The sequence below is a fragment of the Pogona vitticeps genome, chromosome 3 (assembly GCF_051106095.1).
Source record: "Pogona vitticeps strain Pit_001003342236 chromosome 3, PviZW2.1, whole genome shotgun sequence".
NCBI classification, from domain to species: domain Eukaryota; kingdom Metazoa; phylum Chordata; class Lepidosauria; order Squamata; family Agamidae; genus Pogona; species Pogona vitticeps.
Window position 1 is genome coordinate 239213755 of NC_135785.1, and position 72089 is coordinate 239285843.

Here is a 72089-nt window from a genome sequence, read left to right on the forward strand (position 1 = left end):
AATCTGTTCCTTGTGATTGCTTCCTTACTCTGTTTTGTGTAAAGTATCATTTTGTCCGCACGTGCATGTAAGAGACAGAAAGAGAGGACAAACGAAAGAACAAATGAATGAATGAGTAGATTTGCTCTGGCTTCATTTCTTGCTTGGCTTTGAACAGAGTAAGTGAACAGTTTAAACAGAAACATGCCTGTCAAACCTATGAGAGATGCATATAATTTATAGTTGCATGGGAAATATTTGCTTTTTGAATTCTCCCTCTACAGTAATGCTCAGCACACGTTCTCTCTCTCTAGCTCTGATTCTGCAATGTGTAAGACATTGATTTTATTTGTATATAATGACTGGGTGGTTTCCACTCTCCTGCCCTGATATGCTAAGCAAGAATCCACAGGGTAAAGTTTTGCTTCAAAGCATATCTTCAAACATCTGCTTGTGCTTACTGCACATGTATTCAGTACAGAGCATCTCATCCTTGCCTGCAGCTGTGCAGCAAAAGAGAAGTATGCACATATTTTCAAATTCCATACAACAGCACAGTGTGTTCACAGCAGACAACGAAAATCACTTCGACAAGTCGACAAGCAACCTATGTTCTGTTCGAGACATAGGGAAGCAGTAACTCCATTGGTTCTTGCCTATTCAAGAGATGAAGAAGCAGTTACCTTATTCCATGAATACACACCAGTAAGAGAAGATACAGTTGAGTCCATATTGAAGGGCTTATTTGCAAAGCAGAGAAATACACTTGATTCAGATATGTTTGCATAGCTTTCTTTAAGCTGTTGCCTTCCAGATGTCCTGGGGATAATGGGAGTTGTATTCAAATACGTTTTGTGGGCATCAGGTTAGGGAAGGCTGTTTGCAGTTGTATATTTTGGTGCAACAAATTGATAATGTGTTTCCCCAAAAATAAGATAATGCTCCAAAAAAAACACATTAGGGCTTATTTTCAGGGGATTTTTTTTCATGTACAACCATCTACATTGATTCAAATACAGTCATGTCATCTTCTTCTGGTTGCTGCACAGTGGTGGAGGGCGGGGATTCACTTAACTGGGGCTTATTTTTGGGTTAGGGCTTATATTACGAGCATCCTGAAAAATCATACTAGAGCTTATTTTCAGGTTAGGTCTTATTTTCGGGAAGCAGGCTAGTAGTGGAGGCAAAGAATTAAACCAGGGTCAGAGATGAAGAATGTTATGATTGGAACAGTTCATCCCAGGAGTACTGGGTTACTTTCTGCTTCTCTGAGCCAAAGGAAAGGACACAAATAAACATTCATTAGAAGCAGAGCTGCTTTAAGAGGAAAGGCCATTTGTTCGTTCCAAGTTGAGTTTACCTGCTGATTAGCCTGGTTTTTTCTTTAATTGGACAACTGGGAGATAGCACAGCTTTTTGCACGTCTCATGTTTAGACACCTGGCTCTGAAAGATTTACATGCTTGAAGGAATAATGTTGTAAGAGGAGGAAATGCACTTTTGTGTGATCTGATGGTCAGCTGAAGGTAGGTAGATTATTTGGGAGAATAAGAGGACCTAGAAGTGCAGCGATAAGCTTCCCAATGATAAGCGAGCTTTGGGACATTTGGGAGAGGAATGACTCAGACATTCTCAATTTCAACAAGAAATTGCTGTGGCTAACGACCCAACTCTGGGAGGCAGTGGAAGACAGGAGGGCCTGGCCAGCTCTGGTCCATGGGGTCAAGAAGAGTCGGACATGACTTAACGACTAAACAACAATGACTTCCTTAGCCTTATGCAGTGTAAGTACCAGCAAAAGGATTTTAGGCATAGCAATGCTCATGATTTTTTAATAAGCATAGCTTTGACACTACAATTTTAATTCCCATTAAAAACAGGTATATGGTATTGACCCAGTTCCATGCTCCTGATTTGGATCGGGGGCCATCCCCACTAGCTGCAAATTTCTTTGTGCTCTTGATTGCCCCTAAAAGTTCTGTTGTGGACATTTACCTTATTATTATAATGGCCTATTACTTGGCTCTTAACTTGAGGATTTCATTCAGTGATACTGATCGCTAGAGTAGATGCAGCAGGGGAGGAGAATATTTGATTTAATTCAGCCTGCAGAAGGCCCAGAAGGGTTCCCTCCCTGATTCCTCTTCCAGGTGTGAAGGGGAGGGGGGGAATGGCATGTTATCTCTTATCTCTGGTACACATCTATAGTCATGTGAAAAAGAAAACACACCCCCTTGGAATTCTATGGTTTTACTTATCAGGAGATTTAAAAAATCATCTGGTCCATAGCAGGTCTGAAAATTAGGTAAATACAACCTTAGATGAACAATAACACATGACATATTACACCATGTCATGATTTATTATACAAAAATAAAACCCAAATGGAGAAGCCATGTGTGAAAAACTAAATACACTCTTACTGCTTCCATAGGACTTAAGAGGCTAAGTAGCAGCCAGGTGGTGCTAACCAAATGTGTTCTTTCAAGAATCACAGATGTTCAGCTGAAGAGTGGAATGAATGCTGTTGACCTGGCAACTCTACCTGATAGGGGCCCACTGAGGATCAGGGTGGGCACTATAATTTACCCTGATGAACTGCTGATTTCAGTACCAAAAATCCCATAGAGATTTTATGCCAATTGGTGTGACCTTTGAATGCAAATTGCCTCAAATTAATCACTGTAGATATTATCTGTTCTATACTGGATTGGATGACTCCGGTACATCAAAGAATTATCCTGTGGGTGTTTTTTTAAGCTTGAGGCAATTTGCTCCTCCCTGCTCCAAGTTACATCATTTGCATTGCACTTACAGGCACAACGAAGAAGATTTTGGCAATATGTGGGCTATGCGCTGATTTTTTTGGTCAAGTGAAATTGCTCCTGCCTCTTCCAGACCGGTTATATATTCAACACTGAAAATTTAGGATCCTTTCTTTCAACAGAATTTCTGAAAGTGTTGGAAAGATCAAGCAAAAATCCTAAATATTACTATTTTTTGCTGATTTTTTTATTTTTAATGTATCATTAAAAATCCAAAAGATAAATAGTAAAGTTAAGGGTCACAGCCTTATATTTGAGTAAAGTAAGGGTACTACCAGAAGAATTCTCATTACTGGGCAACTACTGTAATATGTAGAAATCAAGTGAATAAATAAGAGATAATGACTGCGTGCTGTCAAAGCAATTCTGAGATATGGTGAAATTTTCTAAGATTTTTAGAAGACTCAGAAGTAGTTTACCATTCCCATTCCCTTCTTTTGAGGGTGCCTTGGAACTATGCAGGTCGGCTCTTCTCCCATGTATATGTAAACGTGTGTGTGTGTGTGTGTGTGTGTGTGTTTATGTCTGCAACTTATGTATTCCTCCACATGACACTCTCCAGATATGTTGTATTATAACTCTCATCATCCTGAGCTGGCACAGCTTGTTGGCTGGGGATGGTATAAGATGTAGTTTAATATACCGTATTTTTCTGTGTATAAGACACCCCCATGTATAAGATGCCTCCCACTTTTCTAACCCAAAATTAAGAAATCTAAGTAGGGGTTAGCAAGTGTAGGGGGAAAGGAATCAAAGCACTGCAGGATCACTTTGATCCCTGCTTTCCCCTCCACTTGATTTTTCTTTCCTCAGCTTACTTCCATGTATTAGATGACCCTCAATTTTTAGTCTAAAGATTTTAGACAAAAGTATAGTCTTATATATGGAAAAATACGGTATTTGAAGGGTGGCAGTTTGGGGAAGACTGGTCTGCATACTTAATCCACCAAGAGGAAAAAAAAACACTGTCTCACCCTAGAAGTGGATCAAACATGTTTCCTGAAGCTTAATTATCTTGGCATGGTTATTTCTACAGGCACAGCCTTCTGTTTCTGAACATGGCCAAGTACTGGGGAGAAAGGTAATGTTTGTTTTGGAATGCAAGGTTCTATTTTTTTTTTTACGTCATCCATCAAGTACAACTATAGGAGAAATCCAGATTTTTCTCTTTGAATTTAAACATAGGTAATAAAAACAGTTATCTGGCATGTTGAAGCCATCACTTGCTGTACTCCTGTGCCCATCTGGTACAGGAAATGGTATGGGAAAATACAGCTACTTTTGCCACTAGAAATTAAATACTGCTGTGAACACTGCAGGAATTCAGGGGTGTAGATTAGTGGTCGAGACTGTGTGGCCCTACTGACATTAGTGGACTACATTTCCTATTAACCTTACTCAACATTGCTAAGGTTACATGCCTAGCTAATGGCAAAAGATGATGGAAATTGCAATCCAGCAATACCTGAAGGGCAACATGTTTCCCATTTCTGCCTTTGAGATACATCAGAACATGCACCAGTAAGTACAGTTGCTGGTGATTTTTTTAAACTCAAAATATTCTTTGAGATGAACTTACTCACAACCCCTCTAAATCAGTATTCCTGGACTCTTTAAAAACATATCAGATGGAAAAAGTAATGAATCCTAATAAAGAAATTTAATAGATGTAATTAAATGGAAAAGAGCAGAAAGCTGAGACCATTAAATACCTTTGAGCTTTCATCATCTCTTGAACCTCTGAGACAATTACAAACGAAAAACTAAATATATATATATATATATGTATAGCCAAAACTGCATGTGCACATGGGATAAAAAGTGCAAACAGAAAAGAAAACTCACACTGCAAGAAGGCTGGCAGAATTAAATCTTAGTTACTTTCTTAGATTTTAAGCTCAGTAGGTAACTGTGAGAGGGTGGCCAGTGGCCCAGAGGGAGGGTCGACTGTAACATCCTTCTTGGGATCCAGCTGGGTGGGCCTTTGTGTCTGGGCTGTAAACCTGGCAGGCAGAGAGATCCAGGGGAGTGGCTGCAAGTGAAGGGGCCTGCACCCGAGTATGAGCCTAGTGGGGAAGGACACACCTGGTGGGGCCAGAAGTATACAGGAGGAGGAGATGGAGGACTGAGGGAGGTGGAGAACAGTGAGGAAGAGAGCAGCAGTGAGAAGTGGCTCAATGCCTTGCAGAAGGCAGAGGACGTCTAAACCCCAGTCATAGCCTACTACTTTTATTATATTCCCAAGTGTCCGGCCCCAGTTCCAGGGTCCAGTGCCTGAAAGAACCACTTTGGCTGGGGTTACTTGTTCCTATGTGGGACGTGGTGGCACTGCAGGTTAAACCACAGAAGCTTCTGTGCTGCAAGGTCAGAAGACCTGCACTCATGAGGTTGAATCCACATGACGGAGTGAGCCCCCATCGCTTGTCCCAGTTCCCAGCAACCTAGTGGTTCGAAAGCATGCAAAATTCAAAATGTGAGTAAATAAATAGGCACCACCACAGTGGGAAAGTAACAGCGTTCCATGTCTAGTCACGCTGATCATATGACCACGGAAGATCGTCTTCGAACAAATGCTGGCTCTATGGCTTGGAAACGGGGATGAGCACCGCCCCCTAGAGTTGGACATGACTGGACAAACTGTCAAGGGGAACCTTTACCTTTACCTTACACGTTCCTAGACCAGCCTGTTCCTGAGGAACCAGACTGCCCAGGGGAGTGTGCTAAAGCCATCTGAGGTCCTGCTTCCAGTCCCATGATGTTCCAGCTATGGCACTAGTGACACCAGTGTCAGTTCAAGAGACTCCAGCAGCTGAAAAGGGGCCAGTGAGAGCCACAGTCCAGTGCCAGAGGTCAGAGTATTGGACAGGGTTGAATGGGAGGCTACCCCAACTTGGATTTTGGACCCCAACTTGAGGGAGGCCAGTGGGTGAAACCACCCTCCCCGGGCTATAAAGAATGGGGGAAACACTCATGAAACCCTGACTTAAAGCTAAGACGTCTAACTGGAAATAATTCTACAATAAAGCTTATATTGTTGCAGCATGAGCCACTCTCCTGAGCTTTGATGACATCTCTAACTCTTTGACCCTTCCCTTGACCATGGGGGGGGCATGCACAGTAACTTAGTTGAGCCGGGATTAATATTGCATTTTAACCTACCTTGCAAATTTATGGTTAATGTGGCTGTTGCTATGAAATCTGTAATGAAGCAGGCAATAGCATAAAAGGTAGTAGTTATTATTGTGAGGATAACAACTAAAACAGTAGTTGTTTTGTCTTAGACATGCAACTGCTGTAGATAGAAATGAAGATATTTCAGAAACCACTATAAATAAAATAAATAGAACACACACACACACACACACACACACACACACACACACACACACACACACACACACACAGAAAGCTGGCAAAGAACCTAGGCAACAGATGGCTTCACAGCTGAATGGATAAAGCTCTCATTTCTTCCATCATTATATAAAACTCACATTTCAGTCCCCTCAAAATATATAAAGACTGCACTCAGTGGAACAATTAGAGATTCATCTCATTGATTTATAATTATTCTAGAATATTTAATTTTAATTTATATTTTGTTGGCTTTAATATAAACTGCCTGGAAACTATTTTGACTACAGGGCAATGCAGAAATTTTCCAAATGGAATAAAATAAACAAAGAACCTGTCCAGGCAGAGGAATTTGTAGCCTGCGCTTAGAAGGTTCTTATCTTTAGTTCACTCCATTTTATCTCTCACTTGAGTGATCCTTCCGTTCATACCGGAGATGTTTATTCTCCCATGAGAAGGATCTACATAAGGCTTTGGATCACCAGTTTTTCTATGTAAACTGGTGATCCAAAGCCTTATGTAGATCCTTCTCATGGATCTATGATGAGTAAGAGGATGAGCAGAAGGCAAAAAAAGGATCACACTTAATTGCACCAGAAAGGGTAACTTTTCTGGGAGTGATCTCCTTGAAAGCAACCCTCCTGTCTGTCCAGGAATCACAGTAGCTAAAAAGAATAGCCCTGCCACTGGACCAAAAAAGTCCGACTTGGACACTAATTGAGGTGTGGCTGGTTCATTATTGCCCATTATGTTGTGTGGTTATCAGGAAGTAGCTTCCACAGGACTGTACCACAAGCAATAAAAAATGTGAGCTGCTGCCCCATCTGACTGCACCCCAAGACTGCAAGTATTACCTGTAATCTGATGTCATGGGGGTAGAACATGTGGTCCTCCAGATGTTGTTGGGTAGAAGAGAGGAACATTTCCCCTGTCTTTTCTTACCATTGCCTATACTGGCTGAAGTTGGTGGGAGTTGGAAGTCCAACAAATCCCACAGATCTTTTTTGAATACAGTGAGTCGAGTCGAGATGTCCAGCGCTCCGCCTTGCCTGGTGTCCTTTGACTCCTTTCAGCCCGTATTGCCCGACACTGTTGCCAGGACGCTTGACCGCTGTCGTGCCACCACCTCCTCTTTGGACCCTTGCCTGGCCTGGCTAATCAAGGCAGCCAGGCCTTCAACAACGGAATGGGCTACTGCAATAATTAATGGGTCTTTCCTTGAGGGCAGATTTCCTTCTGCCCTCAAGGAAACACTCATTAGGCCCATAAGAAAGAAACCTTGTTTGGCGGCGGACGAAATTGGCAACTATAGGCCCGTCGCCAATGTCTCTTTCTTAAGCAAGGTGGTCAAGAGGGTGGCGGCCGACCAGCTTCAGACGTTCCTGGAAGATGCCCTGGATCTGTTCCAGTCGGGCTTCAGGCCGTGCCATGGAACAGAAACGGCATTGGTCGTCCTGTGTGATGACCTATTGAGGGAGGCCGACAGGGGCAAAGTGTCTCTGCTGGTCCTCCTCGATATCTCAGTGGCCTTTGATACCATTGACCACGGTATCCTCCTGGGGAGGCTCGCCGAGTTGGGGATTGGTGGCCGGGCTCTCGCCTGGCTCCACTCCTTCTTGGAGGACCGCCCCCAGAGAGTACAGCTTGTGGAGAATGCCTCAGCCCGGTGGAGCCTCAATTGTGGGGTTCCACAGGGGTCGATCATCTCCCCAATGCTGTTTAACATCTACATGAGGCCGCTGGGGAAGGTCATCAGGAGGTGTGGAGCACAGTGCCATCAATATGCAGATGACACACAGCTCTACATCTCCTTTTTTCCAACGGCAGGAGATGCCGTTCGGTCCCTTCGGCGTTGCCTGGAGGCTGTGCAGGAATGGATGCAGGAGAACGGGCTGAGGCTGAACCCGGACAAGACGGAGGTACTGAGGGTGGGCGCCCCCACACCTGGGGATATGGGAAACTCCCTCATTTTTGGGGGGGTGACTCTGCCCGCCAGGGATGGGGTCCGCAGCTTGGGGATCCATCTGGACCCGGTGCTCACTATGGAAACCCAGGTGGCGTCGGTGGTCCATTCCGCTTTTTTCCATCTTAGGCGGATAGCCCAGCTGCGGCCCTACCTTGATGTGGAGTCTCTCACCACTCTGGTGCATGCGCTCGTAGTCTCAAGATTAGACCACTGTAACGCGCTCTATGTGGGGCTACCTTTGAGGCTGCTGCGGAAGCTACGTGGGGCTACCTTTGAGGCTGCTGCAGAATGCGGCGGCCAGATTACTCAGTGGTGTGAGAAGATGCCAACACATCTCGCCCACTCTGGCCGCTCTGCATTGGTTGCCCATCCGATTCCGCATCGATTTCAAAGTGTTAATGCTTACCTATAAAGCCCTAAATGGTTTAGGACCTCGATACTTGGCGGAACGCCTTCTCCCACCAAGATCTACCCGTGTCAGTCGCGCGAGCCAGGAGGTGAGGTTGAGAAGCCTAACGCCGAGAGAGGCCTGAAAGGAAAAGACCAGAAATCGGGCCTTCTCGGCGGTGGCTCCTCGCCTTTGGAACAACTTACCCCCTGAGATTCGCGCGGCTCCCTCGCTGGGCATTTTTAAGAAACAACTAAAAACACTGATGTATAGGCAGGCCTTCCCAACAACAAACTCTTGACGATCTTTTTTCTTTTATTCTGTTTTTTATTTTCATTTCTGTCTTAGGTGTAAAGTTTTTAAAATTATATCGTTGTTTTTATTGTAAACTGCCTAGAGTGGTCTAATTTGATCAGATAGGTGGGATAGAAATTAAACAAACAAACAAATAAATAAATAAATAAATAAATAAATAAATAAATGAATAAATAAATAAATAAATAAATAAATAAATAAATAAATAAATCTTCATGTTCCATACCTTTGCCTCAGAGGACAATGCAGACTGGATAATATCATTACAATGGTCAGTTTGATTTTTTGGGGAACAGGGTAGTGAACAATGACTAAAGGTAATATCAAGTTTGGAAATGAGAACTAGAAAGGTGGATGGCTGGGTGAGGTACAATTTTAACAGTTTTGAACGGTTTGCTACAGTTAGGAAGTTTTATAAAACAAGTCCCTCTGAAAGTTATTTAAAAATAAAAAACCTAGATCTAGAAAGGCAAGGTAGCCTTCAGGCAACATCATGTGCCAAAGTTTGGTATGTAACATGCAAGGGAAATGTGCTTCTTCTTTGTGGTCTCTGTGAATGCACACTAATGGGTTAATCTGCACCTGAGCAGAGCAGCTTCGCAACCTTCTAGAGCTTAAGCACGTGGTGTCAGGACCTCCCCCACGCCGGCTATAACCCTGCCCCCGGCACCGAGTGCCTCAGTTCAGTTTTCTGCCACCGCTACAGCAGCAACGCGAATTGGAGCTTGTATTATTCCCTCATTAAATCCTTTCAATCATTATCGAACCTCCTTGTTTCTTGACCATCGGCTTGCATGACCAACCTTCTGTAAATCGTGAGTCTGTTCTGAAAGTACAGAACTGTGTTTGTCTGCTTGAAGTTTATGGCTGCGTCGGGGCCTGTTAAATGCTGTTCCTCCTGCAACGGCAAAGTGCCTCTGTCTGATGGCCACTCGCTCTGCCTTTTCTGCCTTGGCAAGGAACACCAGCCTACTTCTTGTTCTTTCTGTAAAGCTTTTACTAAACCGGCGTTGAAGCAGAGGCGTCAGAGATTGCGCTCCCATTTGTGGAAAAATCTCTTTGCCCGACTCATTCTTCTGTCATGGAACCACCCCTCTGGGGAGTTTCCCAGGCTGTGGTTCGTTCCCCCTCTGAGGCTCGTAGATTTGCAAAATCCATGTCCTTGGGCTCGGGGTTGACTGCCTCGGCCTCAATGTTGAAACCTCTGTCAGGCTTGACACTGAAGAAAAAGAAGAAATCTTCTTCTAAATTGGCTAAGCCTTCTGTTCCACTCTCGCCGCCAATGATGTCTCATACCCGGCATCTGTGACTGTACTGTCGGGAGATGAGAAAATTCCTCCCTCGGGGCTGGAGGTGATTGTGTCACTGCATGTAAGCCTTTCTCCTGAGTCTATTCATAGCTTGGTCGAGGATCAACAGGAGACTCATACCAGCCCTGGTTCTCCACCAGGCTCAGTCGTGGAGGCACCTCAAAAGAAAAAAACAGAAGATGTGGCATCTCGATCCCGAGCCCAACTGCGCTCAACCACCATCGGGAGACTGGAGAGACTCTCCCTGGGACAACCCGTGAGACTTTTTCTGACCAAGAGGCTTTGGTTTTGAGGGTCCTGGATACCCAATGCCGTATGATCCGGCCCCATATTTCCAGGATCAACACTGGCCTCTGTACTTTGAGGCTTACCCTGCGCTTCGATTTCATCCTTATCCGGAGAACTATTGTCATCCTGATGATTGCTGTCCCCCCCCCCCCCCCCGGTCTCAGTACCAGCACCACATCCCTGCTTAATCTGTCTGGCACCATTCTTGCATGCCTGGTCAGCTATCACGTCTGACATGTGGGTTCTTACTATAGTAGTCATGGGTTATGCGATTGAATTCCACGCCACATCTTTCATGGGGCTGGTCAGGAACATGGCTACCTCTCCCGTTCTACGGCAGGAGATTGACAAACTGCTCTCTAAGGATGCCATCACTCTTGTTCATAAACCTGATATAGCACAACGTTTTTCTCAACCTATTTCATTATTCCTAAGAAGGATGGAGGACTTCGCCCTATCCTCAACCTTCGCCCCTTGAATTCCTATATTATACCTTGGCGGTTTCACATGGCCTCCCTGGACAATACTATCTAGATGTTGAGGCAAGGGAACTAGTTTGCTCTTATTGACCTCAAGTACGCTTATTTCCACGTTAGCATTCCTCCAGAATATCATCGTTTCTTGAGGTTCTAGCTCGATGGAGTAATTTACAGGTTTTGCCCCAGTGGTGGCACACCTTCAGCTACATGGCATCACTGTATTTCCCTACCTTGATGATTGGTCGCTGGTGGCGTCTTCTTCTAAAAAAACTACTTCATGACATCTCGTTCACTTTATACCTTTTGTCTGAACTTGGCCTCCAGGTGAACCACAAAAAGTCCACTTTTCACTCTACTCAGAGGGCTACCTATATTGGAGGAGTCCTGGATGTTACTTTGTGTCGGGCATTTATTCCTGAAGACAGGATTGTAAAGATCCAGGCTATGCTTCACCACTTTACTGCGGGGACCAAAGTTCAAGCTCTTCAGGCACAAAGGTTGTTGGCTCTGATGGCTTCCATCACTGCAGTAATCCAACATGCCAGGCTGAAGATGCAGTCACTCCAGCCCTGGTACCTGGTGTTGTTCAGCCCTCTTTTGGAGTCCCCCTCCAAGCTCCTGTCAGTTACAGTAGAACTTGCAGAACAACTCACTTGGTGGCCTCTCCAGTCCAATCTTCTTGTTGGCAGACCCTTCGTTCCCCTTACACCAGGGGTCAGGGAACTTTTTTACCTTTTACCCCCCAAAAATTTATGTATGCCGACATTACCCCCTTGATTCGAAAGGAAGGAAATCATACATTATTTGAATTAAAAATATTATTGAATCTACACAGGCTGTGTACCGAACTAGCAGGATGAACCAAATTTGATAAAGATGTGCACTATTTTTGCTGGAACACAAGCGATTACCCCACTTCACGATGAAATCGCTTCACGATGAGGTTTTTGTGATTGCTATTGCGATCGCAAAACAATGATTGAATGGGGAAAATCCACTTTACGACAATCAGTTCCCTGCTTTGGGAACAAATTCTTTGCATTACAATGATCAAAAACAGCTGATTGTCGGGTTTTCAAAATGGCCACCCGCTGTTTTCCGGACCTATTTTCGGAAGACAGCGACCGAAAATGGCTTCCCCTATGGAGGATCTTTGCTGGACGATGAGGTATTTCATCCATTGGAAGGCATTGAACTGGTTTTCAGTGCATTTCAATGGTTTTTTTTCTTTCGCTTGACGACGATATACCACTGTATAAACCCATGCGGGGGGGGGGAGAGGGAAATAGGGGAATAGAAATGCAAAAGCTACGGACATTGATAATTCTCTAAATACAGCTTCTCATACAAACAGTTACTGGGATTTGGCAAGGAGATTCTCATACAAACAAAAAAACAAATGTTTCAATCAATCAATCAATCAATCAATCAATCAATCAATCAATCAATCAATCAATATTCAATGAATTCTGTGTTGCTATTTATCTCCAGGAACCGTCCTGAAAAAGGAGGGACTTAGACTTACTGAGGCCCCTGTTTTTGGCAGTGCAGGGGCTGATCCTCTGATGGCCAACCTCCTCTCCTGACATGGCAGCTGAAGAGGCATGCCAGTGTGCTGGGAGGCTGATGCAGGTCTGAAAAGCTTACGGTGGGACACTGCTGCATGCGCTTGCAGGGAGAGATCGCGCCTCCATTTCCCCACTGTGAGAGTGGCCTTAGTTACATTTTGGGGGCATAAGAGTTACATACTGATTTTGAACTATACAGGAGTCCAGCACCCCTAACCACAGCTTGTTGAAGGTAGAAGTGTAAAAGTGTCCAAAAAAAGAAAAAAAAGCACACTCTTCTTCGCAGATGTAGATAAATTCTTTGTGCTATTTGTTTATTTCTTTGTTACGTTCATATCCCCCACCCTTTCTATTTCAAGCCCGTCTATCTGGCTTACTTCCCTCCCACTTCATCTTCATAAGAACTCTATGAAGTAGGTCAGGCTGAAACTGGGTGGCTGATTTGCAGTCCTCTGGTGCCTTGTATGCTTGAGTAGGAACTTGAACCAAGAGCTCTCATCAAGAATGGGTTAGAACAAATGAAAACAAACACAGAAGAGGTGTTTACATTTATCCTTTTCTTTCTTTGCTTTCCAGAAAAGAGCCTTGGGAATATTAATGTTCTGTTTCAATGAATGAGATGGGGACAGATCATCCATGTTCAGATGTATCTCCATCCTTCATTCACCACCTGTATGTAAAATCACCTCACCCTGATTTGGAAGTTGAATCATCGTGGTAACTGGAATTCTTCCTTATTAAGTTGAAATGTTTCGCTACTCTTCTAAAGCTACTTGGATGATTGGTGATATGTTTCAGCTTAATAAGGAAGAAGTCCAGTTGCCATGAATCAACTTCCAGATAACCTCACCTGGATGACTGAGAATCTTCACAGATATATTCCAAGAGTCTAAGGCCCTGCTTCTCTTCCCTCCCATCTCCTTGCCCAGCTACTGCCCCTGCTGTGAGCTTCCTTGCTCAGCCAGCTCCTCCGTTCTTTCCCCTCCTTCCTGCCACCACGACTGCCATGTGCCTCTTTACCTTGGCCAAGCTAGACTCCCCACTCTTCCCCATTTCTTCTCACCACCATTGTGTACATCTGTGTCCAGCCCAAGACTCAAAAGAGGAATGGTTAAAGATACTACATTCATTCTTTTAGTATCCCATTTTCCAAGGTGCTCTGGCATATTCATTATCATGAACAGCATCTCTGGCTTTGCATGAGATTGGAATTTGTTAAAGGATCAATAAAATGATTATTTTAATTAGCCCAAGAGGTCAGACTAGTTGCATCACATCTACAGCTATACGGTTTTTTTGTACTGAAAGTTATATTCCATCCTTTCCTAATTGGTTCATTCCTCTTCCTATGTAGGAAAAATAGCCTAAAGAAGCATGTCTCTATTGAAATTCTTTGTAAACATGTATAATCATATATCTTTTTTTAGCTTTAGTTTTTAAGTTAAAGCCCAGCTCAAAGTTACTATTTAAATACATCAAATATCCATTTCTCCCAAAGTGGAAAACAAATATAATAGCTATAAAAATTATGAAAGTTTTCAACAGTGTTCATTCCACATGAATAGACTCTTCCTTAGAAGTCTGTATTTATTTACCATAGTGCCTTTTTAAGGAGAAGGGTGAGATAACAATCAATCAATCAATCAATCAATCAATCAATCAATCAATCAATCAATCAATCAATGTCTGACACCCCAAGATTTGTTGTGCACCCCTTTCCTGCCATCAGATCCCCATCCCACAATGATTGGGGACTCTGCTTTTCTGTTTTTTAACAGCAGCATGAAAGGAAGTATCCTGATCTGGCTTGTTAAGGAAGAGATAAGGATAAACCTTGTTCTTCTCCTTCAGCAAACCTGAAGCAGAGGGAGCTTTGCAACGACTGCAAGGTTTAAGCCTCCTCCCATTCCCATCCTGTGTGTGCATGTGTGCGCACGTATCCGTACATGCATGCACACACACAGGCAAGCATGTGTGTTTATGTGCTCATGCCCTGTGTGTGTGACCTGCTGTCCAGCCTACCATCTGACGTTAATGTGAATCTGCATCCCTGCATTAAACCTTATTTTCTGAAAATTATTCATCCATATGCTTAATGTACAATTAATGATTGATTTAACTGCATACATCTAAGACATGTAATCTTGATTCCTCTTACATTTCTTCATTTCATATGATCCTACCCTTCCATCTTATCACAAATAAATTACATTTCTTCAGGTTTTTAACTTTGCTGTTTGGAGTTCTGTGCCGACACTGCTGCTTTCTTTGCATGATGGGTTATGTATTTAATGTAGGTTGCACATGACGTAACGTTCCGGGGCATCTTGTTTTCTAGGCTTAGTGAACATGTGGAAATAAAAGGCAAGGAGTTACTGACTGGACGCCATCGTACTAATGAAAACCAGAACTCTATAAACTCTTTCTAGTTTATGACCAGTCTCAAGTGAATGCAGTGAAAAACCTTCCAGGAGTTCTTGAAAAATCTTGCATACAAAGCAAGACAAAAAAAAAATGATGACAGGCAGTTTTTCACATGTAGGGAACATTCCTGCCAGCATGATCATTATCGCTCCTTTTAAAACGTCCCCATCTTTTTCTTCAGAAGAAACCTTTACAATGTTCCTTCATAAGACTGGCTAAGGAATTAAAATGCACAGCTTTACTTAATGCAAAAATAATTGGCTGAAGGCCAAGAAATGTTGCACAAACATGGGTACTTCTGTGATTTATTTTTCTTCCAAGTTCCTAGCACTGGATCATACTTCTACAAACAATACACCAGTGGCAAGACTGAAGGATGAGCAAGGGGGAAATATCAAAGGGTTCAAGTAAAAGGTGATACCTTCTGTGGTGTAGGGGTTAGAGTGATGGCCTAGAACTCAAGGGTTGTGGATTCAAATTCCTGCTCACTCATGGAAACTCACAGGGGGCCCATGAAAATGGTAAAACCACTCCTTAGATGCCTCATTGACCTTGAAAGCCCTTGCTCTAAATCTCCTCTGACTTGAGGGCACACAAGACAGGAGATATAAGAATAAAAGAAGTCCTGGTGAACATGAAGAAGCAGCTGAGATTATCATCCACTAATGAACTAGTGCCTTTCATTTTATGACATTACAACTGTTAAATGGTAGCTGGTTCCTAATAGGTCTGGTGGGGCAGAGCCTAAGAGAGACTGGAAACTGGGCTCTGTGGAATTGGAACTTTGCTGTAGGAAAAAAAAATTTATACAGTGTATCATGAATGTCTTACCAGCAGCTTATTGGGATCCATGAACATACAAAGAAACTGCACATTCCATCTTAAAACAAATCTGTTGTTTTAAGAGTAGCTTACCTTATCAAGGCAAAAACATGCTGACCAGGTCAGAGAAGCATATGCCAATTTCCCCCTTCCCTGCAAGAGGTGGGTGACTACTGTTTGCCCTTCCTTCCTGCTAGTTTTAGTGTGGGAAGGTTAGACTATAAAAATATTTTGGGTACCCAGATCATTCATTTATTGCATTCATATTATTAATATTCTACCTTTCTTCCCAGACATGGTAGCTTGTCAGCTGTGGAAGGATTGGTCATTGTTGACCTTGATAGGGGCCATGGTCAGCTGGACCCAGGAAGGCGCCAGTGTGTGACCCACCAAATTGTTTCCTTTTTGTTATATTGTATCATGACATATCTCTGTCAATCATTTATACAATAAAATGTCTAAGGTACTAGTGGTTTTCTATCTTTGTCAAAACTTTGAAGAACAGAAGCTCATTGGCATTCTGGCTGGACCAAAAAACCTCTGTCCCCAGAGGCAGATCTGAGGGAACTAGAGAGAATGAAAAAAAAGTATACCAAACAGCAAGAGGAACCTTTCAGAAGCCTGCAACCTGTATAAAAACTACACATGACCGTTGATGCATTGCGAATATTCATAATTAAAGCATTCCCTCCTGGCAGCATGAGAAAAATAACATCAGTAAATATTCTTGCTGTCTGTAACTGAGGCTCAGTTACCTTCTGCTCTCCCTGAGGAAGTGTTCTGTATAGTTCAAAAGCTTGTAGAAACACAGGTCTTGGTCGGGGAGCAGGAATCAACACATCCCAACTGAAAAATGTCGTAGAACAACCCTGTTTGGATTGTAGAATAAACTCCTCTCTTGTAAAGATCATGTACTCCCTGACAGACACTTCGTCTCTTTTCCTAAGTTCTTTTCTACTCTAATATAAAAGGCTCAGAGCAAAGTTCTGTTCGTTCATAGTTCATATCTCTTCAGGCTTGCTGTCTGTCTTTTTTTTTTTTTTTTTGCTCTGAGATTAGATAGAATGTCTGGAGGGAAATAGAATGACAACCACAAAGCATTTTGCACAGTGCTCAACTGCTCTTCTCCATTTGAGGCCTTTAAAAGGAGAGAAAAAGAAACAAGGAAGGAAGCTAGAGGCTGGTGGCTTTGGCAGGTGCAAAAAAGTCTTTTCAGGCAGACATCTGTTCTAGTGGCAACTGCGGGGCAGTGCATGAAAGCAGAAAGTCACCCTTCCTTGCTTTCCTTTCTCCTCCCTCCCCAACTTGAAAACAAAAAACCCTGTTTTTCAGACTTCAAGGTTTCTTCAGATTACAAGCAAGCAAGATGCCATTTCACTCAAGCTTGCCCATGCAGACTTTGCACTGTCATTTCTATACAGGATGGTTATGAGGGCTGAGGAGGGTTTCTTCCTGTTATGCCAGCAACTGTTTAATGCCTCTGCCCCTCTACTCCATAACAGGGAAGCTTGAGCCGAGGCATATGCACCTGTGAGCACACACATGCAAACACACACAACTGAATTGTAAGAGCCGTTGCAAAGGTCTTTCTCTCTTTTTTAAGAGCATAGGTAAAATGTGGCATGACACAGTAAGGGCATGACCACACAGAAGTTTGTCCCGGTAGGTATTAACTTCTCTGTACTGCATCATCACATTTAAATGGTTGTCACCTTTCACACACTAATGCTTAATTATCCCAAGAAGGCATCCAAATGTCTCACACAGCACCCTTTCCACTTTATCCTTCTCACTCATTACCGTTGATCTCTTACCTACCCCTTTTGCTGACATTCAAATTTCTTCTCTCAAGAAAAAATTAACAAGTGAAATTGTACCAAACTCTTTAAAGAGGATATTCTCTAATTTATTAAAATGTTCTGACATTTCCAGTAATTATACTTTCAATTCTTCCCTTAAATTCTTCTTTTATTTTTTTCTCATCTACTTCTGAACGATTTAATAAAATACATTCTGATTTCTCCCAATTTACTTTCAAACCCGTTATTTCTTCAAAATGATTAAAATGTGTTCTAATAATCTGCAATGTTTCTTTTGGGGTTTTAATTATTAATAGTGTGTCATCTGCAAAAATATTTATTTTATCCTCCTCTCTATTATCTACACCTTTAATTCTGATCACTTGTGCCAGCACTTCTATTATCAATATAAAGTTGGAGATAAGGGACATCCTTGTCTCATTCCTTGGCCTAAACATATTGATTCTGTTATACCATCATATATTATTATTATTTGGGGGGAAATCCTTCCTTCTGGTCTGTGGCTGGGCTTTGGATATAGTGCTGGCTCTACCACAGAAGCTTTCCCCATTCACTCATCCATCCTGCAACAGGATTGCTTTGTTTCTTGTGAGAAAGCATCCTAGCTTGCTGCTTGCTGAGGCAAATCTGTACTTCGTGCTACTTCTTCATTTGTACTTCGCACAGCAAAGACAAGAAATAGCAGAACAGGAGATGGGAGAAAAATGTCACAGTGAAATAAAATGTGTCAAAGAACTACTGAATCAGAGGGCCCTCTATAAAACAGAAGCAGTATTATGATGTTGAAATCTGAATCCCTACAATTTGCTCTAAATATTTTTTAAATTTGCTTTATGTAATTTAAGTACAGTATTTTTTCACAAGTTTTATTTCTTGTTAAATCCACTAGGTGGCGTTTGACTATGACAGTAGCTGATAACTTCTTAGAGACAAACCTGCAATCCCATAGCCTTTAACACAGAAATCAAACCCAGGCCAGGAGGAGTACTGATGGTGTGGATGCAGTCAATATGCATGTTTCGTGCAGAGCTTGTAAAAATTATTTTTTGACTACAACTGCAGGTCTACAACTCCTGTCCATGCAGCTAACAGGGAATCTGGGAAGCTGTAGTGAAAAAAAAAGGACTAACATTTCTAAATTATTGGTCCTGGTTATGCAAATAGCCCACAGTTCTTCATGTCAGCAAAACCAATGAAGAATCTCGTGGCTCTTTGAAGACTAGCATATTCTATCTGGCATAAGCTTTTTGTGGACTGTAACTCATTCCATCAGACACATTACGAATAATTCCTGTGTCCTGCCCAAAACCATACTCCACTTCCATTTTGAGAAATGAAAATGCCTCCTTGGGCTTTAATGATTGTTCAAGCTAATATACCATGAAGAAACTTACCTTTTATTTATTTTTGTTTCATTTTTTTTGTTTTCTAATAGTAAAATCAACAGTTTGCTGACTTGGAAGATTAAAAGAAATTATATTGTTCACCTTGGTCAGAAGAAGTCAGAGGAGACAGTGAGTTGGACACTAGGTCTGGATAAACAGTAACAGTGTTAGGAACACTAGAGAATTTAGTTTAGTTTAGTTTAGTTGTCATATTTCAGCAAATGGAACTAATTTATACTTCCTATATAACATGCATATTGGAACACAGTAATTTTGTAGTACCGGGTAAGTGGGGCTTGTTAGCCTGGGAAGGCAGCCCATCTAGGAGAAGGAAAACTCTGATTTCAAACCTCAACTGCCTTGTGACTATATCCACTGATGGAAAAGTCTTCAGGAGTCAACCTCGAGGCAAAATCCGGAGCCGGAGTCCCGGAGGCAGTTCGTGTCGTTCTGGCAACTCCTGGACATCACTGGAACCAGATGTATTGGCTCTTGCCTTTCCATTGGACTATTTCAGCGATGTGGAGAGGGGGGATTTGCTGCTTGGGTAACAGCCTATCCTCCATATTATTTTACCCAGGCTTTGTGCTCTGGAGAGGACACTCCAGCTTTGCATACAGTGTCAAAGTCCTCCATACAGAGCACGTTACCATAGCTTCTCGAGACTGAAGGATGCCTATGAATTCTTTAAATTCTGCTGCACCTTGAATCTCATGATGCAGCTCTTGGCTCAAAATCTGTGTACAAAAATGCATATTTTAGGGAATATAGTATAAAGACATATTGTAGTGAAAGTGTTCATGAAATGCATACAATTGCATACAAAATGCATTCTGGGATTGCTGCTGTCTGAATTGTGGAGCAGTGTTAGATGTGAACTGGTAGGGTCTTTCTTGATGGTGCTGCTTGTAAGGGCAAAAGGGTTGATATTGGTACTGCTATTGTTGATAATATGGCTTTCTGTAGGAAGGTTTCTGATATTGGTAGGGTTGCTGTGGTACATAAGATGTTACTGTTTTTCTCATTTTATGAATGTTTTCCATCATATCATCTGTCTTAGCGTTGAACAGACCCACAACATTGAACGGGAGGTCCTCTATCCTGGTCTTGGTGTCTGTTGCGCTTTGTTGGAATCATAGTGCTTAGAGAGGTTCCTATATAGGGCATTATACCAAGATCCATGTCTATAGAGTCTGTGTCCTGAGCACACTCCTGTACTGTAGTGAGTCCTGGATTGCTCGATGGTGTACAGTGACGTCTCAACTTACGAACGTCCCTACTTAGGAAATGTTCGAGTTACGAAAAGCTCCGGTTGCAAAATATTGCTTCGACTTGTGGCCTTTGGAGCTTTGAGTTACGGACGAAAAAAAATCAAGTACTGTATAATCAAACATTAAAACACTCAAATTCACCTAAAGTAAAATCGAGTGTTCTTGTACAGTATTGTGTACACATCTTGAAAGCTTCTGCTTTCACCTTGTGGCAGTGGGAGGGACATGAATAAAGTTAAGAGTCACTTAAGGACACCAGTTTGAAGAGAAAGGCCAGTTGTCCAGTTAGGCAGAGTGCAGCAGGTGAGTTCAGGTGCTATGAAATGGCTGAGAATCCAGTTTGTTCCTTTTCAATATTTGCATACTTACTGTTTTTAGCTTTAACATTGTCTTTTAACGATGTAAGCTGACTTTTTATACTCATTGTTCTTTGCTTTAGTTTTTTAAATAATGTAAGCCATGGTTATACATACTCATTGTTTTCAGCTTTAAATATTGTCTTTCAATGATGTCAGCTCCCTTGGGTCTTTTTTAAGGAGAAATGTTTTTCAAAAACAAAACCCTATTTTATTTTTAAAATAAAACCGCTACTGAAGGCCTACCCAAATTGTTTTGACCTTCGAGGGAAAATAGCCCAATATATGACTATATTGGGATAGTCTCCCTCGAAGGTCAAAACAATCGGGTTGGCCTTCAGTATTCTGCACTTTGACTTGGAGAGGAACGGTGTCATTCCTCCCCGCTGGAGAGCCACAGAAAACACTAATCTTTCTTTGGTTGCTTAAAAGGCAGGTGAGGAGGGATGACCAGCCTTGTGAAGAGATTCAGATTTCCCTCCCACCAGCAGAGGGAGGAGCGACCGGCGCTCTCAACGCCTCCCGTCCACTTCCCTCCCACCCTTTCCGCGCGGGCGCGCGCGCCTCCATGGTAACCGGCCGCCGCCACTACCGCGCGCGCACGCCGACGGCTGAGGGAGCTGGAGGGCTGCGCCCCCCCTTTTTTTCTCTCCTTGCGCGCCTACGCGCCCACGAACACTCGAAGGACGCGGCCCGGTCCGCTAACAGGCCGAGAGCCATTCTACCCTTTCTCGCATCCCGTCGCAGCAGGGCCGGGTCCTCAGGATGCGAAGCCACAAACCCTTCGAGACGGGAATAACCAGCCGCCGGATTTCATAAAAAATAGGCGTTTGTTCTGCTTCAAGTAAGCTAGTAAAAGGGGACCAGGGAGACAGGGATTCCCTCTTCCCTCTCGCGAAGCATGATGGGAAGGGTAGTTTGATTGGCTCTCGGCTTGTCTGGTTGCCTGAGGAGACGCCTGCTTAAAAGAAACTACAAATCCCAGAGAGGCTTCGGTGTTTGGGTTGGGCAGCAGGTTCGTGTTGTTAATTTTTCCCGTGGGTCTCCCTCTCGCTCTCTTATTCTGACAGGAGGGTCGGTAACGGGGAGGGCCTGCGGGCAAAGGCGGAGAGCATTTATCTTTAGGTGGTGGTTGGGGAAGCGGTTGCTTATATAGGGACCGCGCCTATATAACGGTGCAGAGAGGCTCCTCCCCTTCTCTGATTCAGTGTCTGTCATGAGGCCTTTATCATTTGGAGTGTAAGTTGCCTAGGCAGCGGTTTTAGACGTTTAAGTGACAAAGAGGTAGAAGCGAAGGCTGTAAAATCAACAAAAAGGGGACACTGTGATGTATAATGATTTCTGTGGGACTGAGTTGATGCTGTGGAACAAAGGAGAGTTATCTATTTAAAATATTTTTATCCTGTCTTTCTCCTTAAAAAGGACCCCAAGGTGGTTTATTATCATTAAAAGACAATATTTAATGCTAAAAAACAGTAAATATACACATACTTAAAAAGGTCAAACAAATACCAGTCTGAAAATTGGTAAACACAAGCAATACGGTGAAACCAGATGTGTGTTGCAGCGTCTGTGATTGAGGCTGCAGACTTTTTATCAACATCCTATTTGAAAAAAAAAACTTATGAGGTGAATATTTAAAAATTGTTTTTCTCAGGAATCTTTAAAAATATTTTTATTTAATAAAGTGCTTGGCAGCACACTAACAGACCCATGTTGTGTGTGATTGTATTTGTATCATATTAGCAAAGGTTGGCAGCGTTTTAAGGAACATTGCTTCTGGTCATCATCAAATGCACTGCTTTACAAATGTGGAATGGTTAGTGGTAACTAATGAGACATTTCAAGAATCCTGTGGTTTTTCAGAGATGTTGCGTACATACAGTTATGTGAATTGTCCCTTATATGCATTCTGATGAGTTGTAGGAGGCATGAAACAGCTACTAAAGATGTTATGTTCCTGGAGAAGTCTGATCTGACCATGATGACACCTGTCTTAGTTACATCCCAGTTAGATTAATGTAACACACTTGATATAGGTCTGCTACTGGAAAGTGTTTGTAAACTTCAGCATTTCTAAAATGCTGCAGCCAAATTGCTAACTGGGGCTGGTCACAGAGATAATATTATTGCTGCTGCTAGACAGGGTGGATTTGTTTTTGACAATTAAAATTACAAAAATATTAAATTCAAATTGTGATTTAAATTTTAATGTAAAACAATTTGATTTTAAAAAATCATTGACTTTTATCCACCCTGGTACTAGATATCTTTTCTTTTTAAATAACTGGTATGAATGACACATGATAGCTGTTGATGTATATTCAAATGCAGTAGTTTCCTTGAGTCCTCCAGATGTTGATGTAGCAAGCTTCCAAAATCTGTGACCATGTCATGCTGTGATGTCTGGGATATGAAGTCCAACAATATCTGTGGACCTAAGGCTGCAGACACTTAGTGTAATACAGTGGTGACCATTGTGGTCTTCCAGAATTCATTGCACTGCAACTCCCATCACCCTTAGCTAATATAACCAGTGGCGAGGACCATTGATTATTCACTCTAATAGGTACAATCATTGTGAGTTATGGGTTTTTAAAAAGTCAGAGAATATGCCAGTCTTTCTCTGATTATTTTACTTTTGGAGAATGAGAAACAGTGAGAAAACGAAATGAGAAAATATAAATATGTGGATCACAATTATGTCTGAAAAATGTTTCTAACAATGCATCTGCACTGGTGATATTTTAAAAGAATGAATTTTGATTTGTGTCTTGTTTCTTTGTTAATTGCATTTCTAATCCATCAGTGAGTGCAAGATTATATATGTAGGCATCTTTTCTCTATTTTTATAATAACCAGCAAGGTAGGTCAGGCTTAAAAAGAAGAGTGGTCCAAGGTACCCAATTAATTTTAAGGATTAGTGGGAATTTGAACCTGGATCCAATTTAGCACTCTAACCACTACATCACAGTTTAAAACTGGCACACCTTTAGCCTTAGCCGCTCACTGCAGCTACACATGTTGGACCAACATGACAAATACATACAGTTTTTCAACTAGCAGCACAGCATGAGACTTGGTTTCTTTTGTTATGTTCTCTCTTAGTTCCAAGAGATTCAAGGATTTGCACACTCTCTAGAAGTAGAAGAAAAAAGAAAAAATATTAACAAGGAATGGTGGACATTGTAAGAATATATATTTGAAAAATGAGCATCTTCATGAAGCGTTTTTCTGCCTTCATCTGAATTTGAAATGAGGAAGGTTTTATTAGGACTCATTTTGAGATGCATTCTCTTGACCTCCGGATGTATTGGGTCTGTTTTTTGAGATGACAATATGATAATTTTTTTATCGTAATGATGTCATATATAGTAGTGACACATGTCTTCCTTGTACCAAAAATATTTGGGTGACATCAGCCTTTCTTAGGCTGGGTTCTCAGAAGCATTCTGAAGGCTTTACTGGTTCTCAAGTGCATTAATTTGCTCAGAATGATTCCCTGGAAAGAGGCCAACAACCAGTAATCAGCAATTCAGTACACTAAAACAAAAAAGGACATTGCTAGATGGAAGCTTAGAATATCACCACACACGTCACATTTTGACTATTTTATGATTGTCATTCAGCATAGTGTTGTTTACAAGATCTGGAGTTTACAAAAATAAGATAAGGCCAACTTTTTGTCTAGTGAGCAAGTTTGAGGTCTTTTGAAAGCTAAGATCATCAGGAGAGGCCTTTCTCTTGGTCCCACAATCCTCATGGGTACTTTTGATGAAGATGGCTTTTCTTTGTTGCTGCTGCCACTCCGGATGTCCCTCGCACAGGAGCCTGGGCTGGCACCATTTATGCTGGCCTTATGCAAGCAGCTGAAGACCTTTCTCTTCAGGCGGGCTTTTCCTTAGTGACTGTGTGAATATTTTTTTTAATGGATTGTTGTACTTTGTTGCTTTTAAATGTGTTTTAGTAATGATTTTATTTATAGTTTTTAATTTTTGTTTAATTTTTAAAAAATATTTGTATAATTGCTTTTTTTAAGCTTTTAAATACAGTATTGCCTTTTTAGTGTGTAATCCACCTTGGGTCCTTTTAAAGGAAAAGAAGCAGTAAAAATAATTAAAAATATAAATAAATAAATAAATAAATAAATAAATAAATAAATAAATAAATAAATAAATAAATAAATAAATAAATATCCAAACCTTACCCGTGAGCTATGCTTTTTAAGCAAAACATGTAATCTGTCATATAATAGGTTCATTGGAGAGGAGGAATAACCTACAGCTGACTGTCAAAAGTTTATGTTTTCTTAAGATTAGGTTTCCGGTCCTCACAGCTGTGAATATAGCCTTGAAGGTATGTGGGCAATTCTTGTTGAAGTTCTAGAAGTAAGAGAGATGGCTGGAAATGTTTTTCAGTGCTGACTGTAGATTTAAGTAATAAGGCAATAGTACTGTATATAATGGAAAATAATAAAACAGGTATAGATATGCCTATTGAACAAGTTGTTTAGCTTTGTAAACAATAATGTTATTTCCATTAATTTGAGTTCTGTTGTAGGTTTTCCAAGGAAGATGAATTTGGCTGAGATTTGTGATAATGCTAAAAAAGGAAGAGAATATGCACTTTTGGGAAATTACGACTCCTCAATGGTTTACTACCAGGGTGTCATCCAGCAAATTCAGCGACACTGTCAGTCAATCAGAGATCCAGCACTGAAGGGAAAATGGCAACAGGTATGATAATTTGATGTCGCTAGCAATGGCTGTCTATAGGACAGAAACTTAAAACACGTATTATATTAAATAGGCAATACAGAATTTTATAGTATTAAAAATTATGAGTGGGCCAGATCACATCATTTTTGAAAAGCCTTCAGTTGTCATTCATTAAGTCTTTTTTTGTTTTTAAAAAAGCCTATTCCCCTAAAATCTCTAATACTGGTCAGTTTAACCTTGCCTGGTACAACTATTCCTACAAAGAAAATGAACAAAAATAGATATTTACAAAATTGCAGCACCACATCTTATACAAAATATGAACATTTCGTTCCCTCTTTATACTTCAGTATATAGTTTTGCTTTGCTGCATTTATGCATTGTTCTCCTTTTGACTTTTTTGGGCTATTCGTACTGCCTCCTAAGATGGATCTTGCAGTGTCAATTATAGATGATTGTGCAGTGCTTGGGTCAGTGTTTGTACAAAAATGTTCTTTCTCTAAATGCAGGTAATCCTAGTGATTGTGGCAGAAGCTGTTAGGTAGGAGAAAGGCTACAAAATTGGTAATCATTGAGACCTATGGTGGCATTAAGTGCATAGCCTGAGAAAGTTATAGTTATGACAAATATGTGATGTCTGCAAGTGCTAGATGCATGTGATTCCAGCTGCACATTTGAATTGTGGATATTGTTTGAGCCATGTCTGTGATAATCCATTTCATGGACCATTCTGTCTGTACAACAGTGTACATGTCAATCCTCCTTCTATGAACTATCTTTTGTTCTTTGTTACTCAGCAACTTAATTCTTTCTGCTAATACTCCTGGGAATCAATATTTAGTCCATTGTCTATGCCTCTGGGCTGCAAGGTTGAAAGATCACCAGTTCAAATCCATGCGACAGAGTGAGCTCCCGTCGCTTGTCCCAGCTCCTGCCAACCTAGCAGTTCGAAAGCATGTAAAAATGCGAGTAGATAAATAGGTACCGCCATGGTGGGAAAGGTAATGTCGATTTGTGTCTAGTTGCGCTGGCCACATGACCACGGAAACTGTCTACAGACAAACACTGGCTCTACGGCTTGGAAATGGGGATGAGCACTGCTCCCTAGACTCGGACACAACTGGACAATTTGTCGAGGGGAACCTTTACCTTTACCTTATGTAGGAAGCACTATTATATCTTTTTAAAGTTTACTGGAGCATGACACCATTTAGTCCTTCTGATTTAGTAAGCTTATGATGGCATTCAGTTATCTTTCCCTGGGTAATCCTTTGATTTTGTTGGAGAACGACTTTTAAAAATTATCGAAATGCTCCAGTCTTTGATCACAATAGGAACGAGAACAAGCCATATATTGCATTTACTGTACAGTGCAACACATTTAAAAATTTCTTTATGAAATGTAATGTGCACATACACATTGTGATTATGTGTGAAATCTGAGCCTCCAAGAGCTTTTGGTCTACATTTCAACAGTGGGGGAGAAATGTGAGAAGAAATATGACAGGAAGCAGCAGCAGCAAAGACAACATGAAACTAATGTGACCAAATGAATTTGTCTTTACTTTATATTCAGCTCTGTTGAAAGGTTAAGGAAAACACTTCAACCAGGAAAAAAAAATACTACTTTTACTGCAGAAATTCCCCTGAATACAAAGCTCAATCCATAAAAGCAAGTGATATTTGATTTTATACGTTTAATAGGTTTTAATCCTATTTGGATGTGCACATAAGTTGCAGAACATATTGGATAATTTATGATCTTATTCTATATAAACTTGCATAAATACATGAGAAGTATAAAATAAGTTATCTGGTATATTGTGGCCCTTCAAATGTTGTTGGACTGTAATTGCCATCATTCGCAGGGCTGGCTAAAGCAAATGGGAGTAGCAGCTGAATGACGAATATTTGGAGGTTCTTAAAGTGCCAGCCCTGTTGTAAAGAAAAGCATGGTAATTGATTGTAGAGTTAGAGTTATGCTATCATCACCATCATCTTCTACCCTAGTTGTTAGATATCAGATAGCCTACTTTTTTTGGGATGGGAACTAGAATACCTATGATCCTATGATCCAGCTCTTGTACAAAACAAGAGTGCATTCTAAAACTCTTTTAAGGCATAATTAATTTATATTAAAAGATCTTAAGTGTGCAGTTAAACTTTCATAAAAAGTGCCATCATGGATCAGAAGAAGACCTGTCCAATTCAATCTGTTATACAGTATATAGGAATCTTAGGAACCTCTAGGTTGTAGGTGGTGCAAGAAAAATTAATCAACAACTAATACATGGACTGCAGTCTGACCTTCCCCCATCTGCTTTAAATTATGTGATGTTACGCCTTCTCTAATTTGTTGCTCTTAATTCTTTTATATATGAGCTACATAATGGGCTGAGGAATGATTTAGGATAAAGAAATTTGTTTATTTTCAAGGTTCGGCAAGAATTATTGGAAGAATATGAGCAAGTGAAGAGCATTGTCAACACTTTAGAGAGTTTTAAAATAGACAAACCTACAGATATTCCTGTGTCATATCAAGATGAACATTTTAGGGATCCAGCTGTCTGGCCGCCACCTGTTCCAGCTGAGCACAGGTAATAAGGCTTAAAACAAGATTATATATTCAAATACTGTAGTCTAATAGCCATTTGTATTTCTTCTTTGTTGTGTGGCTGTGGCTTTGATATTGCTTATGTCTGGCTCAATTCAGGGATTGCATTAAACAGTGGTGGACTGTATAAGCCATGGTTCAGAACCCAAACAATTATTTGAGCTTGCAGATGCACAAAACTGGTTTACATCTGTTTTGAGCGCTTTTGTTTTTCATTTCTCACCAATGGTTTATTCTTGTTGTTTTGTGATGCATATGGCTCTGGAGGTAAAGCTGCAACTGTAATGCAAAGATATTCTGGCAAACTGTCACTTATGCCTATTGCAGGTTTGAAATCTGCTTCAAACCAAAATTTCTGATTCTGGTTTGCTGGCGTATCAAAAACTTATCAAAGTTTTCTTACTTTGGATATTACTCAAGCCATAGCTAAGGTATCTGAATTATAATTTGATGTGATCTCTGACGTTAGCCTTTGATTACTGATTTCTCTCTCGCGTCAGCTGTGGTTTCCTAGTTGTTCTACTATCTGTTTTTTAAAATCTACCATATACTCCTGTTTCAATGCTTTTCTCATATCCTCTGGTTTTCCTGTTACTTAGATATAATAAGCTGATTTCTGAAAATTTGGATCTGTTCTATTGGGATTTTTTTTAAAAAAAAACTGTTCATTTTGAGTATCTGCCTAATATTGGAAGGGACTGCTATTGCAGGTTAGTATAGCAGGGAGTGGGCAATCTTTGAAATATTATAATGTTAATAAGGAATAACATTTTCCCATAGAAACCTACTCAGACTTAAGTATAATGAGAAAAATATTAATTTTGGTTCATAAAATTGTTTAACCATTTCCCCCAACCCACTGAAACTTAAATTAAATTAAATTTAAACTGGCTATTTAAATAACAAAGGCTTGAAAAGGCTGCTTAAATAATAAAGGAAGAGAAACCTAGGGAAGAAACATTCTTCTTTCAATAAGCATTGGCAACACTTATATCCAGTACTGTTTTAATAGAATTAAACAGCCAAATCTCAGAAAGAAATTGCAACACTGACTTTTTTTTAACTAAAAGAAATTCTGAAGATTTCTGGGTGGTGAAGAACAGAAGAGATTATGAAGCGCTCCAGAAGGACCTCTCCAGACTGGGAGAATGGGTGGCAAAATGACAAATGCATTTGAATATAAGAAAATGTAAAGTAATACACATTGGGGCAAAATTTAAAAACTTTATTTATCAGCTGATGGGTTCTGAGCTGTCCATTATGGATCAGGACAGAGATCTTGGTATGCTGGTGGATAGCTTGATGAAAGTATCAACCCAGTGTGGGGCAGCAGTAAACAAGGCTAATTCCATGCTAGGTATCATTAAAAAGGTGATTGTAACATTACAATGCCATTGCACAAAATTCTGGTAAGGCCATACCTGGAGTATTGCGTACAGTTCTGGTGCTGCACCTCAAAAAAGACATAGTGGAACTGGAAAAGGTGCAGAAGAGAGCAACTGAAATGATTATTAGGCTTTGTCACCTCCCTTATGAGGAAAGACTACAGTGTTTGCAGCTCTTTAGTCTAGAGAGTCCTGTATGGAGAATCAGTGCAGGGAAAGCGCCACAGAGGGAGACCACAGCTGTGATACAAGGATATCTGCAAGCGGGATCTGAAGGCCTTAGGAATGGACCTCAACAGATGGGAAACTTTGACATCTGAGTGTTCTGCCTGGAGGCAGGCAGGGTATCATGGCCTCTTCCAATTTGAAGAGACACTTGTTCAGCAGGCCGAGGCAAAGAGGCAGTCCCAAAACCAGCAAAATCAGGGAGGTGGACAGGGGTCAGATTGTATTTGTCTTCAGTGTGTAAGGGATTGTCACTCTTGTATTGGTCTTCTCAGCCACACTAGATGCTGCTCCAAGACCTCTGTTCAGAGCACGTTACCATGGTCTCTCGAGACTGAAGGATGCCTACACAGTCTAGAGAAAAGGTGCCTGAGGGGGACATGACATATAAAATTATGCAGGGGATGGATAAAGTGGATAGAAGGAAGCTCTTTCCCCTCTCACAGAATACGAGAACCAGGGGACATCCACTCAAATGGAGTGTTAGGAGAGTGAGAGCAGACAAAAGAAAATATTTCTTTTACCCAATGTGTTGTTAGTCTCTGGAACTCCTTGCCACTGGAAGTGGTGGTGGCATCTCGCCTAGATGCCTTTAAAAAGGGACTGGACAGATTTCTGGAGGAAACATCCATTGCAGATGGCAGATAAAGGGAAGTGGGATCAGGAGACAGGTATCTAGTTGGCTTGTGTGCTCCCAGAGGCATCTAGTGGGGCCACTGTGAGATACAGGAAGATGGTCTAGATGGGCCCTTGGCCTGATCCAGCAGGGCTCTTCTTAGATTACGTTCTTAAGTTCTAAGATCACTGGGGATCCCCAACAGCTTTTGAGAGGCCTATGTAACCCCTGGACTGTTCACCCCACTTCAGTCTACCACAGGGAACAGTTTGATTTTCAAGATGTTTTAGACTATACTGTAATCCTTATGACAAATCTCTTACCACCAGCCTTGCAGCTTGGGTTGATGGGAATTCTGTCTTTCATCTGGAAGGCCAAAGATCTATCTTCCTTTAATCTCTTATTCAAATGTGGCCATTCACCCATGGGTTCCTCTCATATTAACCTGTGCATTCTGAATGCAGTATTTTCCCATTGAGTTAGATGTCAAGCAGGGCAGTATTCTGTTTTGTTTCTCAGATCCTACAAGTGTGTGTTTGTCACTTGACAGAGCTCCACCTCAGATAAAACGACCAAATCGAGAAGTGAAACCTTTGAGGAGAGAATCACCTGGGCTGCAGCGCGGACCTGTGGGCAGAGCTCAACCAATATCAAAAAATGAAAAACCAGCCAGCAGCCGAGAGAGGGACTCCAAAGCAAAAGGAAAAGATGAAAAGGTAAAAAACCAAAATCCAATCTGCGTTAAGCATACTGAAGCCTGGTAATATCAGTGATCTTCAGCAATTAGGGCTAGGATACAGATGGAAGGAAGGTGTCATATGTGAAAAAAAGAGCTCTTTTATTTTCATCTCTGCCATTTCTAAACTAATTCTTTTTAATGTTGCTTTGGTTTTGTTTATAGGTTTTTTGGACTTGACTTTTGTTTCACTTGTATAAAAATATGAATAGTGAACCCTTTAGTCTGATTTGTGCTAATATACCTAAACTATACATATACCACTCTACAGCCAGTAGAGGAAAACAATTTCAAAGCTGCCATTTTCATGTTAGCTCAGCTAATGCCTGAACCCCATCCCTGCAAGGAATCCTATAAAATTTCATTGTCCTCCTGGGGGGGGGGGGGGATCAGAAGCTTGTGTTTGTTGTAGCTGGCATCCCAGTAAAGGATAGATTCCAGAATGAAAGCAGACAATCACAAACAATCAAATCAAAATGCATATGTCAAAGTATAGGTTTTTTCATTGTTGCAATAATTTCAGGCAATATCAACTTGTCTAATTCTACAAGCTTTTTAAAAATCTACATTGCTTCTATGTTCCATATGCATTAAATTACTTCAGAAAATAACAAGTCAAAATATAATGAAGACAGCCTTATAGTTTTGAGAAAAACTGTAGGCACAAATATACTATATATACTCGAATATAAGCCTAGTTTTTCAGCACATTTTTTTTTTGCTGAAAAAGCACCCCCTTGGCTTATGCTCGAGTCAGTGTCAAAAATTACATGTTCTCCCCTGAAGTGTGGGTGTTCTCCGGACTCCCCTGCTCATCTATGGACACCTGCAGCCTCTGTGGGTGGTCCGATGACCCGGGTTAAGTACACTGCATTTCCGCTTCCAGGACACTCCCATCCTCCTCCTCCTGCATATTCTGTGTACCCACCTTCCTCCTCCATCCTCTGTCTCCCTCAATCTTGTTACGAAGCAGTAGAGCAGTAGATAAGCGCAGCATCTGGTATGAGTCCTCCTTCTGTAGGCAGTGAAGTGTGTCTCGCAGCTCAGAAGGGCAGTGTCTTCAAAAACATTTAACTTACTGATGCCTCTATTAATGTAATTTTATTGGTATCTATTTTTATTTTTGAAATTTACCAGTAGCTGTCGCATTTTCCACCCTTGGCTTATACTCGAATCAATAAGTTTTCCCAGTTTTTTTGTGGTGAAATTGGGTGCCTCGGCTTATATTAGGGTTGGCTTATACTCAAGTATATAGGGTACTTCTCCCTTGAATTGCATGAGTCTGAACAGCATGATTTTGGTTCTACATGGATTTTTTAAATGGAATAAATATTCAGTAAATAAATATTCGAGAAATACTATGACCCTGGACACCCAGAACCCCATGGATTCAACAATGAATGCTTCAAAGTGGTCTACTTGCCTCCAGCACAACATCTGTAATTCAGCCTCTCGATCAGGGGGCAATAAGGACCTTTAAGGCTCATTACACACAGTAGTGTATGGAAAAGATTGTCAACACTATGGAATAGAACCCCAATAGATTGTGTTTGTGTGTGTGTGTGTGTTTATATAAGAGAGGGAAACAATCAACTGTTTATGCTTTGTAGTGACGTTTCTGGGGACATAGGATTTGTACAAAGATTTTGAACTACATGGGGGTCTAGTGTTCCTAATCCCCATACTGTTGAAGGGGGAAGTGTATTTGAAAATACATCCTTACAACGTATGAAAAGTTACAGGTGTGCTTGCCATATAAAAGACCTTCAACTATGAGAAGCTGCAGACATTCAAATACAAAACTATTAGTTATATATAGAATAAAAATCATGTTTGAATCCAAAAATAAAAGAGCTTAATATCCTAAAAAGGCACATTAAAACAACAAAGAATATTTCTCCAAATCACATAATTTAAAAATATAAGGCATTATAACTTTAATTAACCTTACTTAAAAAGCATGGAAAAATGTTTAAGTTTTTAAAAAATAAATATATGTAAGAAAAAAAGCATTACTTAACCTCTAAGTATGTTAAGAATACAGGTCTAGGAAATTTTACAGTGAGGGGATGGGATGACATTGGTTCAAGAAAGATGGGATGACATTGGTTCAAGAAAGAGAAAAGCAAGCAGGAAAATTCAAAATCTTATAATCTTACAAAATAATATAAAATAATGTACAGTGGTGCCTCGCTAGACAGTTACCCCACATGACAGTTTTTTCGCTAGACATTGACTTTTTGCAATCGCTATAGCGATTCCCAAAACAGTGATTCCTATGGGGAATTTTGCTGGACAATGTTTGGTCCCTGCTTCGCAAACCGATTTTTGCTAGAAGATGATTTTGACAGCTCCCTCCGCGCTCGCAAAACAGGTGTTTTCGGGACCTAAGCTTCGCAAGACAGCAATTTAAAGAGCTGATCGGTGGTTCGCAAAGCAGCTTTCCTATGGCCGATCTTTGCTAGACAATGACGATTCTTCCCCATTGGAACACATTAAAAAGTTTTCAATGCATTCCAATGGGGGAATGCTTTTCTCTAGACAATTATTTCACTAAACAGCGATTTCAGTGGAATGGATTATTATCGTTTAGTGAGGCACCACTGTACTATAGAGCAAGACAGCAGGATAGATAGTATAAACTAATGTTGGAACTGCTTTTGTACTGATAAACTGAGACTTATTAAGCTGAGTCCTCACTTTATCTATATGATAAAAAATAATTAGATTCAGCCAAATCAATTCTGATTCTCAGGTTTTTGTAGATATAAAGATGTTTACTTGTCCTTCTGGTCATATTGCAGGACCATGCAAGTTATCCAGGGCTGAATAGGTAGGAGGGCACATGCTCTAGGCCAGTGATGGCGAACCTATGACATGTGTGCCATAAGTGGCACACAAAGCCCTTTCTTCTGGCATGCGATGAGTTAGTGGCCCTCTCACCTGCCCTTGTGGATAGAAACCTTTTGAAGTGGCTGCAGACAGGATTCCCCCTTTCTCTTCCTGTTCTGTGTCCGTTGCCATGATTCCTCCCCCTTTCTCTTCCTGTTCTGTGTCCATTGGCATGATTCCTCCCCCTTTCTCTTCCTGTTCTGCGTCCGTCGCCATGATTCCCCCTGCAACTGCCGGTTCCGGTTCCGGTGTTCTGGGTGGAGCAACAAGCACTGGTTTCTCTCCGCCCCCCACTCATTTTGGGCACGCGAGCCCAAAAAGGTTTGCTGTCACTGCTCTAGGCCATCCCTGCCTTTAGGAGGCACAGAGGAGATTTGAAGTCATGATCTTAGGTGTACCAGCCTGCTGAGCTACATATAGACTTTGACTTTTATCTACAGGTTATGAGAAATAGCTTTGGAATTATGTGCATGGGATTGTTTTTTCAGACAAGTTTCAAGTCTTATTTTTCTTTATTGTTTGGCTGGTTGTTTTCCTTTTGTTACTTTTTTCCACTGGTGTTTTTTTTGACAGCATGATTGGTATTTGAAGTATGGAGATCCATTTGCTAAATAGAGTATTTGCTAAATAGTTTAGAAACAAGAAGGAAAGAATTTTGCACAACTAATTCCATTGCTATGTAGTAGTGGATAGTGTCAGAGTTTTAAAAGTACATTAAGGCCTGAGTTCAAATCTATGTTGCTGTTATTCACAGGGGTCTTGATTAGAATGAGGAGAACATGGCCCAATGAAAATACTTCTTAAAAATACTTCTCTAAAAACAGTGTTTGCTTTGTGCTTGGTGAGAAATAAGGGAGAGAGTGGAGGACCCATAGCCATATATACCCATTATCTTCCTGGTCACCACATCATCCCACAATCACGCTTATGGCAAAAGTCTGACACCACTTTTGTTACAGATTCTCTTGAGGCTAAGCCTGTCTTGTGGGATCAGCTTGAGTTGTTGTGGCCTGATGACAAGGACTAGGTTCTCATAGTATTGCATCTATGTGCCCTCTTGATTCTTTTCCCTTGTGAATAATAAAAGGTAGCTGAAGCATTGCAACTGATGAGTTCAGGGTGTGATTAACACTTATTTTATGCTTGTAAGTGCCTACTGCTTTGAAAGAGGTAGTGGTGCAGTTTCTGCTATACATCCTGTATTCTCTGATTTATAACAGTTTTCTCATTAATACCCCCAACCCCTTTAAGGAAGATTGCAGAGAGGCAGGCACTCTTCAGTAAGACCAGTTACCCAACTCATTTCATTATTTGTTTAGCCCTGGCGTTCGAATGGAATCAAGCTTGGTCTCCCTGGTAGATGACCATTATTAGAAGGGATGGCTGGGTAAATGCTTAGATTGTTTTGGTCAATGTCTACTTATAGCACTGGCTTTAGCCACTGAAGCCTTGTAAAGCACAGATCAGCAGTCTGTGTGCTACATTTTCGATTGGCTGAAGTTTCCAAACACTCTTCAAATATACGTTTCACTAATCAAAGTGGGATTAGGCATAGGTTGTTATAGAAAAATGTAGTATCTCGAGGGACAGGCACTGGTGGTGCACTAGTTTTAGCCTTGTGCTATTGTGCAAAAGCTGAAACAAATTTGTGACTAGGATATTTAAGAGACCCTTGCTTCTAATGTTCTTGCCTGATCTTGTTAGTCTTTAATGGTGACCCTTGTAATGGTGCCAGTGTGTTCCTTTGATTGTTTGGTGGCCACACAGAAAAGGACCTATAGCATACATGTCTCTGCCCTTTGGAATACACTGCCCCAGGAACTCTGCCAATTACTGAGATCTTTAACTAAAAACTTTTTACTTCACTTAGTCTTTCCCAATATTACTGATCAGGTACACTGCTGGTAATTCTTTTAATTTGAATAGTTTGGTCAGTAGGTGGCAGAAAAGAAATGCTTATACTTAACATTTCAAACTAGAGAAAGGGTTTTGTGAACATTCAGGTTTTGGCAGCTACATGAACGTGATTATGGGTAGTTGACATTGTATTCACTCATTCCCTTGAGATGCTGTAGGGCACTGCCGATAAATGGGCTTGCAAGTAGGACCTGGAAGTCCGGAGAACAGTTTGAACCATCTTTCTTCTTCATTTTTTCCTCCTTTTTCCTTGTTTCCCTTTGATGTTTCAGCATCCTTTTGTTAACAGTTTCCTGATTTGAATGAGGTTGTAAGTATGTCCTTTTTTTGGTAAAAGAAAAAGTCGATGAGAAATGTATAAATACTGTAATTCTTTTATTTGTCCTTTTTTTAAAAAAAAATGCGCTTAAAAAGATCCTGGAAAGCCATATGCTGCTTCCAGAAGGGATTGGGATGAAATATCACCATTAGTTCCTCACTTCTTACTCTCTAATTTTCCTAACTTGTTTGTCTTGCTTAACTACCCCTCCCAGGCTTTATCTAGTCTTTTTTCCCTTCACAGCTTCTCCCAGTAACTATGGATGCTTATTTTGTTTGATCAGAGTATATAAAAAAATAACTACTTTCCAATTCTTCCTGGTAGGACTAAAACAAACCAGTGTTTGTGGTCATTTCTGGTCCTAATAGAACAATATAGTATTGCTGTTGCTGTGTGCACTTGAACATACTTGGTTACTAGGAAGAATGTGTAAGAAGATAGTAATCTAGGTTGAATTTTAAATAAAATGAAAAGATTCTTATGTCCCATAGGATCAGCTGTGGTCAGAAGCTGTACATATCCAGCATATTGTAGGTATAGGAATACATCTAGTCAATAGGGTTTCTTAAGAAATGTCTTACAGTGTCCACAGAATATTTTATATTTGTTTCCTAACATTGCTTTGGAAAGCTCAGAGTAGTTTATGCAAAGCTGTTGGTTCTCTCCTCCTATCTCATTATTTATGTGGTTTTTAAAATTCATGTTTCACAGAAAAACTGTTTCTAGTTTATCAAGAAGTTTTTGTTCCCTCGAGAGGTATTTGCTTAAGGTCTAAAACTCCTCCTCCCCCAAGCTCAACCAATTTTAATATAATATAGGAATGTACATTTACTATTAATATTGTAAGCACCAGGGGGCATCTCTTATGAAACTTTCTGGCCATGTAGCTTTGAAATTGTTGTAGAATACACATAGATTAAACATTAAAAGTATTTGCCTACTTCATCCTATATACCTCTTTTGAAAACAAATAGAAAGTAGCTCTAGGTGGTTCACAGCTTTGTCATCTCCTGAAAATTCTCCTCCTTTCTTCTCCCTTGAGAATGACATCTGCATAATATTCTTCAATCTCTAGCACCATTGTAAATTTCAGAGCTTTTCACACTGCTTTTCTGTTTTCAGGCACCTTTAAGTATTTCCCTTTGAATATATGCTGTCAATTACCATAATTCATATTTTCATTTAAAACAAAGCATGTAGACAAGAGAAATTCTAAGAGCATAATTCCGTTGTGGTGTTTGTCAGTTTCTGACCCCAATTTCCCAATTTTCCCCAATTTTTTTGATGTAATCTTTTCCCCATATCTTCCTCCCTGATGTATTATTGCATAGACACTTCGTATACACATGCATTTCATACTTTCCTTATGCTTTTTTAGTCCTTTGAAATTATGTCTTGAACTATGTTGACAAAGAGGTCCAGATAACAGTTGAAGAGAAAGATAAAAGAAACAGCTATGGAACTGTTTTATATTTGACTTTATTTGTTTGCTCATTTTTTGGTTGGTTTCCTTCCAACACCTTGATCTAGGGAAAGAAGATCCCCCAGGATGGTGCTGGTGATGGTGAAATTCAGAAATTTGATGGAGCAGGATATGACAAAGATCTGGTTGAAGCTCTTGAAAGAGACATTGTGTCAAGGAATCTAAGTACTCATTGGTATAGTGCTTTCTTCTTAAAAGAGGAAATGTTATCTTCCATGGTGCATATTTTGTAATCCTTCACATTGAGGCAATTTGTTGCTTGTTACATGTCATTAAGTTGCTTCCATCTTATGATGACTCTATGAATTAATGACCTCAATGCTTCCTATGGTTAATAGCAGATCTTACAATTAAAGACCAGAGAGAATTCATACTTAATTCAGTCTGCCACCCACTAATGGTTCTATAGTCATAAAGAAAACTAATAATGAGAAAAACAAAAACAAAAAAAGAAAATTCTGGCAACATAAAGATTTTGTGGACTAGAGTCTAAGTGCACTCTACTACAAACACATTTACCTTTCTGGAATTTACATTGAGAGTATATTTTCTTCACTATAGATAGCGACAACCATTTCCCATACATCGGCAATACTATGAGCACCATAGATACGATAAAAGCATATTCCTATCCAAAAAATACAAGTGACTTTGTATCAGTCTATGAGACTGTAGTTGCATGAAACTATGAAAATTTTTACATTTATGATACTGATGCAGATTGAAGATGGAGGCTTGCATTAAATCTGTTTTGTGAAAATATAATTTCACAAAATCCCATCCATGTGGCAGTGACTTCGTGTAGCAACTGTGAAAATTCCCCTTCTCTTGCATGTTTCCATTATGTGGAGGATCTGCAGCACTGATGTGAATGTTCCTCATTTAGTAGAGAAAATCCTCATGCAGAGTGGGTGCTGTATGTCAGTGGTCCCCAACCTTGGGCTTCCAGATGTTCTTGGACTTCAACTCCCAGAAATCCTGGCCAGCAGAGGTGGTGGTGAAAGCTTCTGGAAGTTGTAGTCCAAGAACATCTGGAGGCCCAAGGTTGGGGACCACCGCTGTATGTGACAGCCATCCACCATATGAAAGTATTTTCAAAAACTGTTATGTGATGATGTAAGAACTACCTTAGAATTATATTCGCAAAGGCTTTCACGGCCGGGATCTAATGGTTGTTGTGGGTTTTTCGGGCTCTTTGGCCATGTTCTGAAGGTTGTTCTTCCTGACGTTTCGCCAGTCTCTGTGGCCGGCATCTTCAGAGGACAGCACTCTGTGCTCTCAGAGTGCTGTCCTCTGAAGATGCCGGCCACAGAGACTAGCGAAACGTCAGGAAGAACAACCTTCAGAACACAGCCAAAGAGCCCGAAAAACCCACAACAACTACCTTAGAAGTCATGAAATGACATGGATATAGTTCTTTCTTATTTTGAGGTTACTTTGGAGGCTAGGAAGACATGTTTGTATAGCCCAGTAGTGCCCAATCTTGGGTCCCCAGATAATCTTGGATTACAAGTCCCAGAAATCCTGGGCAGCACAGCTAGTGGTGAAGGCTTCTGGGAGTTTTAGTCCAAGAACATTTGGAGACCCATGGTTGGAAAATACTGGTATCTGATCTGGATTCAAACAACTATCTAATCCATTTTAAGAGGCAAGAACCTGAAAAGCCCTTGCTAAGTGTGCTATATCAGGGGTTCCCCAATCCCTTGTCCATGGTCCGGTAGCAGGCCATGGCAGGACTGGGCCACGGAGACAGATCTCCACTCCTTTGCACGCACACCCACCCACAGATGCTCCTCCACATACACACATGGATGCCCGCACGCCCCGCCCACGCATGCATGAACACATGCAGCCCCCCCGCCCACATACTAAACTGGTCCACAGTGTGAAAAGGGTTGGGGACCATTGTGCTATATCATGAGAGAAGAAAAAGTTTAAAAAAGGCTCTGTAGTCATTAATAGAAATGCAAGAACAGGTGATGCCTTTATTAAACCCATAAAAATCGAGCAGTTATCTTTTGATAGTATTCCATGTTCCTCAGGCTGTGCACCAAGATTTTATTGTTCAGAAAAGACAAAAGATATGATTGTATTAGGTCTGCTTCTTAAGGTGATTTCAAATGTTGGCTGCAAACAACTTTTGGAGAGAGTGGTTTCAAACTGCATCCCAGGTAGCATTTGGCTGGAATTTTCCAGCCAGCATGTTAACTCATCTTAAGAAGTAGAACTGGCACAATCATCTGCCATGAATTTTTGGAACTCTTACATATATTTTATGTGACCTTCCACAAAATTGTGGTGCACAGCTTAAAGATGGATTACATCAAATGTTAGGTGTTCAGATTTTTTTAATGATCTAATAAAAGATTTTTTAATGATCTAACAAAGTATCACCTCCTTTTACATTTATGCTGAGTAATGGATTGTACCGAGAAAATTTTTTGTGCCCTATAGGTCCATTTAGGATCTTACCTGCTAAATTTTGATCACATAGTAAGGGTAGATAGAAGGGAGATCAGCATCTTCTGGTAGGTATCGGGATGATTTGCAGCAGATAAGCAAAGATATGTGACTCCAAATTATTTTTTAAACTTAGCACCCCCCACTCCTATTATATTGTTTAAAATAGAAAGGTTTAGGATAATGAATGGCGGATTTTTGTGTAGAAGCATTATGAGCCCCATTTAGTTGATCAGAACAAATTCCTTGGTGCAAAACTCTTTAATTCTAAATCTTTACAAGGCTGTTGTTGCTGATAATCAAAAGTGATTGCCCAAGCCTGATATCTGCCCATTCTTGCTTTAGGGTATTTTAGTTGTCCAGGGGTTCAGTATTAAAGTAAGCAGCAGTGCATGAGGAGACTTTAAAGTGCCTTGATGTTATATTCAGGAAATATATTCTTCACTTGAACACCTTTGTGATGGGATGAATTGAAAATCATATTCCTCCATGTCTTGCATATGGTAGATAATTTTTCAGAATATTGGTTTATTAATATATGTGTACTTCATGAAACCATGCTATCACTTATATTACATAAGTAAAATGAAATATTTTATCTTTTTTAAAAAGCAGGATTTTTAACGGTCTAAATCTTATTTGCTGTTACACAGGGATGATATAGCAGATTTGGAAGAAGCCAAAAAGTTATTAAGAGAAGCAGTTGTTCTTCCAATGTGGATGCCGGATTTTTTCAAAGGGATCAGGCGACCTTGGAAGGTGAGAAGTTCCTATTCTAGCCCGTATTCATTTATGTGCTGTTAACAGACATAAATGTGTATACATGCCTTGCACAGCAGTGTGCAGTTAGATGTCTCATTATGTAACAAACTGGCCAAATGCAGAGATGAATCTTAAATTTGATCGACAGTAATAAAAAGGTCCTGTTCAGTTGGTAGGTCTGCTCTCTTGGGACTAACAACTGGATTTGGCTATACAAGGCATTGTTATTGTTATGTGCCGTCAAATCGCCTCTGACTCATGGTGATTCTATGAATAGCTATCTCAAAAATGCCTTGTCCTCAACTGCCCTACTCAGCTCTTGTCGGCATTCTTTCCAGAGAAATCTTTCTTTGTTGCCATTTCTCCAGCAAAGTCTCCTCTTGTGGAGCTGCTGCAGATCGTGAATGCTTGGCAAATTCTTGTTTACCATGTTTCAAAAGATAAAGTACCATTAAGCTTTTTTGGATTCATTTTCAACCATCTTTGTAGACAACATTGCTCACATTCAGTGTTATTTGGGAACCACAAATTTCCCAACACAGTTTAGTTGCCAGGATTGTTTTGAGGTTGAGTTTTGTTTTACTTTTAACTTGGACCAGATTCAGTCTCTAATTCCTGCAGAAATGAAGGATATCGTTGGTGTTATAAAGGCAGCCATCCTATCATTGGATCGGTGTTCTTGTTGGTAGGCAAAGGGCAGTTAGGAGGAGTTGGACCATTTGTTATAACCATTATTGGTGATTCATTCAAGAGATGGTAGGCTGCCAGAGAGCAGAAAATCTATGATCACTAGTCCCTGCTTAGAAGACCTACTTTGTGTATAGATTCCAAGTGCAGCTGTTCTCTCTTATCTAAACTAATATTTGTAGGGAAATTTTATCAAATATGTGAGAGTAGGACCTGAGAGCTTTTCAGAAAAATCAGAAGAATATAGAATAATGTTTTCCTATAGACCTCTGATTGTGTTTCAAGTTAAGTTGGTTATAGTTTTTTAATTATGAGGGCGACAAAAGTAAACAGATTTTGGTGTCAGGCACTTGTCATAATAAGACACAAGCCCAGCCAGCTGCATTCTCGTATGCTCAGGGCCCTCCTTCTCAAGGCAGTTGCTTTTTATTTCCAAAGTAGGCATTCACAATGAAAGATGGCTTTTCTCTCAGGTAAATCCAGGCATTTGTAGATAGATACTTGTAGACATCAGAGAGTTGCCCTTTTAGCTTCTTTTTTGAAGTGTTCTTCGAGCCAAGAAGCACTCTAGTGCTTCTCACTCTTCAACTAGCTTTGGTGCAGCATCCAGAAATAACCATTTTATAGTTACATCAAAAAACACCTACCTCCCCCACCACATGTTTGAGGATTTGAGTGGAAAATTCCTAAACTTGACAGAGCCAGAGGGAAAGTAGAAGTTTTGTGTGAAGCAATATAATTAGCCATCAATTATGAGACTCCACTTTCTTGTAGTGGCTTAGAATTCACATAGAGAGGAAATAGCCAGGTTTTGTACACAGTTACTAACTCAGTTCTGGAAAATTGTCCAGTGTAAATGGAATATCATACAGATGAAGACACGGGTTCTTCTGTAGGTGTGATTTATAAATGTCAAGAGAAGTGAGGCATTAGAGTTCCATGATTAGATGTCTCAGTGTTTTTATTTTAATTAGGTGTAGGGTGTCCTCCTCAGAAAAGCCTGCTTAACACCAACACTGGTGCTAGACAAATTCATTTCTGTTTTACCAGGCTTCATTATTATTTTTGTTTACTGGTACTGTACTGTTATTTGGTTATATTTCATAATTGTTTTAATTTCAGGATTTATTTTGTCCTGTGTTAATATTGTTAAAGAGAGACATAAAATGTGAAAAATAAATACCTGACTTTGTGGTCTAAAACAGTGGTTCTTAACTTTTGTTACTTGGATGTTTTTGAACTGCAACTCCCAGAAACCCCAGTCAGGACAGCTAGTGGTGAAGGCTTCTGGAAGTTGCAGTCCAAAACTCCTGAGTAACCCAAGGTTAAGAACCAGTGGCCTAGACCACTGTTTCTTAACCTTGGGTTACTCAGGAGTTTTGGACTGCAACTTCCAGAAGCCTTCACCACCAACTGTACTGGCTGGGGTTTCTGGGAGTTGCAGTTCAAAAACATCCTGGTAACAAAGGTTAAGAACCACTGGTCTAAAACATACACACTTCATCACTGTAGCCAAATATATCTTGCAGGAATCAACACTATTTATTTCCTGTGACCTTTACCTTCAATTATAGGAGAACTTAAGCAAGCTAAGAATTGTAATTTGTATAGAAAGAATATGTGCACTTGCGGTTTAATTACCTGTAAATGCACACTGAAGTCTGCATTAGGAAAGTGACTAAATAGTTATAGAGGTAGTAAGAGTTAATGGAAAAATTTAGACACAGTGAGTCCATTATGGCTATAGAATTTGAATAGAAAACAATTTTTGAATAATTGCATTTTCAGTTGATTTGTTTTTATAACTGTTTACTTTGTCTGTCTTCCAAAGCATTTTTTTTCTGTAAAGAAAAGACAAGGTCTAATTTGCATTGTGTTTAGTTTTTAAGTGGTTCGTTTATTGTAACTGTAGAAAGTCTGCTGTGATGTGCAGCAATAATTTGATTACCCTAAAAATAAAGGAGTTTCTTTAGAAAGCTGTTGTTAGTGAATAATCCAATCTTATTGGGGGTGCAAGGGGAGGAAGATAGACCATAACAGCAGAATGCATGATGAGCAAGTATTACGAAAAGCAAGTCCTTAAATTAATTGGTGTGCTTCTTTGAGGTAATATAATGCTGTACAGTAAAACACCAGTTTTTACTGCAGATGGTCCTACTCTGCTTCATGCAGTATGTGTGGTTCTGGTAAATATTTGAGTGTCTGTTGTGAAGTATTTAATGGTGTGAATTGGAGACAGATTAAAAATATATGACAATGAGATTCTCTTTCCTCCTAGCCTCACTTGCCTTCCATCATTTTAAATAGCTGTTACAGAAAAGATAAATGCTATGTTAGCATACAAAGGTGGCACCATTAGTTTCCAGATTGAAACTTTGAGAATTACAAGGCAGACTTAAGTATGGTAGTTTGGTTCTGAGCTTACTGTCTCAGAATAAAAAAGGGGGAAAGGAGAATAAGCTATGGAGGCTATTTGTGGAGTTGTTTTCAGAAACATTATGTTTTCATTTTAAAAATAGTATTTAAATTTTGGGTGCCCCAATTCCTTAACTTCAGAGGGTAAATAAGTTATATTGGCTTCTAAATAAAATAGAATTTTAAAATCCTGGGTTAATTTCAGTTGTTCTTTTCATTATTGGCCCACATATGTTGCAAGTAGTTATGTGCCTGAATGAAGGCTACTATGAATCTTAAAAGTTTGTTATCCTGCCAGAGGAGATTATCTCTTCCAGCTTTCCAGTTGCACTTGACCAGGACTGTCATGTAAATATTTCAAAGTATTTTTTATGCTTTATAATGTATCAGAAATATTCTTTTTCACTTTTCTTCTATAATATAAACTGATTGTTGTGGCCATTAGGTGTACAATATCTGTACAAAGGGTATATGAAAATGTTGCATGGACACTTGGTTTTGTATATAGAATTCATAGAAGATATTCTGTATTTCCCCACATTTGCCAATAGCTGAAAATTGTGCATAGCATTAGTGTATCCGAAGTACTGGTTAGAGATAAGGAGTGAGAAAATGCAAAATATTCAAGCAACCAAATCATGCAAAATGGTTGTTTATGGAAGTTCCAATTTCTAGAGCAGTAAATGTTTGTGATTGCAGAGAGTGAACTGAAATCTACATTGCTTCTGGAAAATCTGTCATGTAACAGTCATCTCTTTATTTTCATGAGAGACATTTCTTCATAAAGTAGCAGATTAACTTGTGGGGAGCATTAAAACTTGCTGCAGTAGTACACAGACTGAGTATCCCCACAATGTGGTATATGTACTTTCACCTTGCCTCTTTGTATTTAGTTGTTTGTCTTTGATTTTAGGGAGTGTTGATGGTTGGTCCACCTGGGACTGGCAAAACTATGCTGGCAAAGGCTGTTGCTACAGAATGTGGAACAACCTTCTTCAATGTATCTTCCTCCACTCTGACATCAAAGTATCGAGGCGAATCCGAAAAGTTAGTCCGCTTGTTATTTGAGATGGTATGTGTTATTGATGCTCAAGTACTTGAGATACTTAACAAATATCCGTGACCTTCCAACATGTTGTCTCAGATGTAATCTAACCATTAAATCAAATTGTCAGGATTGTTTGTGAAGTGTGTCAAATTCTAGAAGTATTGTACTCTGAATCTAGTTAGTCTCAACTAGAGTACACTCACTGAATAAGTGAGAACATAGTAAGTCAACAGTTATGGGAGTTCCATTGGTTCAAGAGTTCTTCTCTATTTTGGACTAACAGTTGGATTTAGGCCTTTTTAGTTACTGCAGAGAGGCTTCTCAGCACCAAATTCATCGGAGCCTTGTGCCTTGGGTCAGAAACCTAGGGCTTAAAGTAGCAGATTGCACAAGTGGGGCACCCAAATGTAGCAGAGCTGACATGCCATAATTTTAAGCTTGAGAAGTAATACTTATTATTCTTAAAAAGACCCTCCCCTCCATAAGACCATTAAGTGCAGAATAAACCCCCCCACCAGATTGCACCAACAAACACCATTTCTCTCTACAGTGGCTGTAATAAACACAGCTTTTCTGAAACAATATTAACTGTGCTCAAAATAACAGATCCCTGGGCAAAACTAATTTAGCTTCTGCTGCTTTCTTTGATTTTTTGCTCTTCTTTGAACATCTTTCTTCACCTTTCAGCCTGCTATTTTTTTGTTTCTTCCAAATACAGTATTTTCATGTCTCACTTTGCAAGTTCCTCTTTTATTTTATGCAGCAGTTGTAATTTGTAGAATTTCATGTTAAACTCTATGAGGCCAGGCTAACTTTAGTTCCAATTTTATGCAGTGAAACTCTTTCGAAAGAGAAAGAAATACATATGAGGTCTGATAACACAAGCAGACTGTCTCTCTTTCTCTCTCCAGCCCTAGAGAGAATGGGAGGGCAGCACTCCTGTTTTTCTGTTTCTCATAATAGTAGAATTGATACAAAATACATCTTATTGATACAGAGTCTGCAACATTGTAAAGAAATTTCTTAACATATATAACTTGATTTACATATAACACAATTGATAAAGCTCTATAAAATAAAAAATGACTTATATAAAGTAAACATCTTAAAAATAAAAAATGCTGGATGTTTTCTATATACTACTCGTAGTACTACTTTCATATGGAGTACATACATACATCATTTACTAGTTGACCAGTACTGCAGTGGTGTTGCCTACTGCATGTTGTACTCTGATGATTTTTCTTTTAGTTCAGAGTGCATCCTATGTTAGTGATTATAAAGTGTGCTGCTTATATACCGCCCCATAGTGCTTCAAGCACTCTCTGGGCGGTTTGCAAGTTAATTATGCAGGCTACACATTGCCCCCCCCCCCCCCGCGAGCTAGGTACTCATTATACAGACCTCGGAAGGATAGAAGGCTGAGTCAACCTTGAGCTGGCTATCTGGGATTGAACCCCAGGTGGTGAGCACAGTTTTGGCTGCAGTACAGCGATTTAACCACTGCACTACTATCATTGTGCTCTAATTTAGTCAGCAATGACAGGAATTCTATAACATATTATTCAAAATGGGGTTGATATTGTAGTTGATATGTAGATGGTGCTCTTAGGTTTCGTTACCACCACATTATCTTTGTCAAATATAATTGTCAGTGTTGTGGTGTAGTTTCATTTATGCTTCTGTTAAGTAAGTTCCTGCTCTTTTTGTTTCAAGGCCAGATTTTATGCACCTACCACAATATTTATTGATGAAATAGACTCTATTTGTAGCCGCAGAGGCACTTCTGACGAACATGAGGCAAGCCGACGAGTCAAGTCTGAACTTCTTGTTCAAATGGATGGTAACTAGTGTTTGGTATCTACATTTTGTTTTTTGTTTTTTTTAATATTTGTGCTCTAGCAGTGGAGAAGCAGTGGAGGCAAATAAAAAGTATCATTAAGAAACCTGTCCTCAGATGTTTGCATTTTAATTAATTATATTTTTGTTGAAGCAAGTTTTAAATGTTCTAGGCATGGTTAGAGACCATCCATGCAACTGAAACTAAGTATGACTGTGGTCAATTACTGTCTGGGAGTATAGCCTGGAAACCTTATGTAAGGATTTTTGGGTTCAGTCATAGAAAAGAGCAGTAATACAAATGTAATGAAAATAATAACAAATTCATAGAAACATTTTAAAAAAACACACGAATAGCCTGGAAGGTTCACTTAAAAGTTACTGTATGTTCCTTTTTTCTTAAGAGACGACTTAAAATACATTTTGCTCAGTTAAACACCAAACGTTTTTCTTTCTATGTAAGATTTATACACAGACCTTCATTCTGGCAGGAATGTTCATGAGAACAAGATCAGCCCTAAAATTTAGAATAAAATATAATAGACTACAATGGAAATAATGTATAGAACTTGATGTTTTTTGTTTGGTCATTTTAGTAATGAAGAGGACAGTGCAGCTGATTTGAATCTTGCAGAAGACGTATTAAAATGGGAGAGGATTAAAAAAAATTTCTTCCTTTGTCTACCCATAACCTACCAGTAGCCAGCAAAGGAAACCTCCATAACTCTAAAGCAGGGGGATCTCCACCTTGCAGGGAAGGTTGAGGAGAAGCAAAATTGGTTGCTTTTCATTGGCATTTCTTGGAAGTACTGTCTGACAATGTTTTGCTCTCTGCCCTCTTCCCTACATTGGGAAGAAGAATGAAGAGCAAAACCATCTGAATCATCTAGTGCAAAATAAATAAATAAATAAATAAATAAATAAATAAATAAATAAATAAATAAATAAATAAATAAATAAATAAATAAATAAATAAAAATTAAAAAAAATCCAGCTAGCACTTTGACTGTAACTTATTTAATGTTTCTGAAAAAACAATAGACATTCTCATTGTAGATCTCTACTATCAGGTCTCCTGTATGAGTGATATGGTAAGAAATGTTAAAACTCTTTGCTTATGTTTGAAACTAGCCTCAATGTTTACTGAAACCTCAACTTGTAATTTGTGCTTGGATATCCTGTGGTAATTCACTTGCCATCTGACAACATTGCTTCTAAAATTTTGTGTCTTTCTATTGACTGGATGTCTAGGTAAAGACTCTCTGTGCCTCTTTCTCTGCCAGCTCCTGCTCCCCTGCTCCTAGTAGATAAAGCTTTTACAAAAACTGCAAAAATGACACTGGAATTAGAGACAGATAAATCAGTCTGTTTTCTAGTCCTTGTCACTTTTTTTCATATTTTGACTAATTAGTCCTTTTTGTCAGATTTCTGCATTAATCTACAAATAGGTTGAAAAACACAGCAGAATGTTTATACTTAATGGATGTTTAAGCATATTTTTATTGGCATATGTACAGTATTTCTAAAATCTGTGTTATCCTAAAAAAATCTGGAATCCTGTCAGTGTTCATGTAAGTTTTGTGTACTTTGCTATGGCTAATTGTGGCTACACAACAGGGTGGCTGAGCATGTCTTGGTTGTGCATTTAGGCTTGTGAGCAGGCATGTGACTGAGATGTGCCACTACAATTAGCTGTGGCAAGTAACACCAGTAGGATTCTGGCCAATGGACCATTAAATCTTTTGAGCTTAGAACTGGATTGCAAAATTCAGAAATATCTGCTATTGAGAAGATTACTTCTTTCTGATCTGCTCATTAGTCTGGAGGTGTGGAACAGATAACTTTGCATCGGGCTCAGCAAGGATTGAATTACACAGGCACCCCAATGCAAACTACAGGTTTTGATACATGCAGGCTGTAGGTTTGGCAGTAACAGTCAGCTAGGGCTCCCATCTTCACTGTCAATGCCAAACTAACAATTCACTATTGCACTTGCATTGGTAGACGTGTGCATATGAATTCTTTTCTTGTTCTCTAACTACCCTGAAAGGTGGCAAAATGTTGCTTTGCTCTGGGAGATAATGAGTGATACCAGTATTAAAGATTGCATGGTTGAATATTTTGTCTCTTTCCTAGATATTTTGCAAATGAGTAGCTTGTGTCCCTTATCTTTCTCTTTTTGTCTTTCTTCTTGATCCCTCTTTTCCCAGAAATTTAGACATTGTAGAAGGGCAGAATTATTACTGCATTTCCTTTTGTTCTTAGAAAGGGGAGGCGCATACATCTTATTAATTGCATGTCAAGTGTACAACTAAAAGTGAACGAAATGGAGATATCAAAAAGTATCCTTTGTTTGTACAGGGGTAGGTGGAGCACTTGAGAACGATGATCCTTCAAGGATGGTGATGGTGCTTGCTGCTACCAATTTTCCGTGGGACATTGATGAAGCATTGAGAAGGAGGCTGGAGAAAAGGATTTATATACCACTGCCAACAGGTGGGAATGCTGTACCCATTTCCATCTCAATATACTCTCCTTGTACAGTACTTGTTTTCCCCTGGCAGAATGTTAAGAACTTATTGTTTTTGCCTAGGAGACTGTTAACTTCACTTAAAAACATTGCATTTTCCAGGGTTAAAAAAAGCGTGATATTACAGAATGAAACAGTTTCCACATTTTTCTTTGCTAAACTAACGAGGGGTATCTTGGATTTTATATTCAAATTGGGTTAATGGGCTTGGAATTATTCTGAATGTTTAACAGACAATCCATGAATAAGCACAGGAAAAGCAGCTCTAGGCATCTTTAAAGAAATATTTCCAATGCATTTCCAGGCTCCTGTTGATGAATGGTGAAAAGCAGATCCATGAATTTTCACTCTCCAGCTTACGTTGTAAATCAACTCTTGTTTGACCTTTATGAGTAGATTTTAAGCCCAAGGATAGTTGCTTTCTAATTGTTCCCCTGCCTGAGTCTGTCTCATCATTGTTTGCTTTACTTGACTGTCACTCATTTATTTTATCAATTTCAAGATACTTTATCCAATTTGGTTTATATAGCTTTGACTTCTCTAGATGCACCTAGATGCCTTCTCTCACCATGAACCCCTGAGATAACAAAATACGACAGCAGCATGATACAGCTGTGATTGAGCTGGTTAGAAAGGAGGACCTTTATAGCCTTGCAAGTCATGTTAGGTAAAGGTAAAGGTTCCCCTTCACATTTAATCAAGTCATGTCCAACTCTAGGGGGTGGTGCTCATCCCCGTTTCCAAGCCATGGAGCCAGCGTTTGTCTGTAGACAGTTTCTGAGCTTGCAAATTCTGAACAGATTAAATAATACATTTATAGATACCATATTGTTGCAAGGTGAGAAAGTGAGAAAATGAGAGGCAAATTGAAGATAGAAGTAACTGTTCTAATGGATTTCATTTTGTGTTTATATTATAAATGAGTTGAATCAACAACTGTTTTTTTTTCTTGTTGCCTTGATGTAAAATGTATTTTAAGTTCCTTCACTTTCTGTTGGTTTCTAATTTGTCTGTGGAATACAGAATGTGCATGCTGTTGTAGCTTGGGCACACATTCAAAACCAGGAGTCACTTAGAGCAGGCCAGGAACAATCAAAAATGAAAAATGTCTCCTTGTGGGCAGACAAGAGATCTTTCAGTAAAGAAGAATGCTTTGTGTGAGTGTGTGGGATGGTCCTCCAAAGTTCAGGGAAGGGCACGTGTGGCTCCTGGACTTCTGGAAGCTGCCCTTCCTGTGTTGAGATTTGTATGGACACCTCTTTCCCCTCCTCAACTTTGCATGAGGCTCATGAACACTGCTGGGAAGAGAAAAGAAGAAGCCCACACTTCTGTTGCTGCCTTGGGCAGTGTCAAAAGCTACCTGTAGTTGAACATATCCACAGAGTTGCTAGATGGACCAAAGTCCCTAGTCTAAGTTTCCAGAGAGTAATATTTCATAATTGCCAAAATCGTACAGAACACAAACGATGACAGACATATGGAATGTTGCTGTACAAGTACAGTATAACTTGCCGAAGGCACACTATAATGAGAGAAAGCTCACATACCTCCTTCTGTTCTTTTGTGTATCAGTGTCTGTAGACAACATAAGCATGGTTCATGTCCCACAGAGCTTGCATTCTCACATAAACAACAGGGTGGTGGAGTGGGGGGAACAGAGGCAGGGAAAAAAGAATGTGGATAAGTGATCTCACATGATCTTAGAGCCTCATTGTGGCTGTGTGTCAAGATTGAAAGTGTGGCCGGATCCCCCACAAAAAAGTGGGTTTGAGAAAATTGTGTCATTTGGATAGAATGCTTGCATATGTTTTCTAAGACAGGTTAGGGGAAGAGAGTAGTGACCTTAAATTTACAGGGAAAATGTTTTAATAATGACAACATTGTTACCTCTCCTCTCCTTTATATATGTATCTGACTAAATATGATAGGGTTGGATCCAAACTGATGGTGCAACTAGATGAGCATTTGTCCTGTGGTTTGGTCTGGATTGAGGATGGACTGGTTAACTCTTTTTCCTGGTGATCACATAGTGTACACAGCCATCACAAACTGATTAATGCCCAAGCACATCTTTTTGGGTCCTTGTCAGGGGCTACTATATTTTTTGGTGCAGGTAGGATAGTTCAGCTTTGGTTCAGTTCCAGCATGTGTGATTGCTGAAATCAAACCAAAGCGTGCGGTTTTAGCTGCCCCTTTGCTTAAGTTGCTTAATTATCCTGAGAAATGGAGAGCTCTCCTGCTCCCCAACAGAGGGTAAAGGAGAGGAAGTGTTCCATTTCTTTTTAATTGTTGCTAATGCATCAGTGATGTTTTTAAAGCCATTTCAGTGCAGCACTGAATAGCAACAATTTTTTAAAAAGTGGAAAACTTCCTCCCCCTTTCCTTGTGCAAGGCAGAGGGAAAGAAGCTTCACATTTCTCAAGATCATTAAGTAGCTTAAGCAAAGCATGGAAGGGACAGGAGTGGATTTTTTTTCCTTATAGGGAAAGAATATTGGTCTACATTGTGCTAAACAAGGTTGCTTGAGGTTCAGTGCGGTTGATCCTTCCATGTAGAATTCAAGAACTGTCACCAGCAAAATTGTTTGCAATTTACTGATTATTCCTTCCCCATATAAAATCCAATTACAAAGTTAGATGTTGCAAAATAATCACATGCTTGTAAGCCCACTCCAATCAAATGCCTTCTTTTTTTTTCTTTTGCAGCAAAAGGCAGAGCAGAGCTGCTAAAGATTAACCTTCGAGAGGTAGAACTGGATCCTGACATCAGCCTGGAAGAAATTGCTGAAAAGATTGAAGGTTACTCTGGTGCTGATATCACTAATGTGTGCAGGTATTTTACTATCCCATATCTGCAAGCAAAAAGAAATGTTGAATTAATAGATGAATGGAGAGATGAACTGATAAAGCTTCTTTTTAAACTTATTGTGAGTCACACTGGACCCATCATTATAGCTGAAGCCACATTAGTGTTCCAGAGATGTAATTTAGGCAGACTTCTTTAGCCTAGAAATCAGACTTCAGAAGAGTCCCATAATTTGCTCTTGAAAGGTAGCCACAAAACCAATATTTGCAAATTATGTTGAGTGAGATACGCTGCTGCTGAGAATCAGATCCTTTCAATAGTTAAGATATTTTGTCTCCTACTGATGGGTGTCCATCATTAGGCAGGTATAATTTGACCCTCATAATATTATAGAAGATCCTGGAAATTGTTTTAGAGCACTTTCTATCTTCACATAGGATGCTGACCAACCTTCTTGATCATTGTTCCTCAGAAACTGACACTGGGCCCTAAATATTTCTTTCTGGTGGCAGAGGTATGTTATCTATATAGAAGGACTTATTTGCCATTATTCATCTCCTCTGAGATAAGATTTCTGAGGAACCTCAGGGTCATCATAACCCAAACAGAAGTCTCCTTCTTTATATGAGCATGAATGAGAAATGAAACTAAAACTTGAGCAATAATCTTTTATCATCTTCAGATTGTATGTAATTAATTATTAAATACTGCTCTTAAATGGCAAATAATGGGTTGGGTCCAGACTTTGTTATATTGGCTGGAATTCTCTTGATTATGAATAGACCCAGTGGCATGGATTGCAGATGTAAACTGCCAGTAGCTCACGAGGTGGTGCTTATTTTTTGTCGCATGCTAAGTCACACACCAGATGTATGATGAGGAAGACAAGTGACCCCATGCTATCAAGTGATAAATCACTTCTACAGTTTACATCATTGTACTTAGGCTGGCATAAATAACCAGTAAGATTCCGGCTATATACAGTAGATCCACTGAAATTAACAGGACTTAATATGTGTTTGCCAAACTAGGCTGCAGTTGATGAAAATTTACACTAAATAAAGCTTGTTAGTCTTTAATGTGCCACAAGACTCTTTATTGTTTCTTCTCTCACACTGCTTCCAGGTTAGTGGCAAACTAACTTGGCTGCTTCCTCTCAAAATTTTCACAGTAGTCTTAAGTTAGTCACAGGCCAAAGTCTTACGGGTTTTGTCTGCTTTTCATAACTAAGCAGAAAGGGAAAAATCAACATTATAACAATGTTAGCAACTTTTCTCTTCAGTTTGACAATCTTATTAAATCTTCTCAAGACTAAAAGTGTAGGAACGATCAAATAAACACTTTTGGTTACAACCAGCCTTATTTGACTTTGGTCCAGAAGCTTGTTTCTGCATTAGGCAATGAAGAGTTACATCTCAAAGTCTTAATAAGTTGCTGAAAGGGACATTTTGGGAGGATGTGTTCCTAATAGTGATGAATGCAGTACAAGAGCAGAACTAAGGAGCAGTAAACTGTAAGAGTCAAAATATTTTCCCATCTTCCCATCTGAATTTTGGAAATTCTACGGAAAAGTATATAGTCTTGACCTCTTCCGTAATTTATTTTGTTTGAACTAGACATATCTCCATTGGACAGGAACATTTTTATTAACATCTGTGTATCACTAACCTAAAGGCCTCACCTCTCTCAGTGATGCTCAGTGTACCACTGACAGACTACTCAGAACAGAATTTCTGAAGATGACCTGGGCAGCCAAAGTTTAGTTATGACATGTTTGAGGAGCAGTTCATGAGGTTACTAAGCAACCACAGTTAATTCCTTTTCTGGCAAAGCTGTCTTGGCTAAATTGTTCTTCTGCCTGTGCCAGCTGCTTCATTTTCTGCGGAATGAGAGTGTGTACTGGCAAGTTGTAATGGCACAACAACAGATACTACATGCCTGAAAGTGGAGGAGAGTTAATCTGCAGTCCCAGTTTATAGGCAGACTTTCCACTTAGGTTTTCTTGTTCTGAAGAATGAGATCAGTAGGGATCTGCCTCTATTCTTCATCCTTTCTGGGTCTTTTTATAAAAACATGCCTGAAGTGGCTCTGGTTTGAAACAGTTGTACTAGATAATACAGTGTTTGGGGAAGAGCCAAGAACCCTGTTTTTTAACATTGTATCCAACCACATATACTGAATTGGGTTTTTTTAATGTGGTTGTGGCTTCTTTGCTCATTGTAGCAGCTGAGCAAGGTTTTATCTGATCACCTGAAAATCAGCTGTGGCATCTCCATGAACCATTGCGAGATAATTATTTTGTAGGTTTCATTAACTCTGCACATGTACAGACACCTTTGAGGATTTTATTGATCAAGTGTAATTGACATATTTATGTTGGAGATAAGTGGAGATGTGAAAACCAATCTCACAAAAGGAGCTATGTAAAGAGATGATGCTTTTACACAGTCCTCGTAAAAGCCTGCAACATACAGAGGTTATCGGAATCCCTTAGTTCCTCATATACAATGCTAGTCAACGGGGATATTGGGGAAAGTTAATTTCCTTCCCATTTTAAGGCAAATGGACCTAATTTGCATCTCCTAGACTAATGAGCAGCTTGCAGGGTGGGAATCCAGGCATGCACATCTTCAACTTTTGCAATATTGGGTGAAAATTTATGAGCAATTTCAGAAGAATTGCAATTTCAGTGTAGGTTGCTGTGATTTTTTAAAGGATCACAGATAACAGGAAAGAATTAGAACTGAGTGAATGAGAAACTGGCATAGACCACTCTATCCATTTTTGCAGTCATGATTTTTTGTATTTTTCCTTGGTTTTTAAAGGGATGCTTCTTTGATGGCAATGAGGCGGCGTATTAATGGCTTGTCACCCGAAGAGATCCGTGCGCTATCTAAAGAAGAGCTTCAGATGCCAGTTACCAAGGGAGACTTTGAGCTGGCTCTGAAGAAAATTTCGAAGTCTGTTTCAGCTGCAGATCTGGAGAAATATGAAAAGTGGATGTCAGAATATGGATCAGCTTGACCTCAAAGACATCTCTTCACAAGGGATTTTAGCTTTTCAGTTACAGAACAGATGGAGACATCTTTTATGGCTTGAATTTTTCCTATGGACAAGATTCCCTGCTAAACTTTTTTTTGGCACTTCAGAGGGAACAAAATAAAATGTGTCACAGTGAAATAATGGTCTTTCATGAATAAATACTAAAAACAGTAAACATAGCAAATTTTTGTTGCCTGCACTTTAACAGTGAATGCCAGTATCTTGATTTTCACATACTAATCTTTTCATAACTTTTATTTGCCAGCCAGAAATAGGATTTTTCAGGAAAAGCTTAACTGTGTGTATTTATCTTAGATCTGTGATATTCAGCCATGTTTTATGGCTAATTAGAAACACATCTCAACCTCACTGAATGTAGGACTGACATTTCTATTCTTTGCTTCTGCTTCTCTCACTTTTAGAGGGATGGTCAGTAGGATCCAAGGGAAAGCTCTCAGGCTCCCTTTGCATTCCAGTTGTCATGACTACGCTGGTGTTTGCTGACATACTGATAATTATGTGTAGTGAAAAGGGAGGCACCTGTTCTTGAACATGCCAGGATGCTTGTGGCTCATCACAGGTTAACGGTATGGTCTTGTTCCAAAAATGAACATTTTCCTTTTCTCTGTTTACTGCAGTCAGGACCTCAGCTGCTGTATAAAGTGTGATGCAGACAGACAGTGTTGAGATCCTATTCCATTACATGATTGATGTATGGAATTTTGCCCTTGTTTTTCCTTTAGATTGTTGTAAATCCTTTCTCTTCTCCCTTGCACCACTATAAGCAAGGTATCTTGAAAATGTCTTTTAAAGTCAGGCTAAGTTCACATATGCTCTGGAGGTTACAGTAGTTTAACTTACCAGTGCTGTGCTAAATTCAGCAGTGGTACAAAAGCTTCTTCCTGCTGTCTGTGGTTTTTTGGACAAGCTTGGGAAACCTTTGGCCCTCCACATGTTTTGGATTTTAACTCTCAAAAGTCTCGGCCAATATAGCTATTGGTAGGTAATTCTGAGAGTTATAATCATGTGGAGAGAGGCAAAGGTTCCCCGCTTTTGTTTTAGACTGATCATTTTCTAATTTGTTTCATAAATGGTAGTTGCACTTTTGTTGCAGTGTTGGAGAAAGAAGTGAAACCCAAACCTAGAAGTACAGAGCTATCAATCCTTGAGATTCAGGAATATTTTCTTGCTCCTACCCTTTTATCTTTCTGGTGTTTTCTAGCTGTTTTACTTATTTTTACATATTTTAGCATTTTCGTCCAGTAAGATAAATTGATACTAATTTATGGAGAACCTTTGCTATAGCCACCATATGCAAAAAGTGTTGCAAAACAACAAAAATGTTCTGTGTTCCCTTTCAGACAGAAGTATAACTCACTTTTTGAGGTGATACTGTTCATGTACACATGTGGAACTGGTTATCAAAGTCATTTATTTATTTATTTATTTCAGGGAAGGATATGATTATAGGAGTCCTGACATGTTCTAGAAAAGTTGTGAGAATTTCATTGCAGAAAAGATTTTGGCTTGGGAAAAGTTACATCACTTTCTCATTCCAAGACAAGGTTTCTACTTGAAAAGGGGATCAAATACTGCATGGGTCAGTTGCTAAATAAATCATACCTCAATTCTTTTGTCAGGGAACTGTATAAATTATTCATTGACATGCTTATACCACACTGTCTTTTGAGGGTTAAGCACTTAAAATATGTCAAGTTTTAAATATTAAGCATGCTGATTTTAGACCTCTTGACATGGAACACCATGTGGAGGTTGTACAGATTGATTTAGAAATCCCTTCTGTAGACTAAGGACAAGCATGATCTGAGTAGATATTGTAGTTCAAAAAAAGTGAATGTGAAAATTCCAGATTATCTGGAATAATCCTTGGTTACATTTCCCCCATTGCTAACCCAGCTAGTGGGGAAATTTCCTTTTACATATAGCCTTAGTTTAATTTCAATCAAGATTGTTAAGTTACTGGCACAAGTCAGCATTTGATTTTCAAGGGCTTCATTTATAATTATCTTTCATTGTGATAACCAGCTCCTCAGCATAGCACTTGCTGGGCATGTCCAGATCTGCAGATTTGACTGCATTTGGCAGAGTAGTGAGAGATTGGTGCTTCTCCATGGCCATGTCCTCCTATCTGTGGCTAGTTACGTCCATTGTGTTTGCAACACTTTTGTCTTTGGATTGTTTACTTATTTGTTTGATTGCTCTTTTCATGTAGAAGGAGACATATTGTGTCAATACTGTGAATGGTTTGCTATGTTTATTTCCAACAAAAAGCACTTTTTCTTTGAATAGAAGGAATCACAATAAATGTCCTAATAATGACTTGCTTCTCTGTGGTGTGTTTTGTTTTGTTTTGTTCTGCTTGCATATCTTGAGAATCGTTGTTGTCCTGCTGTGGCTGAGTTGACTGTGGTGCCCTGAACACAAGACCAGCACAGCACCTCTATTGAGCTTTTCACTTTTGACAGCATGATGTCTCCTAGTTCCTCGCTTCTTGGTGTGTGGGATTAGTATGGGCCCAAGTACTACAATTTCTCAAAATGAGGACTCCCACAGGGAAGATAAAGTGTCTAAGAACCCACGTTTGTTTTTTATCTCGTGATTCATGACAATAGCATTTTCTGTACTTTAAAAACAGCAACATTTGGAAGTAGAAACACCAAATATTATTAATTTTACTGATTTTTCTGATCTAAATATTATGGTGGGCATCACCAACAACTATCAGGTTTACTTTGATGTGTATTAATCAGTAAACAGTCCTCCCAATATAAACTACATCATAAATATTTTCTATTTTATAGGCCTTTCTATTTGGCAATAACTTCCCCAGTTTCATTGTTTTTCTTCATGGTATCTGTGAATGCACACGAATGGATTAAACTGTGCCTATGCAGGACTCTTTGGAATATTCTAGAGCTAATTAACTGACCAATAAAACAGTTACCCATGTCGTGCATGCTCCGCCTGCCCATGGTACCTCAGTTCCTTTTTGTCGCTGCTGCAGTTGGACTTTTTTGTCGCTTAGAGCTATTGATTCTTTGAAATTCTTTAGTTTTTTATCCCGGACTGTTTACTGATTACGCGGTTTTCTCTCCTCTGGCTATTTTGATTCGGACTGAACTGGTTTTGATTATTGCTTTTTGAATTGGCTATCGTTACTATCTGGCTTGGACCTTGGACTGCTTCCAGTTTCTGATTTGGATTACGAATTTGACTTAGATCGAATCTTATCTATTGGCTTGATTTCTTGGTTTTGATCTGGACTGCTATTGTTAACATTTCCTGTGAGTTGGACCCCCTTTCCTTATTATCTTCCCTGTTCCCCCCCCCCCCCAAATTTTATGGCCTCTTCAGGCTCTTTCAAACACTGTGTGTCGTGTGCTGGCAAAATCCCCTTTATGGATGGCCATGACTGCTGTTTGTTCTGTTTAGAAGAAAGGCATCAACCGAATTCTTGTTCAGAGTGCAAGAAATTAACCAAGCCCGCTCTCAAACTCCGCTTACAGCAACTCCAATCTTACCTCTGGGAGAAATCACTAACACTATCGGGCTTGACAGCCATGAAATCTGCTGTGCCTTTGGCTCCTCCCACTCCTTGTCCCGATCCCGCTGCCTCACCAGCACCTGCCACCCCGTCCTCCAGGGCTTCTTCCAAGTTGTCCAAATCAAAGAAGTCTTTGACATTGGGGTTGGTGTCAACATCGAAGGCACCACCAGCTAAGGATCCCAGGAAGAAGGAGGAGGTTGTTAAGCACAAGAAGACTAAACACTCTCCTAAGTCAGTACAACTTAAGGAACCTCTGGCCTGAGGCACCCCAGCTTCGCCCATTCTTGAGGAGTCTTCCAAGGAGGTACGCAATCCCGAATTGCTCTCAGAAGGTGATGGCTTTGTACCATAGCCACAACTACAGACTTCAATGTCAATCCCGAGCCTGTCTCCGAGTCATGGCCATTCTGAGGCTAATGTGTTTTCCAGCCCAGCCTCGGCCCATTTAAGCCCTATATCAATCGGACGGGCAACGGTGATCCAGTTGTCAAACTCTGAGGCTTCACCGCAAGAATCCCCTCCGTGTAAGCGGCTTGCGAAGTGTCAGCATAGATCTCCAAGTCAACAGCTCCCTCAACATCGGGAGGTGATAGTGCTTCCACATCAGTCTCAGTGTCATGCTTTTGCTGAGTGTCAGGAACCGCTTTACGTGGAAGTCGATTGGCATGGTGCTCAATGTCGATACCATGGGGACTATCGATCCCTCGTATGACACCAGTGAGCATATCAAACCTAAGAGGGTATGATACATTTTTGCCTCACCATTGGAGTCATCTCCATCACTTTCGCCACCTTGACTTTGGCATCGAGCCTACTTCCAGCTCGACCCTACAACTTCGAGGTCTACTACTAAGCATTGCTTTCCACAGCAGGACCAGCATTCGCTCCACCCTGAGAAGTGTTCTCGGGATCCATCAGTACCATCACCCTTGGTATTGCACCCAAAGTCTTCACATTCTCAGTCATCACGACAGACAGTGCCCCCAAAAGCCACCTTTGTACCTGAAGCGCAAACGTCCGCACCGGTTTCCCGATCTTCAGCCTCCATATCGAGAGCATACCATTGCTGTCTTTCACCTCCCTTATCTCTTGAAAGAGAATCCAGAGGTTCATCAGTCTCCTCATCTGAACAGGACCAACAGTCGGAGGCGTCCAGGGAGTCACCCTCAAACTTACCTATGCCGGATTCTGACATTGCTGATATCCATCCCCTGTTTCCCTCCAAAGATTTTACCTCATATTCCTAGTTAATTTTATGCATGGTCAAATCATTGCAACTTAGCACAGATGAACCTCCTCCGAACCTCCTCCCCCTAAGCAGGACCTTGTGTTTGATGGTTTAAATCAAGATAAATCCCCTTCTTTGAGCTTGGCTTTTATCCCAGCGATGTTAGATCTCATTAAGGAATCCTGGAGTCAACCATCTACATCTCTGCAGATGTCAAGGTGTATTGAAAATCATTATAGAACACATGGTGACAATACGACTTCTCAACAAACATCCTGCACCGAACTCCATCATCATGCAGTCGAATCAATCCAGGGCAGGGAATTGTTCCAAGGTCCCCCCTACTGATAGGGAGGGACATAAACTGGATGTCTTTGGCCGTCACATGTACTCTCTGGCTACATTTATGATGAGAGTCTCTAATTACTGTATTTTTCGCTCCATAAGACGCACCTTTCCATAAGATGCACCAATTTTTTTAGGAGAAGAAAACAGGAAAATATAATCTGTTTTCTTTGCTCCATAAGACGCACAGACTTTCCACCCCCGTTTTGTGGGGAAAAGTGTGTCTTATGGTGCGAAAAATAGGGTACCAGGCAGCAATGGGCACTATCAGAGGCAATTGTGGAATAAAATTCTACCAATTCTCCAAGGTGCCCCTGATGAAACTAGAGCAGCTGCCCTCAATACTCATCTGGAAGCGACAGCACTAGCTACGCAACAGCGCCTGGCGTCGCGTCATACGGCAGACGCAGCCTCCAAGGCCATGACATCGACCATTGCTCTTAGGAGACACGCTAGGCTGTGTTCAGCAGGCATCAAAGATGATGCCAGGTCATGGATAGTGATACTATATCCTGGTATCTCCACAATGCAGTGCTGAAGCTAGTATCAAAGCAAAACTAAAAAGCTCTTGCTTAGTGAGTCCACTCCCACCCACCCCCGCTGGCCACTCCTGGGCCACGGTGTGTTTCAGTTCTGATGTGCTCCACTGCAGAATCTGCTCGTGTGGAATAAGTACTGTACTGTTCCATATTGATATGCACACTTTGTGGGTGGGTGTCATTTGATGACCTTTCTTTATGGATGTTTTTCTGATGGTCAGGCTCTACTCGTCCACACCCCTTGGATAGGAGGAGAAGAGGGAAAGTGTAGAGAGGGGTGGAAAAGATAAGCAAAATGAGAGGGTGTTGGTGTTGGAAGTGAGAAGAAGCAACTGCAAAAACATTACGTAGCACAAAGAATGACCCCTCTCAATCCCATCTGTATCACTGCTCCAATAAAAATTGGAGCTGTCCCCATCCCTCTCCGCTATGTTAAAAAAAAAAGGAGGTGCGACCACGGAGTTCCTGCTTTGTGTCCTGTCCCAGCCCACAAGGAAGCATGAATCATAAGTTATAACTAGATGAAATCACAAGTGGTTCCAATTTCCAGCTTATGTAAAGGACTAAGCCAAAGTGGTGTTCTATGCTATTCCTGCTTGTCTAAAATCACAGTTCTGCATTTTCTCTTCCCAGATGTTCTGCTGAACTACTGGCCCTATGGGGATCTCACTGGAGAAATGCTGGTATATTCTGTGCCACATTTTCTGTTGGAGAAGGGAATGTGATCTGAACACAAGGGAGATCATCATAATGAAGAAGAAAGGACTTTACACCGAATGGCCTGGATGTAATAGAAACCATAGCAACGCTAAGAAAGGTTTATAAATACAACACATAAAAGCTACGTGAATTGCACAAAGGAGTTCCAGGCAATATTGCAGGATGCATGCTGGGGGAAATGATGCAATAATGTACATAGGGGTGCTGGCTAGGGGACTATGATTCTACAGAGTGGTGCCTTTGGCTTGAATAGTAAAAGGGAAAATGTACTTAGCTGCTGTTTGTAAGGATCATTACTAATTACTATTTGCTAGTTTCCAGTGCAGGAATTGGGTGTAGGAAAGTTTGGTTGTTGTTACTATTACTAAATGAGGAATCCTTCTCAGAGGTTGGGAGTTTGATTCCCCACTAGGCCTCCTTGACAGGGGCTTGACTTGATGACCCATTGGGTCCCTTCCAGCTCTGCAGTTCGGAAATGGCTTTTATTAAGCCATCCAGAGATCTATTTATTTATTTATTTATTTATTTATTGGACTTATATACCGCCCCATAGCGCTACAAGCACTCTCCGGGCGGTTTACAATTTTTAATTATACAGGCTACACATTGCCCCCCCAGCAAGCTGGGTACTCATTTTACCGACCTCGGAAGGATGGAAGGCTGAGTCAACCTTGAGCCGGCTACCTGGGATTTGAACCCCAGGTCGTGAGCACAGCTTTAGCTGCAGTACAGCGTTTTAACCACTGCGCCACGAGGATCTATCCTTATCTCCCAGTTTTCCTACTTCTGATGTACTTTTATTAGTGCACACTTTTCCAGGAAGATGACCATCTCAGTCTATTGCAACAACAACAAAAAAAGACAGAGCCTTGTGAACCCTTAAAGGTTATTAGTGATGGTACTGGAGGAAGAGCTACATCTGAAGCTCAGTCGTGGGCAATACAAGTGGCTTTATTTATTTTATTTATATCCCGCCTATCTGGTCGGGTCAGGACCACTCTAGGCGGCTAACAACATAAATAATACAATAAAATTAATATATAAAACAATTATTAAATGGTAAGACATTACACAAGGTGGGAGGGACAATAAGAGAGGAAAAAAGGTGTTAAGGGGCGTCAAGGATTATCTGATGAGAAGGCCTGCCGAAACAGCCATGTTTTTAATTGATTCTTAAAGATACCCAGCGAGGGGGCCATGCGAATCTCAGTAGATAAGTTGTTCCAGAGGCGAGGAGCCACCGCCGAGAAGGCCCGATTTCTTGTCTTTTCCTTGCGGGCCTCTCTCGGCGTTAGGCTCCTCAGCCTCACCTCCTGGCTCGCACGAGTGACACGGGTAGATCTTAGTGGGAGTAGGCGTTCCGCCAAGTATCGAGGCCCTAAACCGTTTAGGGCTTTGTATGTGAGCATCATCACTTTGAAGTTGATGCGGAAACAGATGGGCAGCCAATGCAATGCGGCCAGAGTGGGTGAGATATGTCGGAATTTTTTCACTTCACTAAGTAATCTGGCCGCCGCATTCTGCACCACCTGTAGTTTCTGCAGCAGCCTCAAAGGTAGCCCCACGTAGACCACATTACAGTAGTCTAATCTTGAGATTACGAGCACATGCACCAAGGTGGTGAGCGCCCCGACATCAAGGTAGGACCGCAGCTGGGCTATCCGCCTGAGATGAAAAAAGGCAGTACGGACCACCGACGCTACCTGGAATTCCATAGTAAGCGCCGGGTCCAGATGGATCCCCAAGCTGCGGACCCCATCCCTGGCGGGCAGTCACCCCCCCCAAAAGAGAGGGAGCTTCCCATATCCCCAACTGTGGGGGCGCCCACCCTCAGTACCTCCGTCTTGTCCGGGTTCAGCCTTAGCCCATTCTCCTGCATCCATTGCAGTACGGTCTCCAGGCAGCGCTGAAGGGACAGAACGGCATCTCCTGCAGTTGGTGAAAAGGAGATGTAGAGCTGGGTGTCGTCAGCTTCTGTTGCCAAAGTGAGAGCTGGTTTTTCATACTGAGCAGCAGCTTGTTTCTTTAGCAGTGGGAGCTGCTGAGGCAGAAGCAATGAATGGAGTAAGCTCTGGCAGCATCCATGCAGTTCTTCGCCATATGTGCATATGGTCCTTCAGGCCATGATTCAAAGGATTTATCTGAACAGACGGTTGGTCATTAGTGTTGCTAAGATGAGAAAAATGTCCCTTCAGCAAATGCTTTTAAACCTTACAGAAATCATTTTAAAGGACCTGGAGTCCATACCTGCTGAAACATGTTTGGGAGCTGAGCTTTTTCTGACCCATGAATAAGACACCTCTGCTATGATACGCATGAATGGTGGGCCACACATCTTGCTTCACACCTCACTGCTGACAAAACAAGGCGGGATTTCCTTTGAGAGCGAAAAGTCCACCAAGAGCACACACCTTGTTTTAAAGTCCATTCCATGCTTGGGGAAACACAAATCTCCTTTAAAACGAGGCACACATTATCCCCATGCCTTGTTTTCAAAGAAAATTTATGCTTTGTTTTGCCGTTGGTAGGGCAGCAGTTTGGGACAAACCACAACAGGTTTTGGGCAGGTCATCTTCCAGACTCATGGCCGGTGTTTGATTTAAGTATTTTAAAAGTCTCATCCAGACCACATTTTCTTCACTGTGATCTCCAAAGTATCAATTACTTGTGAGCTACATCCCAGTAAATACTGGGACTTGAGTCCACAAAAGCTTGTGTCAATAAATGTGTTTGCCTTTGAAGTGCCATTTCGAGGTTTAATATGTTTAGGACTGGGCTGCATTCCTAATTGACAACAAAGAAACCTTCTGCCCTGTCCATTTTTATATTTAGCTGGTTTGTTCAATTCAATTTGGCACATGAAATCCTCTCCAGGGGACTTTGAGGAATCTATTTACAGCATGTGAATATTCGGTGCTGTGAAGATTAATGCATTATCAGCAGATGGCACCACTGTTTGGCTCTTTCTGATGTTATGCTTCCGTTGCTAAAGAGCTGTGTGTGAATATATCTGTTTAATTATCCTGGCTGTTTTTATTTCTAAGAAGAGATCCAAGCCTTGTGGTGTTATATCCCATATTTTCCAGAGCTGGTTCCTGGAAGAGTATTGCACTATGACCGCTTCTTTAGTGAAAAAGCAAAGCAAAAGGACATTTGAAAAGAGCTTGGCAGTAATTTATTTACTGTTTGTTAATAATATTTATATATCACACCATCTAGTGGCCTTGATACCACTCTGGGCTGTTTCAGGCAATAAAATAAATATAAAGAAAACAACCCACTTAGAGGCAGCACCCAGAGGAGGCAGGGCTTGAAAGCCATGCTGTTGCCTCTGAGTGGGTACCCACCAGAGAAGGTGGGCCAAGGGAAGCCAGGGTGCCTGTGGAACAGCAGTGCAGCCAAAACCCTGAACAGTGCCAAACTGTGGTTCGTGCCCACCTCTAGTCACAGGTACAAAGCATGCTCTTCACTAACACTGAGTGTTAAAGGAGAAGCATGCAAGATGGCAGTTCCCCAAACTGGCTGTGCTGGCTAAGGCTGGTGATAATATCTGGAGGACCACTCTAGTTATGTATTTTGCACAATATGAAAATGAACTGCTTGTGTTTTGGCTTTTAAAAAAATAACCAAGAGCAATCATTTTAATTATTTTTGAAAATAAGGAATTAAAGAATTATTTTTTATAAAATCATAATGGCAGCTAAGTACTGGGGGATTCGTGCAATAGCTAACCACTTTGTGGAAGTAATTTTCCAAGCTCTGCATCTTGCAAATACTGGTCTACAAATCTTAATTCTCTGCAAGTTGAAAATCAGTGCAGTGGGCAGTAGACTGACTAGAACACGTTTTCCTATGAGAGGCTAGTCCTTGATTTCTCTCCCTCTCCCTCCCTCTCTCTGTTTTGCATAGGGAAGCAATAAAAATCATTCCTTCCTCATCCATCCCACTGTCATCACTTTATCACCTGCTTACGTGGGATATGGGAACTATACTTCAGCAGAACTGCTAGATTTTAGCAGTGGCTTAGGCATCTGGCTGTGGAGCCAGAGGGTGGGAGTTGAATTCTTCATTGTGCCACCTAGACAAGGGCTAGACTTGATGATCCATAGGGTCCTTTCCAGCTTTGCAGCATTAAGATGATGATGGCTATCTTGAGCAAATCTCTGATTTCATTGTGATTCTAGAGATGTCAAATGTGAGCACCTTTGAATGAGAGGTAAAGAGTAGGATAAGCTCTACTTGCAGAGCATACATGACCAAAAATCCGCCTGTCCTTTGCTTCAAACTTGCCCTGAAGCTTATCCCTGATGAGGAAAAAGATGTTGGGAGGATGCAGCAGCAACATATGGCCCTTGGTGAGAAAGCATCTTTTTACATCAAGGCCGGTACTTGAGATGAGAAGTCCAAAGATCCTCGGTGGAAAGTTTTGTTTTGTGCACCCTAAGATTTGGCATATGATGCTGATTGTTATAACACAGATATGAGCATTATCCCCTGCTGTTGCCCGTAAATCAAGCTATTTTTAAAGTTATACAACAAAGCTGTTTTTTAAAAAGCTGACAAATGATAGTCTTCCCAAGAGGGATCTGCAAAAAAGTTGCAGTGAGAAACTCCTGTTCAGTTTTTCAGCCAACCAGTGAATTCCATTCCACTCCATTCTCCCTCCCAGTTTTTCATCTCTACGTGCAAAGGCCAGTCACCATGAAAGGGCTACTGAGCACGGTTCATCTTCGCTGAGAAGTGATTGGAGACATTCCCTCTATTGGAAATTTCCTAATAGAAGGAATCTCCTTTTTTAAAAAAAATTAAGGATGGCACCTTTTTTTTGGAGCCCTTCAAACCTTGGAGTTCTTCCAAGCATGCTGCTATCTCCCTCTTGCAGGTAGGTGATGCTGTCTTGCCCACACAACCAACAGATTCAAAAATTTGATATTGAAAATGGAACAATTCTAATTTTTGGTAACACAGAAGGCATACTCAAAGGCATGAGAAGAGCAGGTGCACATTAATTTTGTTGCTAGCCTTATTACTCATCACTGAAAGCATACGCAGCTCCAGGCATTAATTCTATTAGGTACTCTACCATTTCTTTAAAAATGTATAAGCTGCTTCTCTATTCAAATCGAATTTAAACTGTCTGGTCTGGCAAACTGGAGACAAAACAAATTTCCACCATGGCAGGATACTTAGGCTATGAGGAAATAAGCAGTTCTATGAGCAATAATTTGTTACAAAAGCCATTATTAGTAGACAATCAGTAACAGCAGCCCTTAACAACAGCAACCTGAATCAAAACCAGTAGTAAAAAAGGTGTTATAAATGGGCCAAACTGGTAATGCAACTTGACACACCACAGCAATTTTAATCCTCACTGACATGGAAATGTAGATGGGGGCAATATATGGGCAGTGGGAGTCACTGTAACACATACAAGAATTTGTCATTTTATGACATAAATTTATTATTGTGTAGCTTTTGCTGGATAGTTCAGTGTGTTAGATTTTTGGCTGGGGAGCCCGAGGTTACTATTTTGATTCCCCACTGTACCTCCAGGGAGAGGAGCCAGCCTATGTGGTCTTTAGTAGTCCCAGGCTGTTCCCAGAAGAAGGGAATGGTAGATAAACCACTTCTGAGTACTCTCTAGAAAACCCTGAAAAGCGTTGCCTTAAGTCAGAATTCACTTGACAACATACAACTATTTTTAAAAATGGTTTTGCATATACTGTCCAATTCATGTGTATGAAATGCTACCCGAAGCGGCCAGATTTATCTGCATGTGCTTTGGTGGGTGGGAATGGTAAAATGAAAGAACAGAAGAAATTGAAACACAGAAGGTACAGACAGTGATAATTACATTAACTGTAATCAATATCTGTAAACTTATTAACGAAACAGTAGCTAACTGGTAGCACAGGTTTTCTTGCAGGGATGAACTGATCAATACTAAGGCCTGATTCCAGTGTGAATCAAGAAATGTTATTCTATCTCCTGTACTTGCAATAAAAGACAAAGGGGCTGGTTTGGTCATACTATATTGTCATACCATGGTTTAAGCATCAGAAAAAAATGGAGACTACATCCAAGAAATCGGAAGAAGGACTTGGAAGGGCAACTGTGAAGGAACTAGAAAAGATGCTTGAGTGTAACAATGTGTTGCTTGGAGCCCAGTGTTTAGATCAGGGGTGTCCAAACTTTCACCTTCCCTGGACCACATTAGAAGATGAATATTTGGTTTGGGCCGCACATACATTTGGTTTGGGCTGCATGGGGGGGCAGCCCTAGCTGTCCTCTGCAGCCCCACTCCAAGCACACTTATCAGCAGCTGCGATCTCAGACAGCAGAGGCTGCCAGCTTCGACTCTGGAGGCTTTATGGGGCCAGGAGGGGGTCTACCTATTGACGGGGACGGCGCAATGCAGTCACGCATCCCCCCTGTCCCCTCCCCTCCCACTCCTTCCTCCCTTCCCTCTCTCCCCCTCTACTGTTGTGACATGCCCCGGCCACATTCCGGCCGCAAGCGCCGGCAGTGTAACTTGAAACTTTGGAATTTCTTTAAAAATAAAAAATTGCACTGGGCCGCATTACGAGCTGACCTGGGCCGCATGCGGCCCTCGGTCTGCGGGTTGGACAAGCCTGGTTTAGATCGTCTATATTATTGCATTCCAGATTGCAGTCTATGAATGTTGAAAGCTTGACAATGAAAAAAACTGACATTAAAAATGAATTCATTTGACATGCAGTGTTGGAGGAGAGCTTTCCAATAGATATAATGAACCGACAAATAAGTGGCTTCCAGATCAAATTGAGCCTCAACTAGAAGCTAAAATGACTGAAACTAACGTACATTGGACATATCACAGGATGAGCAAAACCGCTGGATAGAAGCAGTGTTAGACTGTGGAGTCAGCCTTCTAAAACTGAATGAACATGAGACAGATTCACTGTGTACTGATGGGACCTTCGAGAGATCATGAATTCCAAGGGTCACTATAAGTCAGAAGTGACTTGACAGCACCTTAGCGCAACAATGTGTTGAAGCATCACATCAGTGTAAGGAAGTCTCAGTGTTAACACTCAAAATGCTGTTTTATTAATGGCTACTGTTAAAGTAATCATCACTGCCTTTCCTTCTTTCAGTTTCCACAGTGTGGAAAAGTACTCAACATTTAGAAAACTGAAGTTTCTTCATTAAGTCACTTGTCACAGGAACAGCATCTGAACAGTGGGAAAATGCATCATCCTGATCATTAATAATCAGGGGGAAGCAACAGGTAGAATCTCTCCAGTGCTGTTTTTTTTTCCTTTTCTTTTGCCATCTGTGTATGTGTTCTTATAGCCTACAAATCCAGGTTTCCAGCTTCAGTGCTGCAACCTCTATTCAAATGATCAAAGCTAAGTCTGCCTTTAATTAACTCCTTAATTTCTATCCCACATTTCTCCCCTAGGCAATTTACAAAAGGCAACTTACGAAAACATTTAGAATCCACTAATAATTAAAAACATGTTGATTGAAATCCAGCAGGGTACCTATTCTGGGGAAGACTGATGATATCATCAGTCACAGAGGCTTTTCAGGTCCCAAGGCTCTCTTGAGATCCCTTTCAATTCATCATGGGGGAAACTGTTGGGGCTCACAAATTGGAGTGGAGAGTCTTTAATTTTAAAAAATCACTGCTGCTGACTTTACTGAGATGAAACTAAAGAGGTTGTTGTGGGTTTTTCGGGCCCTTTGGCCGTTTTCTGAAGGTTGTTCTTCCTGACATTTCGCCAGTCTCTGTGGCCGGCATCTTCAGAGGACATGAACTGAACAACAGAGCATGGACAGAGCAACAGAGCATGGGCAGAGTTTCTACTCCAGTCCTCTGAAGATGCCGGCCACAGAGACTGGCGAAACGTCAGGAAGAACAACCTTCAGAACACGGCCAAAGAGCCCGAAAAACCCACAACAAGCATTAGATCCCGGCTGTCATAGCCTTCGCGAATACAAACTAAAGAGGCTTAAATATTTTGAATGTGAGATAAACTGAATTTTATAATTCTTCCCACTTCACACACATGTTGTTTCACTTTCATAGGTTAGACGTTGCCTATATTGCTGCCAGTTGCGTGGATAGCTCAAAGGGTTGGAGCATTTGGATAAGGAGCCATGACAAAACTAAAATGTTCACTGTTGATTGGTAATAGTTCTCGATCTACAGAGTGCAAGTACTGTACATAGACTGAATTGTAAGATTAACAGGTTTCAGGATCTGCGAACAACTGCTGTGCCATAAACAATTATTCTTAAGGTTTAGTATGGTGGAGCTGCCCTCTGCTGTTCTGGTTATGTAAGACTGCAGTTCCTTATTGTTGAGGAAACAAATGATATCTTTTTTTTTCTACTGCTACCTAGCTTATTTTATACTGAATCAGATCAATGGTCTATTTGTTGTATTGCTCCTTGTGTGCTAACATTCTGGACAATACTTGGAAATTTTACTTTTTTTAAAATTGAAACTCCCAAGATCACACACCTAGCATGGTCCAGAAAAGTAACTTCTGCTTTTGAATGTCTGTCTTGTGGCACCTTGTACAGATTGATCTCTAGCTAGCTATTCTGAAGCAAAGGAAGACAGATTCCAGTGCAAAACAACTAAGCAAAGAGTTATCAAAAGATTCAACTCTATCCCCTATAGCAGACCTGGGCAAAGTGTGGCCAGAGGGCCACATACAGCCCGCGAGCCGCTCCTGTCCAGCCTGTGGACAATTTTGAACATCAAAACCATTTATAGCTTTTTGTCTAAAGTTGATCAGTTGCTTATCTTTAACATACCGCAAAAACTGTTAAGTATTTGTGAAGATTAACAAGTTTAAAATAAAAACAATCATAACATCACTGTTTCATTTTATTTTTAAGTAAAGTTGGTTCGGCCCCAGAACACAGTTCAGATTTTTCATGTGGCCCCCCCTATAGAAATTAATTGCCCACCCCTGCCCTATAGGGAGTGGGAGTTGCCACACTGTACATGCATCCTAGCACAAAGATTTTCCCCAACATGTTCTCATCCTGTCTCTGAGCTTAATGTGTTTTTGTAGAACAAAGACACCATAAAGGGATACTGGAGGGATTCTTGAATTACATCTTATGAAGAAGTGTCTGCCTATCCTCAGAGGCTTGAACTGGGATAACATTTTCTTATTGAATCTGTTAATTTGCTAATATAGTGCCAGGAAGTTTGTGGGATCAGCAACATATGAATTAACATTATAATAGTAAGATAATCATCACCATATGTCCTTTCTGACCTAAGTGTACCTCCTAGGCATGCATATTATATACCTCACACATCTGATGAAGTGGACTGTAGTCCACGAAACCTTTTGCCATAATAAATTTGTTAGTCTTTAACACGCCACAGGACTCTTCCTTGTTTTTGCTGCAACAGGATATCACAGCTGAGTCTCTGGAAATAACTGCACAAGGGAATAGATTGTACAGCCTCAGCCAGTGTGCAATAATAGTAGAATAATAATAGGATAAAATAATGGGGAGAATTTATGTTCCGTTCTTGTTCCAGATGTGTCACTGTTTCAGTGAGAATGTTCATTTCTGCTTTACCTGGTGTACTAACCAGTGACAATTAGGTTTCTAATTTGATTTTAAATTTTTTTTATTGTGATCCCTAATGCACCCCAAAGACCCAGCTGTTAAATGCCAAATCTTAATCAGATCAGGATCTCTCACTCACTTTCTCTCTTCTCCACACATATGTCCACCACCCTAAAACCCTTCGCTTAATATTTTCTGCTGTGTATCTATCAACTCCTATTTCTGTTACCTTAGCAACTTCCACAGATCTCTTACATATCGCTGTTGGCTCCTGAACTACTGGGCACTGTCAGCTCCTGCATTAATTGGGCATTTAAAAGCATTTGCAATGCGTCTTTGTTTGACTACATGTAAAAAGTAATCTCGAGAGGCTGTCTATGGGTGTGATCAGGCGAAAGTGAACACCTGATTGCACCAGAAAGGGTCAGGAGTGATCTCCCTTAAATCAACTTATGCTTCTGACCAGTTCCCAAAAGGAAAAAAAAAACTAGAAGGCATATATTGCAGCTGGCTTGCATATATAGAAATAGACCTCACAAGACTACTCTACAAGCAGTCCAAACTGCAATCTATTTCCCTGTGTAATCACACCCTATTTTGCTGGAATTTTTGTTGATCTTCATAAAGACATTTTCCTAAGGATAGTGTGTGGCTTAAATTCTCTTGGCAAATGAATGGAGCGTAAGGGGTCTGCAAGTTAAACATCTGGTGTCTGTCCTGGCAATCTCTGATTTGCAGTAGTGCAAGACTGGCTTATATGGAAGATCAATGAGAATCGCTGCTTCTGCTGGGGTGAGTGGATTCACCTTGTGCAAGAGGCGGAGAAGAAAAAGCTGCACATGCAAACAAGTGTTCCCACGTGACTCCCCAGTAACAGGAAACTAGCCTAAATCTTTACTGAGTGTATGCCATTAGAAAGCTCTATTACTCAAGTAAGGCCACTGGCCCATCTAATTCAGAGATTCCCAAGCTTGCTGGGCTAAAGCTCTCTGAATTCTTGACCATCACTCCTGGTAGCTGGTGATTCTGGGAGTTATAGACCAACAGCATCTGAAGATTCTG

General features: G+C 40.5%; 1 protein-coding gene across 4 annotated transcripts; it reads left to right on the forward strand.

Annotated features, from left to right (window-relative positions):
• The first annotated feature begins 21141 nt into the window (after positions 1-21141).
• Positions 21142-57379, forward strand: KATNAL1 (katanin catalytic subunit A1 like 1). 4 transcript variants are annotated; one of them, XM_020788573.3, is made up of 11 exons: positions 21142-21390; positions 25107-25282; positions 27701-27861; positions 30655-30820; positions 37499-37626; positions 40565-40670; positions 44689-44847; positions 46540-46666; positions 49024-49158; positions 51898-52024; positions 54823-57379. In XM_020788573.3, the coding sequence occupies exons 2-11, from the start codon at positions 25121-25123 to the stop codon at positions 55019-55021; spliced, it is 1470 nt and encodes a 489-aa protein (XP_020644232.3). In that variant the 5' UTR covers positions 21142-21390; positions 25107-25120; the 3' UTR covers positions 55022-57379. The 4 variants fall into 4 exon arrangements, with proteins under 4 accessions (XP_020644232.3, XP_020644233.1, XP_078246126.1 ...); XM_020788574.3 differs by having other exon boundaries at positions 21190-21561; XM_078390000.1 differs by having other exon boundaries at positions 21201-21390; positions 25096-25282.
• The last annotated feature ends 14710 nt before the right edge of the window (positions 57380-72089 follow it).

Bases quoted from the DNA above. Each gene is read 5' to 3' on its own strand.
- KATNAL1 (XM_020788573.3), top strand. From the start codon at position 25,121: ATGAATTTGGCTGAGATTTGTGATAATGCTAAAAAAGGAAGAGAATAT. The intron at 30,821-37,498 runs GTAAAAAACCAA...ACCTTGATCTAG, and splicing joins CAAAAGGAAAAGATGAAAAG to GGAAAGAAGATCCCCCAGGA. The intron at 52,025-54,822 runs GTATTTTACTAT...TGGTTTTTAAAG, and splicing joins GATATCACTAATGTGTGCAG to GGATGCTTCTTTGATGGCAA.